This window comes from Anser brachyrhynchus, assembly GCF_964034855.1.
Source record: "Anser brachyrhynchus genome assembly, chromosome: 5".
Taxonomy (NCBI): Eukaryota; Metazoa; Chordata; class Aves; order Anseriformes; family Anatidae; genus Anser; species Anser brachyrhynchus.
In genome coordinates this window covers 50,308,086-50,379,699 of record NC_137699.1, presented here as the reverse complement: position 1 = coordinate 50,379,699, position 71,614 = coordinate 50,308,086, and the positions used below count along the sequence as shown (strand labels likewise).

Genomic DNA, 71,614 nt, shown 5'->3' with positions numbered 1-71,614 from the left:
CAACGGAAATGAATGATTTGGGGCTTTTCATAACACAACCAGAACAAGTGAGCCACAATGCTGGTTAGAGCAACCAATATGATGGATACGCTGGGAGGCTAGTTTTACAGGAGTGGAGAAACTCTGGTTTTCTTACAAAGATTGTAATTCTTTACCTCCACCATATGTCTTCTATTAACTTTCAAGTGAAAAAGGAACTGGATATTTCTGTATGGACCTAACTGCAAAATAAATAAATAGGATGGCAGTTTTACAGGGTGCAGGGGTCCCCACCAGCTGCCCTGCAAGGGCAGATTTACAATCTCTTTACAACACAGAAGCAACCTAAAAAGGCCAAATCTAGGAATCTAACCCCTGCTTCAAATAGCAATAATCATAATAATAATTAGAAATGATAGAAGTGAAGTTATAACACTTCTCTGGCACCTTTTCCATTTGCAAACCGCAAAGCACTTTGCAAATGTTAACTTGGTTCAGTCCCCAGGAGAGCTACATTACTTTTCCCCTTCTCTCTACTTTACAGGTGAAAAAACAGCAAGGAGGTGAAATGTCATTCTCAAAGTCACATATGGCTTTCCTTGGAACCAGCAACTTCTACTCTCCTGTTCATACCACAAGACCACAATGCCTAGTTAACGTGATAGTTCCCAGTGTGAAATGGTCTCTTGAGAATTAAATGTGTAACCTGTAAAATATACAGCCTGCTTACGTTTGCTTACTTTTTAAAGTACATCCTTTAATAATATGTTTTCAATGAGCAATTTAAATAATTCATAATTTATAACATTAAATTGTGGCAAGGTGTGTTTTTTTTGAAGTCAGACCTAATGAAATGACTTAACTTCAAACAAGAAGTTGAGCCAGTGATTCATTGAAGGGTTTATCTGTCAGATTTGTGGTTACACATATTAAAAATTGATCCACTTATATATATGTGTATATAAGTGCATATATATATTGCTGTAGTTGAAGTTATCAGGGTTATAAATTCTGAGTAGTTCCCAAGCTTGTAGTGAGTATTACCAATTTTAGGGAAATAATATTTAGAATAACCTTTCTTTTTGAACTGAAATGCATTTTCCCCTGAAACCTGCCTCTTTAACCTCTGATATCTTTCCCCTTCACAAAACACGAAGACTTCTGTTTTACTTGTGTGGTTTAGCGATCACTCAGAAGTAGTATCCTTTCTTCATAATGAACAGTTCAACTGTTGATTGCCTTTAAAATCACTTTAAGTGCAAGGCATGTAATACTTCTTTGTCAGTTTACATATCTTTTCCAGAAGCAGTGGAAATGCCAGACCAACACATTCAAAATGGACTGAGTTTAGGGTTGTTTCCATACTTAGGTGTCTGATTAGGTGTGTCTGAACAGAGACTGATTCAAAATACATTTTTCCAGCTTTATACATGCTCCAAAAGATAATGTATTTTTACATATGCAGTATGGGTGCCTATGTATTGAGTGCTCTGAGTGGGTGAAGCTGGTTTCTGCTGAGAATGTCCCCCAGCCCTGCTGAATGGAGTCAGAATCCCAGATTCTAAATCCTGAGTTTTGGTGAGACATGAGCTCAGGCATCCCACTTCTTCTGGCCATCACAGTGTCTGTCTCACACCACTGGGTCATCTCCCAGTCCACAGCTTCTCCCATTCAGAAGAATCAGCATCTACTCAAGCATCCTCTGTGGGAACTGAGATTTTTCTCGCACTGCAAATTCCTCCCAGTCTTCTATCTCCTAACTGCTCGTCACAAACCTGCAGATTCTTCTCACTTTTGAATCTATTTTTAAAGCCCCCTTTTTTTTTTTTTTTTTTTTCCCTATGATACACAATCAGCACTCACCTGACAGGAGAGTGTACTCAAGACTTATGAAAAAGCTGCTTTAAAACCACATGATAATAAATTCCCCCTAATCCCAAATATATATGAAATACAGAGCAGGGCCCACGACAAGTTTTATAGAAAGCATTAATGTCATCGGTTTAAAGAGAATTAAAAGGAAAAATAACATTCCATCCCTGAGGAAAAATCCAAGTGGTGCATAAGACTAAAACGAGCATTTCCACAGGGAATTGCTCATGAAAGAGATTTTTAGTTCAAAATAAGGAAATCACTAGGCACTGCAGAAGGATTACATTGATCAAAAATAGTCTTCTGAAATATCAGGATCCAAAGAACAGCTCAAGTAAAGCTACAAATGAAATGAAAGTGAGCAAGCTCACATGCAGGAGAAACTCCATATTTCATTTGCAGCAAGGATCGTTTGTGATCAGACTTCCGAATAAGACAGATGCTACATGCGATTGGGAACGATTGAAAACTGACTTATAGCTGTGATCCATAACAATGCTAGATTTATTGACCACCTGCTGTGGAAACACAGGGTTTTTTTCATTTTTTTTTCCCCAGCAAAACCTCAGTTTGCCATTTGTGAAGTATCTCCCGCATCCTTTTCACAATTTCCTAGAAGATGTGATTAACCAAGATGCCAGTGCTGCTCCATTCCTGCACGCTCACCAATCAGTGCAGTGTTAATAAGATGCCAGGTGAGACCGCTGAACCTCCTGTTGAGCTATTCAAAGGAAACTGAGCATGCTAAAAATATTTAGAGAGATTTATTTGATTTCTCCACATGATGTCCTCTATAATTTATCACTTCAGCTCCTACTTATTCTGTTTTCTGCTCTGTTTTATTTTAGAAGGGGACCTTTCTTTCCTAGCTTTTACGGTAAGCACATCAGGGATTTGTATCTATGATGTTTACCAGTGCACTTCAATCCCTGTGTTTAGGTATTTGTTCTATTTGGTAAACTAGCAGACTTCTCCAGTTATTTTGCTGAGCACTGGGAGGCTGAAATGATATACATCTCAAATGTGTATGTACTGAGCAACAAGGTTACAGCATTCTCGTCTTCACAAGTATGTATGGTGTCCATAAATACCCAGATATAAGAATGGGCATGGCGCTGGGGTAAGCAGGGGATTGATTCCTATTCTGAGCTGCAGAAGAAGCCTGCTCTGCTTCACTAAATCACAGTGAAACAACCCCCTCATCTAATGGTTTTTAATTTAATACAACAGGTCCCCTTGGAGCAGACGGGTTTTCTGTGAGAAGCTGAAAGCAAAATCAAACATGACATTTGGGGGTATTCATCAAAGGCAGTGGAATGAATGGATGTCTGAAAATAAACACCAGTTTTTCTCTAATATTTCAATACCCAGGATTGGAGACATGACAAATTTTAGAAATAAAAAGACCATTGTGTTTCCATTGTAAGCTGCTGACAAATTAAAGTCATATGTTAGGTTTACCTGAAAACTTGTGTTTCCTTGGCGCTGTAATGGAAAGTCTTATAAGCACAGAAACAGCCCCATGGAGCTGATGGACACCTTGCATACAAGAAAAGCAACCTTTTTTTTCCATGAAGGTATGTCACAATCAGTACAGGCTGCAAAGTGCAAAAGCAAAAGGCATGCATGAGCACACAGGTAGGGGATGAAGCTGCCTTTCTGGACGGGTCTCTCAGTGTGTTTACTAAACAAGGTAACACAGCAAAATTGTTTCTGGCATTTCTAAATGGACACCAAAATTGACTACAGCACAAGCACTAGGATAGATTGGTTGACAATACAGAAAAAATACGTATATAATAAAATAATTAAAAAAAAAAATTATTTGTCCCTACCAAGCCCCAAAAAACAGCTTAAAAGCCTGTGGAAAGAAGTAACAGGTGAGCACCCCTGGAAGAGGGAGGCAGCATGAAACCACTTCTTGTACTGTTGCCTGTCCTGTGTATTGCTTTCCACGCTTTTTCTGATCAGTCTTAGTTTCACAGGAATTAACCCCAGGCAGAGATGATATGGGAACTTTTCATGACTTTAGACAAACTTAGTGAGTCCATAGCGAGCAACAGGACATTGTCTTTCAAATGCGGTTTTTCTCTACATGGCTGGAGCAATACATACCCTGCAAATGAACTTCTTCCTTGCTAATAAAATCCACATTAATCTCAACTATCAGAGACAACTGTAAATTGAATGAAAGTAAAACAGGGTAAAGAGGGTTTGGGAACAACAGCTCCGTCACAGGCAACACAGACATCATGGCAGAGCTGGCTGAGTTCAGCAGTCAAGAGGCCCCAAAGAGCTGACTTTTGGGTCACCTTCAACAGGTTGACATGAAACTTCAGGCCTCCAGGAGCCACATGCAGGTCCTGGAGGCTGCTGCGGGGAATAATGATCTCTGCTCTGCTCCAACAGGGACACCGGTAGGAAAGCTGAACTTTTCGTCACCAGGAGGGCACAAAAGAAAGTCATTGGAGAGAGGAAAGAGGGACATGGTGAATGTACCAGAGGCTTTAAATTGTAAAACAAGGCATTATCGATCCTCACAGGTCAACAGAATGGATTAAGCTCACCTTGACTAGTGGAGGTGTACGAGTCACAACTGTCTGTGTGGTATGTGTGAGTCGTCCAAGCTCTGTCCTTCTGTAGCCAGCCTTCAAGAAGAATTGCATAATTTAAGCTTTCTATAAAGAACTGGTTCTAAACGTCCTCTCTGGGGTTAGAGGTCAGTGCTGCTCTTCTGAAGGTGCCTCTCCAGCTGGGTCCGATGAACCACCCACATAACACGCAGGGCTCCTTACAACCAGCGCCTCCTGCTGGTGCCGGTACGATGGCCTGGAGGGACCAAGGGTTGTTTCAGAATTGAGGGCTGAACGCCAAACAAGGAGAAGGAGGGCAGAAGACACTGCTATTTCAAACTTTTGGGGTGACTTTTTTTTTTCTTACTGTATTATAAAATGTGGTGAAATACCCCTAGCTTTCTTAGCCTGCATAAACGTATTCTTTAGGGTTTATTTTCATCAAACAATACTGTCTGCATTTATCCGTAGGTGCATGACCCCCTAAGCCCTATAGATGATACACACATTCAATGTTATATATATATCCTTAAATGAGCACCATTTGCTATCAGATTTGCAGCACTCAGATATTCTGTGTTCCAAATGAGTCCTGGGCGAATTCCATTCCTACAGCTCACCCATTTTTCTATTACAGCTAATCCAATTACCTCAGTCTCTTATCTTCCTAGCAGTGAGCACATATGTCATCTTCCTCATGCAAGTCATCCTGTAGAAAAGTTAATGAGCATATTGATGTGAGAGAAGTTATGGACCAAAGTGTTTATGGGCACAGGAGTTTATTACTTTTGTGATCAGCAATGCAACGTGTTGATGAACAAGGCAGATGAGTGTAATTTAAACAAGTGAAAAGGAAGCATGAATGAGCATCTGAAAAAGGCTAAACCTCACTCTCAGATCAGAAATAAAATAGCACAAATAGAAACGTTCTTGAAAGCAAAAAGTCAACACACTGGCAAAAGCTTTCAGGCAAATGATCAAGCCAAAGCTACAACTTGTCTAAACACTGGTTCTACCTAGAACTGGTTGTGAGGAGAGGAGACACTATCTTTTTTTTGCACTCAAGCTAGCTACAGAAGTGAGTTTGAACTGTGACAGATGGAGGATGTTAGCAGAGGTGAGAGTGCCTGCAAGCATCTGCACGCTGGTGGCAGACTACAGGCAGGTCACCCCTAACATGTGAAAATGCACCCAGGGAGTTTGCCAGCTTTCAGCAAGGGAAAATCATTCAGTTACAATTATTCTCTTTCTGCAGCTGTGTGGCGGCTTATTTTCTAGTCTGGCCGTGCGAGTTCAGTTTCCAGATTCAAACAGTGAAATGGGATCCAATAACTGCTTGTACAAGATACTTGGGAAGGAGCCCGATGACTGTTACACATGGAAAGATGAGAAGAGACCTGTATTAACTGAGAGCTAACCCTGCTCCAGCACCATAAAACAGGAGAGAAAAGGACCAATGTGCACCCTGATCAGTGCTGCCAAAGCACACCAGAAATGGCTCAGGGGGCAGGAGCAAATGCCCTGGGACTCTGGAGTCAAACCTCAGAGAGTGCCTTGGCATCCCCAACACCAGTAATGTAGGGCACAGGGGAAGTCAGCACTGGTTTAACTTATAGGATGAAGAAGGAAGAAAGAAGTGGAAAAGAACCAGCCTGTTTGCTCTGGGATCCAAAACAGCTTTTAGCAGCTCTAAATAGCTCTGTGTGGGTTTGTCGGTGTAGCTGATGGTGGATTATTCCAGCAAAAATGAGCATTATGAGAATATATTAAAGTGCAGGATAGGGATGGGGCAAACCAGCATCTGACAAAACAGCTTTGTTGTGAGGCAGTTCTCTTACTTAGGTAGAAACATTTGTTCCTTCAAGCAAGAAATCATCCAAACTAAAATTCCCCATGGAAGATGGGGAGGAAGGAGCCATAAGATGGAAGGAACCGTAGGATATACCATCTTCAGGATCCTATTTCCTTCCCACTGGGAGGACAAGTTGCAAAGACTTTCAAAGGGGCAGAGGGGCTGTGTTATGAAAGGCAGCACAGAGGGCCTGAGGCTTTGCCTGGCCAGGAAAGTCCAAAATCTGGTAAAGTCCTTTTCTGAAGGCAAAAAAGACAGCAAGCTTCTGCCTGTAGTATCCACTACACAATGACAGAACTGCGTTCCTGTACTTCTGGGACAAGTGTGTAGAGCTGTACCCTGGACAGTGCTCTACAGACATGGACATATGTGGGCATTTCAGTTAAAAAAAAAAAAAAAAAGCTAAGGAGCTGGCTAGATAAACAGCATAGTATTCCAAGAAAAAAATAAGCTGTCCTTTGCAAAAGAAGATACTTCAAATACAGAGAATTGCTTATCACTTTCCGTTAATGCTTGCATTTGATACCTTCTTGCTGGATGCCTGTTCTGCTCCTTAAGCCCGTAAGAGCACTGGGGCAGCACTGCCTGTTCCTCAGCATTTCCACAGGGTCTTATTAAGTGAAACCCCAATCTGAGCTCATCCCTTGGTGCTGCAGTAATACGTACAAGGAAATGATATTCACACTAGACAAATAGCTACTATAGTTTTGGATACAAGGAGAGCAAAACACATGCACTTGTTCATAAACAGAGAAATGATTCCTCTGATTATGGGCTTCCTCCCTGTTCATTACAAACACTTGTCAACTGCCTACAGGTATATCAAGATTACTCATCACCAACTTAACAGCAAGGTGATCCACAGTAGCTTCTATAATTTAGGTTTAAAGTTATTACAGCAGCATAAGTCAGAAGGATTAAATGAGAAGGAGTGTATGCTGAATCCAGGAAAATATTATATGCAAATTGTGATTATTCATGACTGAGTCACGAAAAGGATGTATTCAAAATCCATCATGATTTAAAGTTTTAACAATACAATGCTTTGCATTTATGTAATGACTTTCATCAGAGGATCCTGAAATGCTGAAGAGGCACTGAGTTGAATGCAAAATAATGTTGGTCTTAGAGGGGCTTTGGATGCATTTCTTCCCAAATCAGCAGCTAGTAGGGGGTGATGCACCTGGAATTGCATTGGGGAGTAAGCTAGAAAACATAGGAAGAGTCACCAGAGGCCTAACAGTCAGTAAAACAAATCTGGACCTTCAAGCATGGGGACAGATAAGAGTACAAGGGGAAGTCAGAGGCATAAGCTTTACATGTTAGCATGTTACCTCCCTGGGAGCGAGCATCCCCAGCCAGCACTTCAGAAGCTGTGTGCGACTGCGTGCTTAGAAGGAGCGGTGCCAGGGAAAGCTGTCGTGTCATCATTAGCACACATCAGCTACTGCTGCCTCAATTATCTCTCCACAACACCTTGCACATCAGTTATCTCGCTTCACTGCAATGGACAAATGGATGGGAAGGTTCCCCAAAACAGTGGCTCCTGAGGGTTTCCAAGACATAACAATAAAAAATAAATAAATAAATAAATAAAAAGGAAATTGCAAACAAAAAAATCACACAAACATGCAAAAAAATGGAAAAAAAAAAAGTAAGAACGTCAACATTCAAAACCTAGCTTATTTTGAAATTGAAAACTGTTGTGAAAAGATGGCACAAGACGATAGTTGATGGTCTGGGGAACAGAGATAGATATGATGCATCCTCTTTTCCCCAAGGAATTTCAGCCTCCATTGATCCTGACAGATGCATTTCTAATATCTTTTAAAACATCCAGTGACAGGGTACTTAAAATTAGATCCAAACTCTTTCTTATGTCAATTATCTCACAGTGACATCTGTGATATAAAAGAACTTACAGATTTATACCTATATTTAGATTATATATATATTTAGATATTTATTTTATTATTTTAATATAAGTAAATTTATATTTATTTATATATTTTTCTTAGAATTTTAATTTTCTCAACATATTCCTTTGTGTCTAGCCGAGAAAATTCATTGAAATGTTTACACCACTAGGCCAACCACTGTGGTGAACCTTTCTCCCAGGAAAAAAAAAAAAAAGCATTCTGATCCTAGAAAACAGCCAAAGTGGACAATAGAAACCCACTGGACACTGCTGGATAGGACTGCTTTAGGAACACAAACATGGCTGGTGCTGGGAAAAGTATAATGCTTTGCACTCTCTCAATTCCTAAAATATTTTATAATGTAGACTGTTGAAATTCCACAGCAGTATGGTGTTCAAAAGCCAAGCAAGGACTAGTATAGTAGCCAGTCCTGAAAGACCTATAAGTTTGACTCTCTTAGGTAAAAGGAAGGTGACAAGTTCTTTCAGGCAATATGTGCATGTGGCTTTTTGTTAGTCAGTCCAGGTCCCAAGGAGCCATGCTCCCAGATACTCTGGGCCAGCCTAATCTAAGACATTATAGCAATGTCTTACCAGACATGCAGATAACCTATCAACTATGGACAACAGACAGCTCTCAGTATATCCTCTGCCTGCCACAGTGCATAGGCACCAGTTTAGATGTCTTTTGGCTCTTGCCTCAGATGCAGACCACACAGGATCTAAGAAATGATGGCAGTGGCCAGCCAACTGGATTGGCATGCAGTCCTCATGGTGACTTCAGACACATGATGCAAAAGACTTACAGAGATTTAACACCCTGTAAAAGCCTAGAAACCACTGACAAACTGATGGATCTTCCTCCCTAGCTGCAGAAAGAACCACAGTAAATTTTCAGAGCGAACAGATATACTGGACAGTTTTGAATTAATACCTGATACAAAGGCTTGTATTACATACCAAATAGAGACTGCTAGGGAGAAGTGGGAGCTGCTACCAGTAATGTCACCGGGACGTGTCAGTGCTTGTCCCAGGGCAGAGTCTGATTCTCAGCAATCAGATGTTGGAGAGAAATTCTCCCTGTTAACCCCAGTGCTATGCAAATACAGCACATCTCAGTGGTGAGCTCTGATGCCAGTGGTGTCTTTGTGATAGTTCCCTATTAGCTATGACTAATAACCTGATCAATAGCCACTGTTGTGAGACAGATGGGCCCATTACAATCAGAGATGTTCAGCGTCTGGCTCTTAACTCTTAACCTCACCCAGTATAAAATAATCACCAAAATTCTGTATTAGACATTGGCACAACCCCATTTTCTTTCCCTGCCATTAACAAATGTCAGGCTGCAGTGTTGTATACCGCATCCATCTCACCACAATAGATGCCACATTTGTTGGATGTATTGTTAAAGAAACAGTATAACGGATCTCTTTACAAAAATCCACTGTGGATCTTATGGGTAAGTTAAAAAAAAATAATAACTTGGGATGTGTTTCTACCATATTTTGCTACAACAGTTAATATCTTTTTGTGATTTCCTCTTCAAACCAATGTCAGGCACAACTCACACTGATGAAGTTTGGCAGAATTTAGCCTTGTATTGCTAAATGACAAAGGGAACCCTAAGACTTGCCTGCCCAAAGAAGTAAAGGTTTGTGGTTTGCTGCGGCCTGGTGTGGAGGCCACAAGCCTGACCCCCAGGGCCAAAGGTGGCAACGTAGTGATGGGAAGGGGAGGATGCTCACAGGGCAGGGGGCCTTCTCAGGGTGCATAGTTCACGTGAACCTTCAAACCATGGTTCTACATGTACTGGAGCGAGTCAAACCTGAAAATCCTCTTATTTCAGCAGTCCACATAAGGACATGCTGCTGCTCTTCCCTGGGTACAGGCTACACCTCACTGTGGGATCCAAGCATCTCCAAACCTTCCTGATGGAGCTTTCAGCATGGGTGGGATGGGGAACAGTGGATGTAAACATGGCATACACATCTGAAACAAAACTCATCACTATGAAGTTACTTTCTTCTCTCATTTCAGATAGGTGCACACACAACTTGGTAACTCCTTCCTGTCTGCACATGGATATTCTTCTCACATCCCCTTGAACTATGGGGTAATTTTTCATGCCAGGGAATGATCCAGTGCAATTTGCACAGAATTTTCACAATGTCCTCTCCAACAAGACACAGATCTGGCATACAGTAGCAGAAGAAGAGCTGCAGGAGGAGGACCACCAAGAACAATTTTCCATCCATTCCTTCCTAAGTCTGGGCTCGCACAGCAGTGAATACAGCAGCACCTGGTTGCTCACCTCCTCACTGAATGCAGTCCATCTTACTCCTTCCATCTCCCCATATTAACTGCTTGCTGGCTAAGTCGTCTGCTTGGCCTCCTGTGGTAGATTTCCGTTTTTTCCACTCACCTCTCACAGAAATAGCAATTGCCTGGCAATAAGTGAATCCCTCATGCCTACGTCCCCATACACAAATACAGGCAGAGGGCTGCTAAATCCAAATGGAGGTACTGCTGCCATCGGGTTTCAAATGTATCCCACTGACCAAAACAACAAGGAAAAAGAAAATAATGGTAAGAAACTATGCACAAATGTAGTTTTCCGTTATGTTTCTGATTACTTTTACTAATAATTGTATATTTTAATACATAATTCAAGCTTTGCCTGCAGTTTATACTATCATCAAAAACCCTTATGGACTGGAATCAGGCAGCACGTTGTGCTCGTGCTTCCTGTGTAAGCATTGTGCTTGCACACAGCTGGAGAGGGGACTGCTGGGCACCAGGACTTTGCCCTGCTGGCTGCTGTTTCTCCTGATACTTTGTGTCTGGAGCAATCCTGCCTGGGAAGTTCTCCTTGGATTATTTGCAGTCACTTTCCAGATCTCATTCAGCAGCAGCATGGTCTGTGTTAAAACATAGAAGGTGTAGGTGTGAACCAGTTCTGCTCTGCTGTCTTTCATTGCACCTCCTCCAGGGATTTTGTGCCATGTTCCCCAGCCTCTCACCTGAGTCCCGAGGTCAAGGCATCACCACGGTTTGGAATCCAGATCTGAGTCCAGATGGTCTGTGCAGCCACAACCACAAGGACAGGCTGGATGACCCACACCTCACAGCTTTTCAAAATCAGGTTCCCAGTTCTTCAGACTGGGAATCATGTTGGCTATAGATAGAGATAAGAGGTGAGAGAGACAGGATAGAAAGAAGAGCAGCGTTCTGTGAAATTGAATATCTTTCAAGCATTTATTTTTTTTTTTTGATGAAATGTCCAATATACATATGTACAGACAACGATTTTAGTCACCAGAGAAATTCAGCTGTACTTATGCTGGGGATAGAAGCTCTTAGACTTGTAGTTTTGGGGAAGATTATGGGGTTCACTCAAGAGACTGACAAAATAAGACTTCAGCTTTCTTCTAATTAGATCAGATAAAGAAAATAATTAGATGAAAACATGTGCAGGCTTCTACTTGCAGGGGGAGTTAAAAAAAAATAATCTGAGACAATTGATAGGGCTTTTTTTCTTAGAAATTGTGATTCTCTCCTTCTCTTCTTGCCCTTCAGCTGGAGCTACTTACACTCTTGTACATATACACAGCCTCATGCTTGTCATCTATCCATTTCCGTAACAGTCTGGGCAATCGCAGTTCTGTTCTTATTTCATTCTTTGGCTATAACAACCTCAAGGATAGTAGAGAAACACATTCTTAATACTAGTATGGAGTAAACAAAGATGTACATTTTTAGGGCTTAATAAGGTTTGATGACTTTTTATCATCTGGCCAGACATTTTCCAGTGGAGCAGCTACAGACCACAATGTATTAGTCAATTGTACTGGATTTCTGCAGTAAAGTGGATAAGGAATTCCTCCTAGAAATGTGTAACCAACCCTGCCATCCGCAAGGGAGCCAAACGGAGTCCAAGAGTAAATCTGAACGCAATGTTTTCATGCTATCTTTTACACATTTGAATAATGAGTATTTAATCTTCTGTAAAAACAGATGAAACCTAAGCAGTAATGAATATTGAGTGTAAATCTGATACAGCACTTAAATGATTTCTGCAACCTGCAGTCCACTCAGGATGTAGAGACTTCATTATAATAGCCACAATGGACTTGGAATGTAATATCTGTAATGAGAAGTAATGTGATTGATATAGCTGAAAAACAGATGTGTTTGGAGCATACACGCTCTTCCTCACATCTGGGATTTTTCTGGACACTTTCAGTAGCTAATACTACACATTTTACCTTTACATTTGTAAACAAAGAACTGTGATGCTGCTGAGCAAATACATTTGCTGAGGAGAAAAAAAAAAAAATGTGACCAGCTATCGAAAGTGAGTAAGCAGGAGGCCTTTATCACTTTAATGTATCACTGGATGCAGCATTTCAGAGCTAGAAAACTGAAAAAGCAAGAACAGGCTTCCATGACATATAGTCATAACAGAGAGCATTTCTGGTCATCAATACAGATCTGTGGTATCCTATAATTTAAGGTGCTGGAGCGCAAGCTAAAGATTACATGATGCAGTTTTCCGTGTTGGTGTTATTCACCCCTCACTTAGACTAACATGGATCCACTGATTTTGTTGAAGGTATTCTTGTTCTGTACCAACCTATATTTATCCAGGAGAAAACTTGAGTCGAAGGTCTGATGCTTTTAATACTTTTACAGTATTTGATAAACTTTAATATAATGAAAATAAAAGAATCAGCTGACTTTATATTTATTCTAGACATGCTCAATATTGGGAATCTATTCCAACAAACTGGAATTATCAAATAACTGAATGATGAAGTCTTCTGAAAAACAAATCTGCTATTTGTAAGTGCAAATACAATTAAGGGTCCCAAAGTTTTTTTTCTATATTATTTAAAATAATTGGGATTGTCAGGAACAATCCCCTCCACTCCCTGAGAAATGGTGGTATTTGGAGACCTGTAAATTCTGTTTTCACTGTTGTGAACTTTATTAATTTGTGAACCCCTAAAAATTTCTCAATAAGGTGTGGGGTCCTGTGTAGAGTCTTCAAATACACGAACAATAAATTTACTTCCTACTGCTGAAAGCACTGCCTTAGATATATGAAGCGATTAAAATATCTTTAAAAGAAGCAACAAAAATGTTTTTATTATGATGCAACATTCAAAGTATATTGATGTTGTGCATTTACCAGCCTCTTGATGGTATTCTAGACTCAAAACTAAGAATTAGTCTGAGGGAGACAGTGCTTTCAGGCAGCAAGAGGCTTTGAGATCTTACTGATGAAACATTTTCTGTTTATGCTTTGGCTAGTGTTTCTCTGGGTCTAAAACTGTTCTCAAGTTCATTGACTTGCATCCAGAAATGTCATTAACAAAAAAAAAAAGGATTCTTCCTAGGCCTGGCTGACCACAAAGCCCTGCCTTGAGAAGTGGTCACCTTGACTTCCTCTGCTTCTGGATCCAGCTAAAAACCCATCTCAAGGTATCTGAAGATGTGAGAACAAATCCTACCTAAAGTCAGATTGGTGAGTATCTGTTGATTTTGATGAGGTTTTGACAAGGCAGCCTGGAAGAGGACTTTCTCTCATGCCCTCTGAATACTTGAAGACGTTGTAAAATCAATCTATACAAACAAAATAAATAGCCTCTTAGAATCCATTATAACCATTATGGCTTCTTAGACTAAAGGAGTATGATAATGTGTTTGTACAGCTAATCAGTGTAGCATTCCTTACTAATGTTTCCTGAGTAGTTACTGTATTGGAGTGTTAATCATGATTGTTCTGATTATCAGGAATTGTTCTTAAAAAAAATAAAAAATAATAATAAAAAAAGCAAGCAAGATATATACTTTCTTCTGATAATCAGACAGACCAAACACGAAAGGAAAAAAATTAATGCTTTTTTTAATGCTTTTTATACTACCAAGTGTTCGTATTTGCTTAAAATTTTTGAAAGACTGCTTTTCTGAAAACAAAATAATATTTCCAAATAGCTTGACTTTGTATTTTGAGCAGTGACATTTGCTCATATGGCACTTTTCATCTCCAGAGCACCGAGCCAGAACATGGACCTGTGTTGATCCCACCAGTGAAGGATCCGGACTTGCTTTTGATTTTTGTGCTGTGATAGATACACCTAGGAAGACAGGATCCCATTCCTGCCTCAGCCATTGGGTAGCTGGATTTGGACATGCTGTTTTGGCAGGCAGGGAACCTGGTGCAGGTCCAAGGCAACAGAGAAGTCATACTTAGCAGTAGGATCACAACTCAAGAAATCTTTATTATGGTTCAGGGGTTGTACCCCAGTTAATATCCATCTCAACCTTTAAGTAGTGTGGCTGCTGCAGACAGATCATCATATTCTTCCTCGCACCAGTCCCGGTACTACAAAACACTTACTGTGTTATTAAGGAAAACATATTTAAAGCCTGTCATTGATTCCGGGCCTGCAGTCTTACGGGCACTATGTCATTTATCTTCCTTGGAAGTGGGAAAAATTCCTGGACTCTATTTTTTCTCCATAGAAACTACAGAATAGAAGTCAATGAAATTAATGAAAAGCACTGGACAAGAAGAGGGCATATATTCAGCCCTTTCTTCAGCCATTCAGTCTAATGGGAAATAAGCCTGCATGTGGACTGCGTGACTGGGGCCAAAGCTGGAGATTGGATTTAATGCATCCACAGCCCAATCATTTCACTCAGGGAGCTGTCAATTACCAGAACAAAATAGAAAAGGTGCTGATTACCTGGGCCAGACTTTGCTCTTATTTGTGTCCAGCAATCTCCGTGGTTGCACCTGCTTCTCTGCAACTGCAGGCAGAGCTTGGCCCTGTGTCCTCAGTTCCCTGGGTTGTCTTTGAACGAAAGGGACAACACTTAGAGATGGGCATTTGGAGAATTGCTAATGGCAGGAAATTCCACAGTTCTCCTGACATTAAGGCATTGTAAACACTGAAAGAAAAGAAATCTGTGTTGTGTGGTTTGTTTTTTTTTGTGTTTTTTTTTTTTTTTTTTGGCGTGCAATGCCTAAAGCCTTATCTCTCATTCTGTCAGGAACCAAGGACTATGTATACAGATGGTGCAATTTATTATGTTCTGTACTGTGACCAAGTGCTGAAATACCTTCAGGAAATCACCAGAAAGCCTGAAAAGCTTTGCTGTCTCTTGTGACTCCAGTTCAGTAAAACTATAATTGAATGAGCACAATATATTAAGCACTATATGTTACACAGTAGACTTACAGAAAAGGACGCCATCTTTTTCAGCATCATTACAGAAGATATATTTGCTCTACAATTACTGCCTGTACCCAATGTCATGTTGTCTCTCTTTCTCTATACTCGACCCTTAAAAACCCACAAGGTAGGGATTTACAAATAAATGTCTAGCCACAATGGGACTAGTTCAAATCAGGTGTAACTCCATTAAATTCCACTATATTGTCCTCATTTGTAAGATGTTGCTGAACCCGTTAGCTCTGACATTTAAATCAGCATCTGTTGGGATTGAAATGAATGGAGATACAGTGGCGTGAAAAGAGAATTTTAGCCCTGTATTGGCTGAGCGGTTAATGCATTTTCATTCTTATTCCGCTGAGCAGGTTTTTATGAAACAGTTTATGAAACTTGGCTCAGTGGGTGCCAGAAATAGGGGGAAAAAACCTAAAACGCATGTCCTGAAACCCAGACATCTCTGGGTATGAAATATAAAACTTGAGCCCAACATCTTATTTGAACCCATTTGTTTACTTCATTCACTGAAGTGAATTCATTTACTCGTTCGAACACTGAAAATAGGACCCCTGTGCCGCTGACCCAACAACGGACACTTATGGTCATTCTGGTGCACACCAGGCCCAACTTGCAGCAATGGCCACCATTCACAGAGCAGAGGTTTTGCTCATAATCGCTTCACTGAAAGCAAAACCATTTCCTTCTTTGATTTTCCAGCCTGTTACCTCCCTGCACAGCCATGATATTGGGGGATTCTTTATCTACATCCCTACAAGTGCTATTATTTCAGCGTGTTGTGCTATTAATTTTATTTATTATTTAATTAATATTTATTGAAACACCAACACCATTTATTTAATATTTAATTATTATTTATTGAAACACCAACGCCACGAAGCATCTTCCTTATGACATCCCAGACCCCGGATTGGGACACAGAGCTGACACCTCGGGCCTGTCACAGGAGAAGCTTTTGCATCACTTTGGGGCAAAAATAAACAAACAAGTAAATAATTAAAATTAAAACACGATTATTTTTTTTTTAAATAAATAACAAAAAAGCACGCCGGGCTGGAGTTAGGGACTGAGAACCCCGCAGGACAGGCATGCGGGCTCCCCGAGCCGCCCCCGGCCCGGTGCAGCCTCCGGCGGGCGGAGGCCGGGAGGGAGGGAGGCTGGGAGGCCGGGAGGGAGGGAGGAGAGCCGCGGGGAGCCGGGCGCGCAAGGGACTGCCTCGATGGGCTTGAAAAATCACTGCAGCAGCGGCGGCGGCGGCGGGCAGGGGGGCGATGCAATCCCCGGGCTGCGCGCTGCCACGCCGCTCTGCCCGCCTCTCCCCGCCGGCTCCGGCAGCTCCCGGCCCCTCTGCCCTCCAAAACTTTCCCCTCGCCCCTCCCCGGGGTGCGAGCGAGCTCCGGACTGAGCGGTGAGCGCCGGCCCCGGGAACCCCCGGCGCGGTCGGGCGGGCGGCCGGCGAAGCATCCCGGCAGGGGGCGGGCGGGGAGGGGCGGAGGCACGGCTCCCCGCCGGGCGCTGGGTTTTCCCGACCACCCTTTCCCCTCCCCACCCGCCCACCTCCCTCGTTCCCTCCCTCCCTCCCCTCCAGAATTAAAGTTGGGACGGTGGCGCTCCGGGGATGGGTGCGAGCCAACGCCTCTGCCGCCGGCTCGCTCTGCTCCGTCCCCAGGTCGCCCGGAGCCCGCTCCCCCGCCCGTCCGCCCAGGAGGGATGCTGCTCCGGGAGCTGCTGGGGCTGCTCCGCTGCTGCTGGCCCTCCCTGCTGCTGCACTGTGCCCTCCACCCGCTCTGGGGCTCTGTCCAGGTAGGGCCGCGCTGCTGGCACGGCAGGGGGCCGGGGGACGGCAGCAGGCAGAGCCCCCGGGCGGCCCCGAGGCGGGGGCGGGCGGGGGGGGGCGCGGCGGGGGCCCCCGAGGCGGGGGAAGCCGCGGCTGGGCTCGACGCGGTCCCCCCGGTGCCCGCGATGCGGGACCGAGCGCGCCGGGCAGCCGCGCCCGGGCTCCGAGAGCCCGCGGGCGACTCCGCGGTGCGGCCGGAGCCTGGCGGAGCGGGACTTTTCTCGGGCCACCGGCTCGGACAGCGCCCTGCGCTGGAGATGGAAGAGGCGCCCGAAGGAGGCGCGCACGGAGCCCAGCTCTGGAGGGCTGGTGGTGGTCGTGGTTTGCCGTGGGGGTTTGGTGACGGTGGAGAATCAGGGATTCTCCGGGCGAAAGCAGCTTTTTGACAACTCGGACTCGTGTGACCTTGGTCGCGGTGTGGGGCGAGCAGGGAGATGGGCTGAGAGTGGCCATCCAGTTTGGAGAACCAGACCGGCAGCAAGGCTGAACTCAAATGCGTCACTTTGATATTTTAAACTTTATTTGTAATATATGTCTTCAGAGGAGTGATTGATGAGCCAGCCAAGTGCTGTTCAAGAACAGAAGGGTTGCAGTTTCTTGGAGAAAACACAGTGGAGACTCCATGTCTTTGACTCCCTGTTCTAAACTTAGTGGCTCCCAAGAGATTAAATAGAGATGTTATAATATCTCATCTCTTGCCGTGAATGACAAAGAGGATTGTGCTCCTTGCAGATTAAAATGAAGAGAAATACAGCAAAAACAACATCTTTTAAACCAATGTCCCCATCGTAAAAACCTGTTCCGCCACTACCACTGCTGTCCTGCTCAAGTATTCAGCTAGCTGGCCATAAATTAAAACTGTAACTGCATCTTTAAGGGAAGTGCAGTTGTGTAAAGAGAGATGCCTTCTGAAACCTCTCTCCTGTAATCACTCAGTCAATCAGGCAGATTAAAAAAAAAAAACTTGCATAAACATCTCTCTGCAAACTACTTAGGCGATCTAACCTAATCTTTCAGAAGTAATTATGTTTAGTTTATAACAATTGAAACAGGCTCTGAGAAATGCAAAAGCCAAGGGGTCCTGCCTTTCCATGCAAAAATTTGGAAGTTTTGTTGTCCCATTCTTCATCCATACCTGTGTTACTGCCTACTGTTCTGTGTAAGGACAATCAATAAATCTCCTCAGACTCAAGCTTTTTGCCAGCCTCTCCCAAAACTCGGACGTATCTAAGGATCCCAGTGGCATGTACCGATGGAAAGGACAGGTGTGGAGCACTCACCAGCATGGAGACCTTCCTGTGACCGAAACTCCCTTGTCTTTGAATCCTTCCCATGACTCTCTTCCCCATGTTGAATCATAATCCTTGCTCTTATCTTCAAAGTTTCACAAGTTGTACTCTTCTCGACTAACCTGTGAGTGTCCCATCTTGTCACTCCCTGTCCCTGCTCCATCTACAGCAGGCATCGTGTTTTGTCACTTCTCTTCTCCCAGCCCCTCTTTACCCGTTCGTCTGTGCTCTGACCTACGTGGGGCACAGCCTTCCCTACCACATCTTGGCACTCCCTCTTCAAGCCCTGCCTTGGGACACTTAAGAGAATCAGTCAGATACTAATCAGACAAGAAACATTTATCTTATTTTTTTTAAAAGAAAGGAAAACATCTTTTTTATTAGCCTAGTAGCCAGAATAATGACAGGAAGGAAGGGACAATTCTGTCTGAGGCTTTTGACATAATTTAAAAAAAAAAAAAAAGATCTGTAAGTGTTGTGATAAATAATGGTGTCACATTTTTTTCTGGTTTCATAAACATGGATTTGAATTAACTCTGATGTGAATTATGCAGAGCCATTCTGGGATTTATACGGCGGCATTGAGACCTCTTCCCTGTAGACTGCTTCCAAGAGACAAAGCTCTTGCCACATCAGCAGGCTTTTAGAGGTCTCTGTGCTTTTTCAGTCAATTGCACTTTTCTTTTCAGGCTTTCCTCCTTTTACCTGATTCACAAAGTCACAAGAGGGCCATGCTGTGGGGACGGTATTAATCCTCTTTCCCCATCCCACTCTGTAAATCATGCTTGTGAACTGCTGCAACCCCATGGGACTCTACTGAAATACCAAACACCTCTGAAATACCAAACACCACATGCAGATTTGTTTTTCCACTCCATGCAAAGCAGAAATAGGACTATTGTTTCTGCAGGAAATCTTGGATTAAAAAAATGTATCACAGATATGAACCTCAACTGAAAAACTACAAAGGGAAACCAACATTTACCACTTTTTGCTTGCTTTTCCCCGGACATTTGTGGATCAGACTTCCACTTCCATGAATATTTAAAGATGTTTGCCTTTTTGCAAAGCATGTTCATATCAAAGGCACAAGTCCATAAAGTCAACTCTATTTATTTTCAGAGCAGGGAAAAAAATGCATCCCCTTGATGTCCAGGCAACACATGTCCAAACTGACAGGCTGCTGAGTGTGTTTAGAAAGCCTCATGCCAAACAATCAACCATGTTCTAGAGAGGCCAAGGAGACACGTGTTCATGGCACTTACAACAGCTGGGCTGGAAGGTGCAGGTGTAACAGCTGGGGAGCAAGACCTGTTTGGTCCAGAGATGACCCCTCGCCAAGACAACATCTGTGCCACGAGCTGACTGGCAGCCTGGTGGGTGTCGTCTTGGTCATCATCTGCAAAGTACATCCAAAGCCATTCTGGGGACATACTGGTGTCTGGCAAAATGAATAGGCAGTAAAGTCTGAGGACGGACTCTAATTAGCAGACTGGTCCAGAGAGAGATCAGGCTTTTTCAACATGCCTTTTTTTCTCCTGCCATCTCCTGTAAAAGCAGCTTACCTTGAATTGCAGACAGTGGGAAAGAAACATGGAGTAATTTATTTCATCATCCTCCGCCAGAGCAAGATTGCTCCCTCAAGCGTATTTTCTAGTGATTTGTTCTGATTACCTTTAGAAGACACAAATAATAGCCTTCATTCCTTTCATAACAAGACTAATAGACATCAACAGTGGGATTTTTTTTTTCTTGAAAATTAGCCAAATGTCTTTTCCTTTTTCTTAATTCAGTCTTTCTACTGTTAGTTAATCTTCCTGAAACAGTCCTCGACTCTTTCTCTCCCCCTCAAGACCCTCAAACTCAATTTGTGTCTTTCCTTTTCTTGCCAGATTTCAGCTAGTTTACAATATCTTTGTTTTCGCGTACTAACCCTCTAAGACAAACCCCTGGAAAGGTAAAATCTGTGTTCCCACAAGTATCTTCTAGCAACCGGACATTCTACTGAGTGAAAAGGGAAGGGAAACAAACAATTTTGGTAAATGATCAGACTAAGGTATGAGGAGAACAAACAACTCTTTTTTTCAGGAAAAGTACACAGAAGCAGAGAGCAGCTGGGCATGTGTAGGGTTAATCTTGTCTGCAAAGTAATTGAGAAAAATATCCACTGGTTTCTGAGGACACTCTATTACCAGCCTAAGGTAGAAGAGCCTCCAGGGATTTAAAAGCAGTCAATAGTCTAAAAAAAGACCAAGCAAGCCTTTTGGTTCTGGTTGATATTAAGTTAGAGCAATAAGTCAGCATAGCTTTTCCATACCAGCACGGTGTTCAGACTCATATACACAAAGCTGCTTCTGGTCTGCTTACGAGGTCGGCTCCAAGCCTGCTGAATGTTATGCTTCCCCGTCTCTGTTCTCTCCCACTTTACTGGCTCCTGCAAGACTGCAGCAAGCCATAGCATTTAGCAACTGGAGAACCAGGTAGGGAGCAATAATTAGAGCTGGGTGTTAATACTTGCTTCTTTATCAGTTGCTGGGGCCAGTGAAGAGATATTGCCCTACTTGCTCTGTGAGCACTGCAGGTGCTGTCCTATGGGTCCAAGCCAGGAGAAGTCCTGGGTGTTCTTCCAGCGGGGCTCCTCTTGGACAAGCTGCTAACACCACAGCCCGACACGCAAACAGCCTTGGAAGAGATGAAACAGCATAGAGGATATTTTGCTGCCTGTGATCACTTACTTTAAAGATAAATATACCTACTTAGCAGACAGATTTATTACCAGCTATGAGGGATTACGAAGCTGAGTCAGTTTGATTCATTAGAGCATTCGGAGAGTTTGTGTAAGTTCCTGGAAGCTGTCTGGGATGGTCTTTAGCCATCCTCTTGCTGTTACCTGATGGCGAAGGGGAAAGTTGGAAGGCACTTGTACTGAATTTGTTTTTCCCTATGTTTGGTAATAGATTTTGACATGCTGTTTAAAGAACTGAGCCTTCTGCCTTGTGCTGTGCCAAGCCATCCTTCCAACTCAGTTGCGCGTAGCTCTTTCTATTCTTTTCTTCCCTCTCTATAATATTTAATCAACAAAGCCCTACCGCCATTTCCCTGAGGCCAGAGTAATGCATCTTTCTGCATTTAGAAACCTCCTACGCATGTGAACATGTCTTTTGTGCTGTGATGCTGTTTTAATTAGCCACATCTCTCTTGTTGGCCAGAAATACATGAAAAGACTGCGTGCAGCCCTCCTGCAGCCAGGAGGTGCCTGGCTGTGGGCCATGGCAGAGGCTTGCTGGCCACGCTGGGGGCTAGGGGATGAAGGGGAGAGGAGATGGGCTCTGCATGCCCGAAGCTGGCACGGGAAGGGAGGCAACCCTGGGTGGCCGTGGGGATAGACGAGGACGCAGAAGGGGCCTACCTAAAACAGGTCGGAGGGTCAGGCATGAGGCATCCTCTGTGTAATGACCAATGTGCCATGGAAAATATATAATTCAAGAATATGGTGTTAGCCTAAAACTATTAGGACAATAGCCCTCCCAACACCAAACTGTACAAGGCAACAGTTGAATGCTAGCGTCACTTGCCTTGGCTTCAGTGAGACACGGGTCCATCCCAGGTGGGCTCCTAATCCTACGTTCAAAGTTCTTGTTAGATAACATGCTGCTTCGTCTTATAGGCTCTGTCTCCTTAAAAGAGTATCCTGAGACTCTGTTAGAGTCTCAGTCCTTTCAAAAAAGCTGGCTTAGAGACCTCTGAAATTAACACCAGTCAGAGGCTCCTGCAATGTTCCCCAAATTTTCTTTTCATTAGGGACTTACTCCACTTCATTTTTTAGCATTAGATTAGAAATTTTACAGTCACTGAATTTTCCTTAAGTCTCCAGTCATGTAAATATTATTGCCAGTAAGAAAAATATGCTGTTAATAAGTGCTCCTTTTCATGATGAGATCAAGATACTGAATACATTGAATACTGGCTAAATTGTTGTCCAGGGCCAAGCAATGCCTACACTTGGGTTCAACAGTATTTACACTTGGGCTCTGCAATGCCCCCTCTTCAGCTTTATAACTAACCAATACTGCATGTTACGGAGGATACAGGTCACAGTTTATGGCATTTCCATTTTCACCATGCCATAGATGTGGCCTACAGATGGGTAAAATGTGGGTTCCCTCTTGCCATAGTGGGAAGTGAAGCAGTCTGTGAAATGCTTTCCGAACATCAGAGGGAGGCTGGCACAACAGAGATCTCATCTGGCTTTCACTTCTGCCGTAAGGAAAATGAACATAATCCTGACCCTAAATGTCTTGTAATTTTTTATTAGCTCTCTTTGGCTCGCAGCAACGACCCTGTGAATAATGCATGCTGCTAGATGGCTTTCCTAAGGAAAGAAGGCTTACGCAATCATATTGTCTGCCACTACCCGCCTTCTCCCTACCTCATAATAACTCAGAAACCAGCTGTCCAATTTCAACCGCATTTGACAGAGGGAAAGAGGTCTTGAAGATACTATGTTAAGTAAAAAATAAAATAAAATTGAGACCACATGGGGAAGAGAGACCTTGTAGTGGCCTCAGTGAAAAGCAAGTGGTGGCAGGAGCTCAGTTCTCACCAAGGGATGAGGTGCCACTCAGGAGCTCAAGTCCAAGAAGCACATTCATGGAAAATAAGTTTTCACTCTTTCTGACTTGTTTCTTCACAGATTACTCAGGGCGAGCCCCAGAAGTCATGCTCCAAGCCTGTAGCAGACGAAGTGACAGAGAGCTGCCAGGAAGTTTGCCAGTGCAGACCACCTCCACCATTGCCACCACCTCCCCCACCTCCACCACCCCCAAGGTTGCTGGTGGTGCCGGGTAAGTAGCCACTGGTGCGGTTGTGGTGCGCTGAAGGAGTGCAAAGCGACGGTAATGCCTGGACAGATGGAAGGAGAAAGGATGTGGGAAAGGGCACAGCTAGCTCGTTTATCATTTTCCACTTAGCAAATGGAGGAAAAAATGTTCTCAGTGGAGATGGAGATCTGTTTTCTGATCAATGAATAATACTTGGCTTTTGGAGGAAAGCCAGAGAAATTCCCTCCTTTCGTTGTATTATATATGATTCCCTGGCTTTAAGTGGTTCGCTAATGTCCTAGTCCTGAGAAATGCTCTCCTACACAGACAAAGTGTTGTGCTTCCCCTTGATTTTGTATGACCTACTGTTTCACCAGGTACACACCTTGGAGGTCCTCGTGATCCAAGGCAAATTAATTTACAAGCAGGCAAAATTTTCAGCATTCTGTCTAGTCCAACCCAGGAAGGAAGGGTGGAATTGGCAAAGAGGCTGTGTGGGGTCTCCATCTTTGGAGGTCTTCAAAAGGCAGACAGGCAAGGGCTTCTGTGAGCAGAAGACTGAAATTAGCTCATCTCCAATTTCCTTCCAAATCAGTACTTCTGTGATCTCTGACACATGAATCCTTTCCAGAGAGTGGAGAGTCGCCTCGTGCACAGATAGTTGTGTCAGCGGTCCCCAGAGAGGAGTTCATTGGCAGTGCAATGGACCTTGGTGGCGCTACGTGTACTAACTGGTTGCAGGGACATGGGCTGAACCCTGTGCAGGCACCTTTAGATCCCAGGCGTTTGATATTACAGCAAATTTCCTCAGCACTACTGTATTTTTGCAAATTTGTCTCTCCCTAAAAGGCTGCCTATTAATTCTTCTCCCTGCTTAGATAAACTCCCCTGGAACAGTGTTGTAAAGTATGTCTATTATCCTTCTCAGTGCTTCCCCCATGGGAGAAGAATTCATTAGGTAGCATCATGTGGATATTTGTCTTTATCAGCTCCATCCCTAGATGTGTAGAAGACATGAGGAAGACTCCTGCACAGTTTTTAGCCTGCTAGAGGACAGGCAGAATTTTGCAGTGTTTTCTGCCAGCAGTATGCTTCATATCTGTGCCAGGCTGCAGAAATTTAAGGCAGAGGCAGAAAAAAAAACAGTAATTTGAAACACTTGGAAAAGGAAGTACAAAGAGAGCTTGAAAAGCAGAGATGAAGGTTTTTAATAGCAGGAAAAATCTCTTTCAATATTCAAGAAAATGTTATGGACGGTAATAGTGGAAATTGCCTTGATCTTTGTCTCACAGTCAGAAAATAAAGTGTTTGCCACTCCGTTTTCTTGTACTTGGGCTACCCATTGCCCTGGGGAACCACTCTTACCCATTTGCGAAGCGGCAGAGTAGTGCCAGCACTGGTCCTCGGCATGGTGCTCAGCTGCTCTGGGAGGACTCTGCTCTCCTTTCCCTGGGCTGCCGCCAGGCAGCTGGTCTGCGTGCATGGATTTGTCTACTGCGAAGTGGGAGGAAATCATACCAGAAAAAAATAAGTCTGTCACACGTTGCAAAAAGAGGAAACAGAAATCAAACGGGCCTGTGACTGGGATAGCCTGATGCTTACTCAGGCTGGATTGCCAGGTGCTAGCCCAGTTCTAAAAATGAGCTATATAAGTCCAGATGACTAATATTTAAACAAGCTATTTCATTTCAAATGCAATAAAAAAATAGATTACACATTCCTTTCACCAGTAAGCTTTAGAGTAGCAATCAAGTGCCTCATCTTGAAAGATGCTTTCATTATTATCATCTGTCTAGGCACTGTGATTTAGCCCACGTGTACAGCAATCCCCATCCCTGTGAGAATGAGCAAGCCTTGTGGTTAAATATTGATGTTTTGGACACTGCTTTTAAGCAGCGTTTGGAGGAGAGGGCAGTAAAGGGACAAGACAAGCTATAATTAAATGGTTGATGCTAGGCTTGCACTTTGCACTTTTTCAGTGATTAAAGTGTTGGAAAGACCTCAGCAAAAAGAAGGAGCAGCCCAGGAGGCACAAGGTTTTTACTTCTACATCTTTGAGAAGACGCTGTCATTGCTTTCAGAGCTTTGTCAGCCCCAAAAGGCTGCAGCCTGCTAGGCACAGTCCTTAACAGCTATTTGTGCAATTGTGCTGAAAGTTGTTGGAGGTTTAGATGATCTCCACATGTTGTGGTTTGGACCTAATGGTGAAAGCCAGTAAGTACGTAACTCCTGTCCATCCAGCTGCTACAGACATTGACAGCTCAATTGTCTGTTAAATGAAGCCATGTTAAATGAAGCACTCTTTGACATGTGCTTTTTGGTCTCCAGTTGCTGCTATGGAAAAGCGGAGGACCCTCTTTGTGTACTCTTATCAGTCCCGCCTCAATGTTTTGCAAGCCCTACTTGGATGTATAGAGTGGCATTGGATACCTGCATGTGAGCAGCTGAATCAGTCTCTTACAGGCTTTTATTGTGATTGAGAATCATAGAATCATAACATGGCTTTGGTGGGAAGGGACTTTAAAGGTTACTCAGTTCCAACCCCCTGCCGTAGGCAGGGACAGCACCCACTAGATCAGGTTGCTCAGGACCTCATCCAGCCTGGTCTTGAACACCTCCAGGGATGGGGCATCCACAACCTGTCTGGGCAACCTGTTCCAGTGCCTCACCACCCTCTGAGTGAAGACTTTCCTCCTAATCTCTAATCTAAACCTCCCCTCTTTTAGAATAATTCAGGACTTTCAGGAACAATCAGATTGCATTTAGTATCTCTTCAGACATTTCAATATAGACTGGTCCATCCAGTGACAAATCCTCAGCTCTGCTTCCTACAGATAATATTTAACAGATTTGTATAAATCTATGAATTCCAGAATTCACATATAATTGCTCATAAATTCTGTGTTCACTCTGATGGATAATAAGCTAATTCCCTCCACAGAAAATAAACCGAATCACATACAACTTGGCAGTCAGGCAAAACAAATGAGAGGTGGCAAAAACACCAACTTGTGTGTATGAAATGTATGGGTTGTGCTTCAGTGCACTCTGTGGAGACGTATCATCCATTCAGCAATATAAGTATGGGAAATTAAATTAGATCATTTGGCCAATATATTTCCCAACATGGATAACTAAATTATGGACTGGTGGATTCAGGGAATGTCTCCACCACCCAGACTGCAGGTCCCAGGAAAGAAAACATGGGCTGTTTTTGTCCTCCCTCTGCCGCGATCAGAGGCCTGCTTTTTCCATGTTTCTAACTCCTTCACACAAGCCACTGGCATTTCCAATATCTCTTCCACACCCTATTCTTGCCTTCACTGCACCTGCTCTGCAACTATCCTGGGACTTTACTCCACACCCTGCAGCAGCATATCCATGTTAAGTAGAGGACTCTTGGTCTGCTACAGTGAATCCTTCTGCTTTATGGTATCTAAATGAAGGCTGGGTCAGCCACACTGGTTACTGTGAGTGCTGCTTCTTTCAATGCTGCTTGGTCGGAGTTCAGTGTCTCTGTCCATAAATTGGGACACGGAGATCTTCACCGTGAGTGTTTCAGTTTTGAATTTCCTGAGCTTCGTGCCAAGTGCTGTTTTTTTGTGTCCCAGATACTCCTGTCTTTTTTGGTATAGACACGTGCCTTCCTGATGGTCTTCAAGCTGAGGAGGCCCAGCCGTGTTAGAAGTAGCTAGGATGCCAGGGACTGTGTGACAAACTGGTGGGGGCTGTCAGGAGACATGGCGGTTGAGACAATGACAGTTTCTCCAGGCTGTCTGTCATGTTTATATTTCCTCAGTATCTCTCCGTATGCAAGCAGAAGCCTGCTTTTTAACCCACGCCTAGAAAACTGCTGGTTAACAAAGTGAAGGGAAAGCTCGTGAGGCTGTGAGGGGCTTAAGGCCAACTAAGTTTAGATGCTGACAGCAAAGAATGTATGAACTTTCAGTGAAATTCACCGTGTTCCCTAGATGTGGCTTTCATGACCTGGAGGAGCTAGGGATTTTCAGAACCTGGCCATTAATTAACTGTTCCTTTCTTCCCACCCCCCCCCCCCACCCCCCCTCCGCCTGCTTTCCTCCCTGTCTCTGGATTTCAGCCAAGACTAAGGCAAGGTGGAGTACTTGTTTAGGCAGCATTTCTAACCCAGCTACACAGACCCATGAGATTAAGCTAGTTCAAATGATGTTGACCCTTCAAAATCTAAAACATTGCAGTTGTCAACCTTTAAATTCTTTGTAAGCCCACAGTATTCTCCAGGGCCATGGCAAAGAAGAAAGGAATTCATCTGGAAGTAGAAGCTAGGCTTTCAAAATAGGGAAGGATTGAAGGCAGACATCCAAGCAGAGACAAAGACAGCAGTCAGTATCAGTTTTAACCTGCCTAAGGTTTGAGGAAAAAACAGTTCAGAGGTGACTTATTCAAAATGAATCAAGGAAGGGAAAGGATGTTCAGCATGAACACCTCCCTCACTGGTTGGCAACGTTTGCTGTCTCTTCTCTATCCATCTCCTGCATTGGGTAAAGAGTCCGTGGTACCGCCATCCCTTCACTGATGATGGAATTGTCAAATCAAATATTGCTTCAGTTGAAATTTAGAGGAGGAAATGTGAATAAAACCTTTTATCTGAGATCATTACAAGCAGAACTAGCACATATGAGTCTGGATATGTGAACCAGCCTTTGACTCATTGGACGCTTACACGTACATACACAGTTAGGTCTTTATAGCTCCTGAACTCTGTGAAAGTGTGCCATAAGCTCTCAGTTAAGATAAAGCACAATCAAGTCACAGTGCAAAGCCAAAGTGAATGACATCATTGCAGAGGACTCTAATCTCAAGGCTGTAATTGTACAATTTGTTTTTTCAAGGTGAAATCTTTATCTTTGGAGATAATGCATCTAATTAACTAATGATTTGGTCTGAAAATGCCAAAACAAAAATGACCAACTGTAGTCAGGGAGCAACTTTTTGGCAACTGTATGAGCACAAATGCATAGCTTAATTTCAGGAAGTGTGCAGGGTCCCTTCAGTGCAAATAGGAAAGCTAAGGACATTTGGATCTTTAAGGACAGATGCTCTCAGTGTGTGTAATATGTTGAAGCCTGAAGTACTGGAACAGACTGGAACTTCTTAAACTTTGAGGAGGTTTTAAAGCAACCAAATTTTGCAGATTTGGATTGCTGACCACTAGCAACATGGCCTTTCACAGCAGGAACTTGTTTTAGAAATGAAAACCATATGGTTCTGGTACATAAAAGAATAAGAAATGTTTTTTCCTTAGGCTTTTCTGTGACCTAAATGCTAGTAGTAGAATGGGTGAGGTAACCCACTGTGGATCGAGAGAATGAGTTTGAGCCTCACACAAACATGCTCTCCAAAAGGCTGTATAAGAAGGAGAGCTAAGCGTGGTCCTGGTGCTCAGCACATCACGTCTCGTATTACATGGGCACAGACATTGAGGTGCTTGCCTACGCAAGGCCAAAAGGATCTTTGGCCTTGGACAATCTATGATTGTCCTCCAGGAGGTGAGGGGAGGTTGTGATTGCAAAACTTCATTGAAATCCTCCTGGAGGCCACCACATGCCTTAAAACATGAAGCACCAAAGAATTTGCTGCAGGTCATCAGGTACAGCTCTTGCAGTATGGGCTGTGTGTCCAGCTTCTTTTGTGTAGGCCTTTTGTCTTTTGAGTGCTTTGCACCTTTCCAAACATGTGCTGTGACTGTAATTCTGACCCTAAGAACTTGTCTGGCATAACCAGCCCTTGCTCACCCCACTTCTGCCAGAAGGACTGGGTTTGAGTAGTTTTGAGATATGTAGGCACACTTTAAGAGTTTATGATCAGCTTCTCCAAAATACTGATGACCAAATAAATTGTTAGCAAACACATGGGGGTGTTTTTCTATCATAACGGGGAAGAAATTTTCCTCCACGCTTCATATGTAATACTTACTAGCAAAACTGAGCAGTAATGGAAGAGAACTACAGTAACACACAAAGTGGAGGGGTACACAGACTCCTACATCAGGAAATTTATAGCAATGACATCTGCTGTGAGAGAACATTGTTTTAGCATATTGGTCTAGACAGTGATTTTTAAATGCAAGCAGAATGCTGAAACAGGGAAGCCCTTTCAGTTTGGATAACACAGCTGTTATACTGTGAATTACACTCCTGTGTGAGACTGTTGTTTATACTTTACAAAGCAAAACCATAATCCAATTCTTGTCTTCTCCCAGATCACTTTCAGTTTATTGAAGGTTTGTGATTCTAAGAACTTACGGTAGGATTTCGAGGCTTTCAAATCTAAATTGAAATCCAGCCATGCAGCCTGGAGACACAGATGAGAGCACATGCTGAGTTGAGCCCAGGTCCCCGTCATGCTGCCTTCACGTCACAGATGCTACCTTCCCTGTTAGCACAGTGAACCAAATCATTAAACATCCAAGGTGGGGTTTAGGCAGAATTCACCCACCTAAATCAGAAATGCAATGCTTAGATTTCCTGCCTCACACTGCAGGTGCTGGTGAATTAAACACCAAAGACATAAAGACCTCAAAATCCCGATTTTTTTTTTTTCATCTAGCACAGTTATTTCTAGTGCAGGAATAAAAGTTAGAGGTCTTCACCTCCCAGTCAAAATGGGAAAAATGTTCAGGGTGAGAAGATTTCTTAAGCAGCAATCAAATACGAAGCTTGAATTAGTTTTGCATCTGGGATGTTGTATTAAATATGAAGAGCTGGATTAGTGATTAGAAAGCAGGTAAGACTGGAAAAGGTTCATGCGAATACTTTACTCATAGGATTCTGCTATCAATTATGTACATAACATCTCATATTGTGCTGTTGTAAACTGTCTGTCTTTGTAAAATAGTGGTTAGATCAGACTGTCAATTCCAGCTCTGTTGCTAAATTCCCAATTCATAGTTTTTCACCACAATAAATTCTGAAATGTTTTGTCAAGGCTAATTTTTATTTAGGCAAGTGATGAATATTCCCTCTGCTCTGAGACCTTGCAGATTTGTTTTCAATTTTTCATGCAGTAATAAATCCATGTTATGGAAAAATCCACTCTCTTGAAAATGTACTCCTTCATACATTTTCCAGTATTTAAAATTAAAAGCCTCAGGCTGGCTTTTGCAGTGCAGAAATCATTGGGAGTTCTGTTATCTATAGATTAAAAGTATTGTTTAATTTTGAAACAGGAAGCATTAGATATTAAACTCATTCTGCAGTAGAACCGTCCTTTCTGCTTTGAGATGTGTACTCCAACAGCCTGATTTTTTTTTTTTTTTTAAGAAAAAGGACTTGGCAAAACTGAAGACATTAATTCCCTGTGTGGATGGCAGTCCATTTGTACATGACTACCATTTCATTGATTGAGAAGATAACAAATCTTCAGTGAAGTTACTGATGAGTCAGAGGCTGCTGAGTTACAAATAATTGTAAGTTCCCGTGCCCCTGGCAGACTGGAGTTGTGTCTCATCTTGACAAGCCAGAAGCAAACTTAATTGGCACAAGCTGTCCTAGCAGCAAAGGTTAAGCAGCTGACCTTGATAAAGCACCCACAGAAACATATGTTCTCATAAGGTTTGGGGCATTGTCTTAGTTAAAAATGTGGTAAAAGGGTGTTGTGCTGCCTGTATAATTGCAACTTATGGGGAATTTTTAAGTCAGCATAGCTGATCAAGGAAGCAGCAGTCTGAACATTTGGGATGTTATCCTGAAGTGAGTACATAATATCCATTAATTTAATAAAAACGTAGCTTAATAAGTGATACCACTGCCAAAAATTATCATTAATAATTATGTGAGTTAGTTTAACACTTGCCCTAGTAAATCATATCCCATTATAATCACATATATATACTAGCAAATAATGAATACCTAATTGTTATTAAAATGAATCATTTTACAATTTTGAAGAGTCTTTTAAATGGAGCTGATATTTCATCACTTCATTAGTTGAAAATATTTTACACAAAGGTCTGTCCCTTGGCAAGTTATGCTGTTAAACTGGACTTTTATAAGGGAGCCAGTGGAGCAAATTCTATTGAATCATCACTGGACATTTTCCTTTCCCTCTGGAAGGATGGTATACTCTTATTTCATAGCCACTGTTGAAGGAAATGACTGTCGGTTGAGCAAAGGGAGGGTTTGTTTTAACCCTCATTTTGACTTAGCAAGTTGCAGGTGCTGTTTCATCTTTATGGGGCTTTATTCTTTAGCACTGGCTGCCAAGTACTGTAGGCTTCAGGAGAGAATGATGGTCAACAGCATCTCTGCAAGTGTTTGCCTACCATGCAGGCCTAGAGTTCTGTGTGAAGACAGTGAAAAGTGCAGAGAAAAGACCAGTAACCAAGTGGCTTGCTTTTGTGACTGTGAGGTAGGTTGTGCCTTGCCTTTTGTCTTTCAGAGAGTTACAAGTGTACTCCAAGTGGTGATTGAGGACTTTCTGTTGGGCCTTTGGCATGGTGAAATGACTTGATCTGTTAACATGATATAATTGCCTTTTTAACTATTCTATATTTTATGGACACTGCACAATAATCTATCAGTTGATAAATGGAATTTTATTCTATTAGGATTAAACATACCTCTGGTTTGGAAAGCATTTTACATTTTAGTTCCATTTCACTCCAGCCAGGTCATCAATTTTAGCTATATTTCTCTTAGTGAAACCCAAATACAATTTGGAAAAGGAACCTGAGTGCACTAAGTGTGGGAATTATTTACTGGTCCCAGGGACATTTTCTAAATGATAGTTGAAGCCCTTCCAGCAAAAACTGAGCTATTGAAGTGATATAGGGAATAAACTTTGTAATATCTAACAGGAACATTATGTTTATGTAGATGCTGTACACTAACAGAAGTACCTGCTACATAGTCAACCAGCTGTTCCCTAAAACTCAGACATGTGACTTGCAATGTCTTTCTTTGTAAACTGAACTCTTTAAAGCCATCTGTAGTTATCAATCTAAAGTGTATGTCTAGTACAGCCACTCTCCGTATAGCATCTGAATGCCCAACATGCAATCCATTAATTTTTCAGAGATAGACACAAACCAGTGACTTAGAAACTGCTGCTACTAACAGATGAAGAAAATATTCCGAGTATTTCCAAGTCTTCTACTATCTGTGCTATGAAAGTCAGCCTGCAGTTGGCTGAAGCTCGTTTTCTGTTTGCTTCCCTGAAGGCACTAATTTGGAGAAAGTTTCAGCTCCAAGCTGTGAGGTTTGTCCAATCTTCACTATTGTCTGGAGTTTCCTGAGCTCTTTAAAAAGCTACTATCTAAGAGATAATATCTTAATCATAGCAGTAGTACTGAATTTTACTTGCATTTCATAGCCTTATTGTCTCTGATGGCACCATTCTTGTGAATACCGTTCAGCCTGAAGAAGTCGTGCAGATCTGGCTTTAATTTGATCTGTATATAGAACATTATAAAGAGAAAATCTGTCATCTTTCTGTGGGATTGAATCTGCCAGCCCTGAGGTATCTCATTAATCATTCTCTGGCAAAAGACTGGTCATCGTTGTAGGAGCTTAGACTTCCGAAATCATGTTTCATCTGTTTGGATTTCAGCCTACATCATCCCTCCTTTGAAGGCCTGTTCAATGCAAGAATTGAAAGACGGATAAACTTTCAGAAGACTTCATGGCGATGTGCTGTGACTCTTGCTAAAGAAGTGCCTTCCCTCCCTGTAGGAGCATCAACAAGAGAGTCCAGGGTGCTGCTTCTCCCTCCCCACTAACCTGCTGGTGGGATCCCATGAGGTCCAATTAACCCATCAGCCACTCAACACTACCATGTCTGAAACAAACTCACCTTTGTAAACTTTGGATTTGAGACTAGTGGATGTTGAGCACTGAAGATTGTTATTGTTAGGCTCAAAAGTGAACAATAGTTGCTACAGAAGTGATCAGCGAGGTTCTGTCCTACCACGCACTGAAGAGAATAAGGTGCTTGCCCTGCTGGGAGGAATAGGCAGAGCCTATGGCCATGCCATCACCACCTGGTAAAGAGAAAGGAGGCAGCCTGAGGTACCAGGGCATCGCTGTGTTCATTTCTTATTTGTCCTCTGTCAGTGATGCTACAGTTTCATCCAACACCTGACAAAAAAACGTGTATCAGCAGATACTGGAATTAAAAGTCTGTAAGGGCTATCACTACATGTATTTAAACTGTCCATAGGGGTGGCACTACCTGCTACCTGATCTTACTTTGTCACGTTTTTCTAACCAACAGTTTCCCAAAGAGATGCTGTTTCCCCCTCTCCATCTGATTCTCCCTCAGCAAGAGGACAGAATTGTTTTTACCTTGATTAAATCACACACTATCGATTTCTGTCCCAGACAGAAAAGATCACTGGTACCTGATAAGGCTCTGCCATACCCCTGATAAGGCTCCACCATACCTGCCTTCACAGTGCTGCTGGGGCATGCCTTTCATCCAAGGCTGCCTGAGGCTCAGTAAAAGCAACGGCTAGCTTTTGAAGGTTTTTTAAGCACCTAAAAATGCATAGTTTCTCAGTGGGCTCTCCAAACCACTTAACACCAAGTAAGTGTGCTAAGCCGTGGCCCACTCCACCTTATTTTGGGGAGGATGATGCTTCCTCAGTGCTTTTTGCTCAGTGGTTGCTTGCTGCTCAGCTGAGGTGGGTGCTGGCCAGGAGGTCACGAGGGAGGACAAGGATGATTTTTACTCTTACCTTTGCTCCTCGACACCTGTTTCTCCGTGGCATGCCAGGGGGCCTGCCACTGCAAACACAAAAACAGTTGCCTCTGATTTTTCAACCTCGTTACGAGATGCATGTGTAGATACATGTAGAGATGCATGGATGTGCACATGTGTATGTGGTTGTTGAGTATTGATGTGGAAATCTGCTAATCAGGTATTAGAGCACCAAAAAGGCAAAGGCAGACTCAGCACGATGGTTCAGTGTTTTCAGGTCTCTTTCCTCCAGGATGCTCTTTTCACTGCTGTAACGTGAGGGGCTCCCACAGTTTGCTGGGGCAAGCAGCTGATCCCCAGCACTTACGTTCCCTTCTGAAGTACAACCCATGCTCCCTGCATGCGTCGCTTGCCGCTGGAGAGCCGGGCTGTGTGTTTGTGCAATGAAGTGGATGGCACTGCGCTGGCGCATGTCTGTGCCTCTCAGTGGTGCCACTGTTCAAAAGAACTGAGGATCACTGTCCTCAGGTCAGGGCTGTGCTGTTGTTGTCCTGCCCCAGTCCGCTGCCTTGCTGCTGTGCTTGCTCGAATACGTGGTTTATGAGAAAGCCAGGGAAATACTACAAAAATACAGTTAAAGTACTTGTAAGGCAAAAATTATTTACTCTATTACAGAATTGGGAAATTAATAGCAACAGTGCTAACACGCAGCCTTATGTTGCACTTTTTATCCCTATATCTTGTAACAGTTTGGAAAGCTGGGACAACTGTTCCTGTCCTGGAGGAAAATTGGAGGACCTATGTCCTTAGATGAATTTCTGTCCTCTACCCACACTGACACTCTGCCTAAGTAAAGAGAGGTTGACCCTTGTATCATAAAACTCAGAAGGTTAAACTTAAGCTTGCATATCTGTATTCAAGTTAAAGCATCCTGGCTCTCAGTGCTCAGAACCTCCAGAAATCAGGTCACCTTCTAAAATGAATTCCAGAATACTAGTTTAACAGCAAATTTTCAGACATTTGTGACCTGTTTCTTGGAGGCACCAGATACCTACTAATCTGATCAGCTCCTCCTGCATTTTGAAAAGCAGGCCACCAGACACAGCAACATTTGCCTGAGCGATGGCTCTCATGCACTAGGGCTATGTGGGGGTGTCAGCCCCCTCCGTGCTGCGTAGTCTGGTGCTGGTCCAGGTCACAGACAGCAGGGAAATGCAACAGTGCCCGCCAGGCTTTCCAGAAGGACTACACTGTTGCAAGGAGGAGACTGACTTGCAAGCCACAGGCTTCAATTCTGATTTGCTTGGGACAGAAATCAATAGTGTGTGATTTAATCAAGGTAAAAACAATTCTATCCTTTTGCTGAGGGAGAGTCAGATGGAGAGGGGGAAGCAGCATCTCTTCGGAGACTGTTAGTTAGAAAAACATATGACAAAGTAAGATCAGAGGGCAGTGGCTGACGTGAGCGCCCGTTGTAAAGATAAATGCCAGAGCAGTGTTAACACAGAAACTAGCTATGATGTAATCTCCTTAAAAGCCTTTTTTCCACAAGGCCTTTAAGTGCTACTGCTTCTCCAGATCATGCTTTAGAGAACAGACTCTCCCTCTGCGCTCACTAACCTCACTGTCCTCCAAAGGACCCTGGCAGCTGAAACCATGTTTTGCTCCTATTTGCAGAGTCGTACCTCAGTTCTGGTGGGTCTCATCAGCTCCACCAACAACCTAATAGGATTAAAGCTGGCAGATCTGGTCCTCAGCTTGTTGATTGCTTGGAGCACAGACTTTTCTCCCTAATTTTTTGATGCTCCTCTGTTTGCTCTGCTGTCTGCATCATCATTCTTCCACAAGCATGTAGGACTTGGAACTGAAATACTGTTCTTGCTCTGCAGCGATGCTGAAGCCAATATAAGTTATCCTACAAACTTAGCACCAGCCCGTCCTAGGAACCTGATGGGATGCCACCTTGGCTCTGTCCATGGGTCTTGGCCCCACAAAGGTGCTGGGCATGGCATGCATGGGGCAGAGATCTGGCACCTGTATGGGAAGTCAGCCAGGGAGCTTGCTGCTTACACCCCAGTCATGTAGTTATGACTGGAGCCAGTGTTTCCGTCTGACCCCCAAGGAGGAGGCAAAGTGAGCCAGAATGTAAGACTGCTCAGGAGTCAAAAGCCATTCTGTTTCCTTGCTTTTTCACAAAGCTGTGATGACTCCAGGCAAGCCACTTTGTTTCAATGTGCTTCACTTATGCCTGGACAACCCGTACTGTCATCTCGTATTATTTTTATTTTGGCATTAATGACAAGTTTCATTTTCTAAAGGAGTCTAAAATCTGCCAGGGGAAAGCAGCTCATGAGACCTTCTAAGGTAGCACAGCAGCATTGCTGTCACTCGTGACCTCCAGAAAACTGCAAAACAGCCCCTTTCTTCTACTTCTTCTTGCTCCATCCTCCAAAACCATGCACAAAATTTAGCATGTTCCTTGTTTCAGAAGGAAACTATTTTTCAAAAGGGGGAGAGAGGTAGAGAAAGGGGGGAACTGAAAGTGTAGAAAAACAGCGTCTACAGTGTAAAAGCTGCGGGGGAGGGAATTTCTCCAGCATCATCCCACACATGTTTTTATTACAGCAGAAGCTCCCACTGCACAGTGATAGCAGTATCCCCCTTAAAACTGTAGTAGGAACATATGCACAGAGCAGCTGCCTGATATAAAGTTGTCTGCAACATAATGTGATAAACAGAAGGATCATCTGCTACAGGAATAGCTGATATCCACCAGTGTTATTTAACCTAGCTACTCGAGGGAGGCAGTAAATCAGGACAGGCTTTCTGCTGAGCACACCACTATTGCTTGGTAGTAGTTGTTTACCTGAGTAGCTCATGGCTCTCTGGAAATGACCCTACGTTTACAAGCAACAGGAAAGGCACAGGACTAAGAAAAAGAAAGAGAAAGAGGAAGAGAAGAGAAGAGACCAAAAAAAAGGAAAAGGAAAGAATGACAAAAAAAAAAAAAAAAAAGGAAAAGGAAAGAACAAAAAAAAAGGAAAAGGAAAGAACAAAAAAAAAAAAGGAAATGAAAAGAACGGAAATTGATATTTGGGGTTTTTGTTTGTTCATTTTTCTCTGTATATGTGTACCAAAAATTGCTGCAAATTTAGGCAGTTCTTATTATATTTAAGCCAGTCTATTCACATCTTGTACAGCTGCAGCCGTACTCTGGAGGTGAGGATGGTGGGATAGGACATTGCAGGTCTAAAAGAGTTCTTTGGACTTTCCTCGCTGGGCAGCATCTTCCTCTGGTGCCTGCTCTTTGTGGCAGGATCTCAGGGAACAGGTCCAACAGAGTGGCTTTCTAGGTCAGTGCTCTTTGGGGACTGTCATAATCCAAATCCTTTCCATGATGTTTGGATTTACTGGAGATGAACTTGTCCCAAACTGACTTCATCTGTTATTGAAGTTGTCATCCGTTCCTGCTTTACATTCCAGCTGCGTTTGCCCAGTCCCTCAAATTAATAATGGATGCTAATGTCTCTGGCTTTCTGTGCTGCCCATCCTGCACCACATTTCCATACTCTCTGAACAAGCAACAGCATGGCCTTCAGCTCGAGGAGAAGAGCCTTGGGAAGTCATGGTGTTCTGGGAATCATATATTTTATTGCATTTTCTGGATTTAATTCACTCAGTAAGTACAGCTTTAGCATTTGGAGCTCTTCTTTGGAGCTTGCTTTGTTTCTGCTTCTCAGGGGGAAGCAAGGGGGAATCAGCAGCAGGGCCGGGGCCACATCCTGAGCATTGTGCTCAACCACCTCCATGCTGGACATTTAAAAAGCCATGCAAGCGTACTGCTGCGTATTGGGAAACCATCTTGTTCCTCCAAGGTGGTCTGCTCCTCTATGCCGTTTCTTTTCTCCCAGGGGACTGTAGGTGCCATTGGGGCAGCAGGATAGGGGCAGTCTGTGGCCAAAGCTTTCCAGCCACCGGCTAGATGGGTTTGGTTATGACCACAGCTCACCATGGGGCAAAGGAGCGGCCCTGCGGCCTATGTGGCCAAACCCAGGTTATGTCTCTGCAGTCTGGAGGCCGAGCAGAGGAGGTGACGGCTGTCTGCAGGCTGTCCCCGAGGCCGTACCCAGCCAGGCAGGGAGGGGGCCCAGCCTCTATGGCCTGTGCTGATACCGGCCCTGCCTTTGGCCTGTGGTTAGATGTGCTCCCGCAGCTCCCCTCCGGCTGCTCAAGCGTGGCCTGATGCTGTTGTTCATAGGCAACGACTGTGAAGGGAGGTTGATGAGGTGGTTTTGGGACCTGCCAGGGAGACAGCGAAGTGCATCCATTCATATCTTATAGAGCTCCTGTATCTTCAAAATGAATCGTTTTAGACACATGTGGAGGTGCCCCAAATGTGAATGTTTGTGTTTATGTTCAGCTCATGCCAGGAATCTCAAGTGCTGAGCAGAGGGAGCAGAAACAGCAGTGGAAGACCCACTGTATGGCACGAATGCACCCACTGCTTTTTGCCCTGGGGAGGGGGATCCAAGGCCCCCATCTCGTGGTCAGCCTCACCTCCCCCATCCTCCCAGGAAATCTTCCCCCTCAAATCCACTAATTTTGTTGGATGAGGCCCAAAGAGGACACATACTACTCCTGTTCCTGAAATGCTTTTTAAAACCAACAGCTGAAGATCTATATTTGTGTCAAAGTCTAACAGTACCCTACATTTCATTAGATGGCTCTTTGTGAGAGATTTGTTTTTCCATGCTGGCCGCCTCTCCCTCTTAGCAGCCCAGGCTGCACAGTGTGTTCGTAACACAGGGGCCATCCAAACACATCTGTAACTGTTCCTACGTGATGAAATGCAGCAAACAAGCAGGGGACACTTGAGCTGACGCTGACTCATGGATCTCTCCACATTGCCTGGGGTTAGGTAACAAAATCTGCACCCGAAGAGCCCAGAGCCGTCAGGGGACCGAGCTCCCCACCTTCAGCAAAGTCTGGAGCAGTGCTTTCAGGCAGCATCACATGCTGGGAGATGAGGACATGGTGGGAGAAGGTCCTCAGCTGGCACCAGTCCCATGGCTCAGTAGACTTCCACCAGTTTACATCACCTGAACTTTTTCTCCCCTTTTCTTAGCTGTCCAAGGGTTCATTTTCATGTACGATTAAGTCAATTGTACATTAATACACTCACTTTGGGATTCATTTACATTCCTGGAGGGAGCAAGGGGGGCTACAAGAAAGTAGGTAGGAGACCCCAGACGCAGCACTGAAATCAGCTTTATCAAAAAAGAAGTGCACATGTGATGGAGGCTCTCCTGGTTTTTCATCTGTTACACAACACAGTGTTTTTGGAGTCGGTGCCCAAGTCCTGGTGTCTGTGTGTGTGTAACTGTTGCTCTGTAGGGCTCTGTAGGGATTCCTGCCAGAACCAAGGTGTTTCACATTAATTAGGAGATAGATGCAGTGCATCCCTCCATTCCATCAGGGTTTGGATAAGACACCTCAATGTGAAGAGACCCATACTGCTGTAAATTCAGCATCTCTCTCCGCGTTTAACTAGACATGGAGCATCCTGAGAGTCTTTTCATGTACTTAAACATTTGAAATGACATCTAAACCTCTCCGTGTTTTCTGGGCTTGTTCCTACATCAGTGTGATAAGGGCTGTAGGAACTAGTGGCTTCTCCCTGTTCTACAAATGGAGATGCCAATGTGCAGACAAGTTTTGTGAATGTATCAAAATAACAAGGCAAACAAAAGTAAAAAGGAGGCTAGAACCCCAAAGCCCTCCTAAGCCAGCAGATTGGCAGATCTATAAAATAAGTGACGTACGTATGGGTCAGCAGTAATGCATTGCCTGTATCACCAGTTCCTTTCAGGTTCCAGCCAAGACTGACAAAACACTTGAGACCCTTGGAATATAAGCCTGCCTTCAAAACACAAGCCAACCTTGCTTCCAAGCAAGCAAAATGAAACTGTGTGGCTGATTCAGGCAGCCCTACAATAGCAAGAGGAGTGCTGCAGGCATAGAGATGGATGGGTTTAGCCTGTTGTGAATATACAATATTAAAAATGGGCAGATGTCTCATAAAGATGATTACACCAGCACTCTTGACCTTTCTGCAAGAACAGAAATAAAAGCGGGAGGAAAAACAATAACCAGTTTTGATTTATCTTGAAAGCGCTCTTCCTTTTTTAGGCATGAAGTTAGTGTTGCTGTAGGGAGGTGAGGGGGTCACTGTCACCCCTCCACATCATGTCAGCACGTACTCACCAGCTGCTTGGGACCGAGCCTGTGGCAGACTGACACGCTCAGACCCTGGCCAGAGGATGCTTCCCCTGGGACTCTACGTGGGAGCACGGGTCACTGCCTCCCCTATCTATCTGCTGGCTCACGCCTGTGTTTTGTTTTGTTTTCTTTGTTTTGTTTTGCTGGGCTGGCTGGTGAGTGATGGCCAGGACAGAAGGGCTAAGTAGTGCCCTGGTGCTGCCTCTCTCCCTCTGCTTCACTGGTGCTGTGGAGAGCTGATGTTCAACCCAGCATGGTCCTCGTGGTGGAAAGTAGCCCCTACTCCCTCCTGGCAGGTTTGGGGCTGTTAATTTCTGGTGTAGTGTCATTCCTATGCAAAGAGCAATTAGTCTACAAGCAGTATCACAATGGAAATAGTAATCCTCATCAAAATAAATAATGGGAGTGCTAAATCTCGAAAATCTAAGCTTTATAAAGTACAGCTGTGATCACTGAAGAAAACCTGAGGATGTATTCAAGGATTCCAAGTCCAATTCTATATTCTGTTGCAGGCAGTACAAGTATGTGTTGTTTTTATAACATACACACAACCACTTAATGGTGATCCAAAAGACATGACTAAAAACAGCCTCATCACTCACTGGTTGTTTTGTTTTGTTTTGTTTTGAGCAACTCAGGACAATTCTGAGAGTGATCCACTCAGATTTGCTAAAGAGAAAGTAGATATTTCTTTATAATCTCATGGAAACTTTCTTTCCAGTGACGTGACTATTATTTTTGTGCCTGGACATTCAGGGAAACCCTCTGTTGCTGAGCTAATCTTTCCTGGCATGCACACTTCTGGCTAGACCCATTTGTATACAAATGCTTGCTAACATTAGAATTGGAGCTGTGTCTTTATGCTGAGACTCCAAAACAAATTTAGTCAAAGAAAGCGTGTGAGTTTTATGTCACCACAAGCACCCTTGAATGTACTCTAAACTTACTTTACTCTAAATGTACTTTTTCATGAGTTAGTTTTCAGGAAGTTGGATCCAGCCACCCACAGGTCTGAAATGGGTCTCGATCCATTGTATTGATATGCTGTTTATTTAGGCTTGGTGCTGTTGGGAATACAGGAAGGCACTGCTCTCAAACAGTAAACCTAACCAAAATTTGTACTTCATGAATTTTAAGGCCAAGGGAAAAAAAGGCATTGTGCTCATGTGTACTTCCCAGAAGCAGAGCATTTTCTTGACTTAATTCTTCTTTTGAGTCAGTGTCTGCAGCTGAATTTAGACTTCTTTTAGGAAAAGTAAACAGTCTACCTTAAACTATTTTTTTCAGTGAAATACTCCACCAGACTTGATAGAGTATTGAAATGGATAATTACCCTTAATGATAATAATTATCCTATTTCTAAACTGAGTATACTCAGTCTCCACTTGTAGTTGAGTACATTCCCGAGTCATTTACAAACTTTACCAGTATCTAGCCCCATATTCTGGGGGGAAGGAGGGAGTCACTGCTGAAAAACAAATTCTCTCAGTAGTGACTTTCCATGTATAGTTAGACTTTGAGACATAACAGGCCCCTGGCTTTTAACTCAGTTCATTTGTGCCAAACTTACTGTGTAGCATTACAGTTTCATAGCCTCTACATCATGTATAATTGCATCAAAAGTCATACCAGAGTCTTAAGTTTATCACATCAGCACTAATACAGGTATTTACCAAACCAGTAATCTCCTCAGAAAATATCTGGTCACTTTGACAAGATGTGTTTTCTTAAACCTATGCTGTTTAGTGTCAGTTACTTCTTTTAATACTTTATTAATTGAGTGAGAACTTCAATATTTTGGCAGAATTTTTCTCAGGATGGCAGACTGCAATTGCTTAGCTCACCCTGCTTATCTTCTTTAAAATGTCATCACTTTCCTACTACTTTCCACCCAATGGTTTGTCCAACATACAGACCAGTGCTTCAGGGCTTAGGAGAAAAAGCACATTTTCCTTGAGTTGCTTTGCACTGTGAAAGTCACTTTCTCTGTCCAGCTGGCTGATCTTGAGACCAATGAAGAGGAAATGGGAATGAGTCGAATAAGGAGCTGGTCGTGCTCTGAGCAGTTGAAGCCTCTTGTGTGAGGCCAGTGCTGGGGGCTGAGGGTACAGATGTTGTGGCCACGCTGGCCAGCCCTCAGCTCTTGGTAGCCCCATGGTGATTTTTCTATATTGCAGGCAATGACTTTGGAGCTGGGACGCTGGCACAGGATGAAGAGCCACCCCAGCACGTGGGCATCACAGGGGGCGGGTCAGGACTTCAAGCTCCAGCCCAGAGAAGTGGAGACATCGATGTCTCCCTAGCATTGACAGCCAAATGGGGGCCTTTCTGAGGACGTGGCACTTTCTTGGGCACCTTGCTGATGCTTTGGGAAAGTTTGCTCCAAGCTGACTTTCCCAGCTGCAGCTCATAGGCATGCAGCACTCCTGTGCCTTGCGCCTGGCATATGGGGCATCCAGATGGGCCAGGCTTTGGCTTCCCATCAGTACGAGAGGATTAAAGCAGCTCTGTTCTTCCTCAGAGCGTAATTGTGATGAGAAATGCATTAAAGATGTAGAGATGTCACAGTAATGAGGGCTATATGAATGCATACTGAGGAAGGCAGAAACTAGCACACAACCAGAAATTTATTGGGAAAAGAGTGGACATTTCTAAGGAAAACAAGATTACCTAGCATTGCAAGAATAAGCATTAGAAATAGAAAATATTTTTTTAAAGCTGTGTAAACCCACCAGCTACTAATAAACAGGCTTTGACTGCTTCCACTATTTTCTTGTGCTTCTTTCTGAGTGCCTGGTGTGGACCTGGATAGGCTGGAGCGATGGGCTGAGGCCAACTGGATGAAGTTCAACAAGGCTAAGTGCCGGGTCCTGTACTTGGGGCACAACAACCCCAAGCAGAGCTACAGGCTGGGAGATGAGTGGCTGGAAAGCTGCCTGGCAGAGAAGGACCTGGGAGTACTGGTTGATAGTTGGCTGAATATGAGCCAGCAGTGTACTCAGGTGGCCAAGAAGGCCAACAGCATCCTGGCTTGTATAAGAAGCAGTGTGGCCAGCAGGTCTAGGGAGGTGATTGTCCCCCTGTACTGGGCTCTGGTGAGGCCGACTATCAACCGATACTTCCAGGTCTTACGAGGAGCGGCTGAGGGAGCTGGGGTTGTTCAGCCTGGAGAAGAGGAGGCTCGGGGCGACCTTATCGCTCTCTATAGGTACATTAAAGGAGGCTGTAGCGAGGTAGGGGTTGGTCTATTCTCCCACGTGCCTGGTGACAGGACGAGGGGGAATGGGCTAAAGTTGCGCCAGGGGAGGTTTAGGGTGGATATTAGGAAAAACTTCTTTACCAAAAGGGTTGTTAGGCATTGGAATGGGCTGTCCAGGGAAGTGGTTGAGTCACCATCCCTGGAGGTCTTTAAAAGACGTTTAGATGTTGCGCTTAGTGATATGGTTTAGTGGAGGACTTCTTAGTGTTAGGTCAGAGGCTGGACTAGGTGATCTTGGAGGTCTCTTCCAATCTAGACGATTCTGTGATTCTGTGATTCTGTGACCAGTGAGGAAGGGAACTGAGTTGCGTGAATTAGGGGTCACCTCCACATCAGCAACTCTTATTTCCTGTCTTCAATAACTACACGTAGGCTGTCAGGAGTCATATACACTATACTGTTCTGAACGTATCTATTTATTCTCCACGTAAAAACACCGTGATAAACCATGAAGGAGCACATGGTACACAGGCATATGATAGGTGTTGCTTTAGACCCTTTCTCTGCCATTTGTCAATTTCATTCGTTGTGCTGAAGAGCAGCCCAGTCTCACCACCTTGGTTTGCTCTATGACTAGTTTGGTTGATCCTGCCTTGGAGGAAGACTAGATAAGAACGAGCCTACCAGCCCCATTTTGTATGATTGTATCTAATTGTATGTGGCATCTGCTGATGCATGTGTTTCGTTTGATTTCAGTGGAACTATTTTTGTTTCTCAGGGCAACATCAAGAGGGTAGAGTTGGCCCTAAGACTGCATGCTCCTTCATGCAAACATTTTCTCATCTTTGAAATCCTCTCTGTTATGTTAGAAAATAACAATATTGAAATAACTCAGAAAATATCAGCTTATATCACAACACAATAAATAGTTCCATCTATAGTGAAAACTGACTCTTCAGCTAACATCATGGTAAGAAAGCAGAAATTCTGTTGCTGAAGTGAACTCATTGTCAGAAGAGGAGCCAGTAACCATTAGTTCTACAAATCACTTGAAATCTCAGCTTTGTTTCTTCTCTCCTATTGAGGAAAACAAAACAAAACAAAACAATGCACACACAAAAGAAGAGCAAACAAAGAGAAACAAACAAAGAAAAACACCCTCACAGTCAATGTATGTATAGTAATTTGAAGTCAATATTTGCTAGGCAAGTATGATCATAGTGATAGCATGTGCTGAAGGCTGATTCACCTGAGAAATGTGAGCACTTCGTGACACCAAATGATGAACTGCCTATAAATTATCAAGCTGATGGCTTGATTATTTTGATTGCTTCTTTACTGCACCAGGAGCTCTTTACCTAGTCATTTTCTAAGATGCTGCTGCAGATTTCTGAGGATTAATGTTATCAATTCTTCTATAATCATATCACTGGAAAGAAGAAGTACACAGTAATTGTGTACTTCAGTATTTACCTAGCAGAGTATGTGAATATTTATTCCTGAACAACAGACATAGGATGCATAGGGGATGTCAGCTCACAATAAATGTGATGACATATTTTAATTTGTACAGCTGTTTGTGATGTGTACAAAAGGAAGTACAGAATATAGGATATATCAGATCATATAGTTAGACTTTAAAAGTGCCTTTTGTTATATTTGATTCTGTCCTCTGCTTTATGAACATGCAGATTTAGTCATTCCCATTAACTGATTTATTATTAAACTTCCTTTAGCAAGACACAAATTCTCATGAAGGTTTTGTGGTTGTGTAACACTGGGGGAAGGGGCTTTTATAGCAATAACCAGTACTGCTCTTGGCGTTGGCTGTTGCTCACCATCCGTCAAGAAAGGTGTCCCTTAAAGTATGGGAAAAAAAAGAATATAGCTCTGGAAGAAAAGATTTGAGCTAAATGCCACCAGTATTACTTCTGATGCAAAACACTGCTTGTTTTGAGTAGTATTAAATGCACAGTTTTAGCCCTAAGTTGAATAAGAAAAATGCAATGACAATTGCTTATGCTTTCATGAGTTAACATTTCGTAAGGTTAACATTTCTTAAACATCGGACAATTTTATTGGAAGGAAGCTTGATAGCCACAGTCCTCTAAAAGCAATTAATAAATGTAATAAAATTCCTGTTCTTTTAAAACAAATTCCCCCTCCTTGCTCCAAGGTTACAACAATAGCGGCTGCAATACTGATTGGTAGGCGCTGCTGCTGCTCCCCAGTAAACCTCCCCTAATGAGGTTTGAAAGCCTACCCTTATCAGCATGACGTCTCTCTAAGACTAAGGCTGATGCAGCAGGAGACGGTGATTGTGGAGAGGGGAGAGGTTTCCTGCGGGTAGCAGAGCTGAGCCTTTCTCCTCTGTGCTGGGTGCCAGGCTGCAGACAACGCTGACACAGAGAGCTTGGTCATCTGGAGACCATGACAAGAAATATCTAGTACCAAACAGGGAGGTTGACTGCTTGAGGTGAAAAGAAAAATAAATGTCCTGAACATGAAATAAACTCTTTGCATGTATCAGTGGCTCTGGCATAGTTCTATTATATGGATGACTAAAGTGTACCTGATTATACACTACGTATGTGGGAGAATTCATGCATTTTTCCACACTCTCTTTACAGCTCCCAAGTCTACCTTCTGCCCCACTGAAGAGACCTGGTGGCCAGGCCTGGTTATTATCATTGCAGTATGCTGTGCCACACTGGTGTTCCTCTTTGTAGTTGTCATCATTTGCTACAAAGCCATAAAAAGGTAAGACTACAGATGCTTTTAATATGCTTTGTGTAACGCAAACCCACAAAGACTGACCCAAGTCTTTGCTAACACCTTGTTTTCTTCAAAGGCATCCTAAAGGCAAAATGCAGACAGAGGTATCCTATGCTCAAAGTGTTGGTTTTCTTTGGTGGTGGTGGTTGCTGTTTGTTTTTTTGAAAATGTCTGCTTGTACCTTTTCCTGCCTGTGTAAAGGACAAAGTTCAATGCACAGCCATGGGCATGAGGAGGAGAAAAAAAATAATGGGACAGAGCCTCAGTGTTCAGTTTAATGTGAATTTTGCCAAAGTTAAGATGCTGTAGGGTGCTGAGTAATGTCGATAGGTTTTTGATTTAAAATGTACACGTGGGATGTGAGATTTTTGGCCCAGACCCATCACTAATTTCAGCACTTCAAATTGATGCAAGCTATTCTAACCCAAACTCTAGGGTCGTTTGTGTAATTTTTCATTTGGAGACTCTACCTCTGACTTATTCTTGCTTCAAAATGATCATCTACAGAATCAAATTCAAAACCTGCTTCCTTTAATTTAAAAGCCCATGTGAAGTCTAGGTACAACACTGTGTGTAGCAACAATTTCAGCTCCCCTACTTCTGCCTCTGTGATAGATGTGCTTGCATAGATCCTAGGCAGTTAGAAAGTATTGACTTCAGTTACACAGAAAAATGTCACAGAGGATCGTTTCTTTAACTAAAGATTTCAACTTTCTGGTAGAAAAAGTCAAAACTTGAAAATCTATACGAAGACTCCAACTCTAAGTCCAATACGTTGATTTAAAGAAAGTGCCTTGTGGGAATTGTATTCTCACAACTGGATAGAGTTTCTTTTCTCCTCTGTTGGTCTGAATACTGCTTTGAGGACACTCCACAGCTGTGTTTTCATGGTGTCACTGTTTCATACAATGGGGGTCTCAGGTAGGGGTTATAGCACAGGTGGGTGACCAGGCTCACAGATAAGAGTGCAATATTCAACCCATAACTCTCATTAGATACTGCAGTGACATCTGAGTCACAGGGTTTTTGGAGGGAAAAAGAAAAAAAAAAAAAACAGAAAATAGTTTTCATGAAAAAGTTATTTGCATTCAAAGCAAATGCAAGACTTTTGATGAGCCCCATCAGGGATATCACAATGGTGAAGCATTGCTCATACTTTCTGGTTGTCTGAAAAAATTACTCAGAATTTGAAGGATAGCATGTCCAAGAGCATCAAAAGGGAAGAATTCAAACAAGAAAGTCTGCATATACCATCTTACTAAATTTACATAAGTATTCTTGCTATTCTAGCTTAGTTTAAATTAATGCTTATTACTTTTGAGCAGTTGGTAAGCTTTCACTCTGTCTACTGCACTTTTAGAAAATCATCTACAGAGGACTGAAACTGGAGTCCTACTGGATTGGTAACAGTGCAAAATTTCTTAGTTATAGTTCCTAATCTACCTTGGACTGTTCACAGTGGATTGGTTCAGTTCCATGTGGGAAGTTGTATTTGTTTCAACAACAGCTATTGTATTTGTCTGCCTAGTGCCAAATTGTGAATGATTTCTGCCAAGGCTGTAAAATATGCCTACGGGAGCAGTAACTCTCCAGGGCAACTTGTGCCTAGCAAGAAATTGCTCTTCGGATCTGCTCTCTGCTGCTGGTAGATGGGAGGTACGGAACAGAAATTTAATCAGACAAATTTAGAGCTGCCTTGAAAAGGCTGTGGGAGTTCACATAACCAAGTCTCTTGTGTTTCATGTCAGTGAAGAATAATACATGTACTTGATGAAGACACCAGTTATTTGTCAGCGGTGTGAATATCAACATACAAGTCTGCAGCTTTAACTGGCATTAGGCTCAGAGAAAAATGAAAATTCCTCTTAGATCTTATTGTTGACATTCACACTGCTGACAAATGCTAAGCTGAAAACCGCTCAGATGTGGGATGGACAGCTATAAAAGAAAATCTTATTAATTATATTTTTACAGACTAAGTAGAGCATTGCTTTTCATCAATGAGTCCTTTCTTAAACAACTCTATCAAATGGATACCCTGAAGTGCCTGGCAGCCTCCCACAGTAGTTCAGGTTCCTTGAACCATTGTAAAGTGTATCTATTGATAAGCCCTAGGAAATAAGATAAGACACTTCACAATAGAAGCATATCTGTCTTCAACACAAAGTATTATCACATATTGTTGAGCTGAATTGGTTTTAGCTAGTGTGAGAAATCCTCCACTCTGTCTTTTGCTGGCTAGGGAAGGAGGGAGGGGGTTAATCTGGGTGATGCTGAAGCTGAGGGTCCCTCCAGCATGTTCCTGTCCCTGGGCTCTGTAGCTGTGCTCTGCCCCATCCTTTGTCACACCTCCATCCCACCAGCTCTTCTTTACAGTCCTCGCAGGCTCCCATCCCTGTGCATCTCCTGGAAATGGGGCTTCTGTCATTGCAGCATCTCTGACAGGTCTGGCTCCCACCTCCAGGGCAGCGTGTTGTCTGCTTACCATCTAGATTGGATTAGAACCTTTATACAGCACAACCCTTGCTGTCCAAGGAAAGGCACACTCAGTTTGTCTCTTCGTAGAAACCAAAAAGCAGCCTGAAGACCCCACCTTTGCCCACCCTGACTCTTTCTTACCTCTGGGTGAGGATAGTGTTGTGTCTCATCACTGAACAGCATCCCTTCCTTCTAGTGCCATGTCAGGCACGTCTGCGGGTTCCAGAGGTGGCACAGCTTCAGTTCCTGGTTGCTGAGAGGGCAGTGAGGGAGACCAGGAGAGTGGCAAGGTTTGATGAGAAGGGACTGTTTACAATGCCCATCACAAAATGACCCTCAAGCCCCTCTCCTGCTCAATTTCCCCTCTCCGAGACAGATATCAAGACATTTGCCCACATCACAAGGGTGTCACCTAGGTTCACCACCCGCTGTCTGGTGAGCAGTGGAAATGTGGAAGTGGCAAGAATTATCATCCAATCACATGCTCTGTAAAACCTTTCAAGTCACACACCAGAATTTTTATACAGGACTTTTTTACCTCTTCCTAGAGGAACCAGGGAAGGAGATCCACATCTTCACATTTGCAAACCTTCACTCTCATGAGAGCCTGCGGTGCAACAGAGACTGGAAGTGCCAGTACACATGGAAACTGGCTTGCCAGCAGCAGATAGTTCAATATCTTTTTTGGAGCATCAGGAAAAACATTTAAAAATCCTTGCCAGCCAGCCCATCAGCTAAAAAAGAGTTAAACCAAACTGAAAATACAAAGAACACACTGAACATGATCTCCTTGTAAGGTACACCTATCCATGGGTAAAACTTGTACTATCATCCAATCTGAATTAAACTTTAGTAAACATATGTGGTATATATCTCCCAGTGACAAATCTGTAAGTATTATGGATTATGTATTGCAAAGAACCTAACTGGAATAACTTGATAAGGCGATTCCAGATTTCTCTGCTTGTTAGTCTTCCAAATAAAGTGGGGTCTACAGCCTGGCCTTCAATGATTTCAATATCCTATTTAGCCTAAAGCATGAGTCTCAGCTTAATTAGCAGTATAAGCCCTACAGAGATGCTGAAGAGTGAAATAATGGCAATTACCTGGTTTTGGAGGGTGTAGCAAGAGTTAAATGTCTTAGCTGGAGAGTGCAGGCAGAGTTTTATTTGCACAGAGCTTGGATCTGTTGTATTAATCCCTCACTTTCATAAGAATCAAATTTGAAGTAGAAAGAAAAAGAAGAAAAATCCTATTGTGCTTAAGTTAAAATCTCATTTACTGGTTTCAAAGAGCCAGACCCAATCCAACTCTCTGGTGTCTGCTTTTCTGTAGCATCAAGAGAGGGAGCGCCTGTCCTCGAGGTATCATAACTCAGCTCTGTTTTTATTTGATCTGTTTAAAAAATGTTTATCCTGAGGTTGTTTGTTTTCCCTTGTGAAAGCTAAAACTTCAGCTGATCACCAGTTTTGGTGCTAAGCATTTTTGTCATAAAATACAACTTAGTGAATTGGTGCTTCTTTGTATGAAATATCTACCAAAACCAAGCCAGCATGCTGTTATTTCCATCCCCACACCTCCCCTGGAAATATTCAAATTCTCCAGTATGAAATGCTCTTAAGAAATGCTGAAATCCATTCCTGTGCTTTCCGGTCCATGAGAGAAATAATACCAAAATATCTCAGTGAGCTTTAATACTCAGAGCACTGCCAGACTTTTGGGAAGATACCTATGGGACAGCTCTTCAAAGGCTCTAAATTTCCTGTGTGTGATGCTGGGGTCTGCCAGTAGGGTGCTGCATGGCTAGCACACTGGTTAAAGCTGCATGGATCGAGCACTTGGAGAGATTGCACATGATGTTGTGTTGTGCTGCAGTATGGTTATACATGTGGTGACAGCACCCCCAGTTTTGCAGTAGAGGAACAGATATTTTCTTTGGTTTTGGTGGCAGAGGGATATTTCCTCTTTTAAAAAATGTGAATTTTCTCTTAAGAAACTTTTCCAAGGCACGTTAGAAAAAAAAAAAAAATCGAAGGATTGGCTGAATGTTTGGCACTTTGTGCAGGCAGTAATCAGAGTCTGTGACACCTTTTGTTTGCAGATTTCTAGGAGAGATGTAACCACTGGCCAGGGCTCAGACCCATTATAGGCAGCGGGACTTCTCATTTCAGGGGTAAGGAAAATACTCTCGCAGCCAGCGATTTCTGTAGCGCATACCATGACCGAATGAGCAGGTGAATTACTGGTTCCAAGTCTGGGCTACCTCAGGTATTTCTCCAGCATTTCTCCATCTAAAAATCTACCGCCCTTTCTCTTCCCCTGGAATATAGTCACCAGGAAGTAAAAGAAGGGGGTCCAGGGATAATTCATACTTTAGCATAGGCTGGAGGAAGCAAGGTCATTTCAGTATTACATGGTTTGTGGGCTGGACTTGGGTGAGAGCTCTATGAATGCAAGCAGCTCTAACAAATCTTCATCTCGCAAAAATCAGAGCAGCTTCCGAAACAATCTGTGGAGCTCTGTGCCTCTTAATCAGCTCTGGAGGTGGCTGCCTCCTGAGCTTTTTTCAACATCTACTTACCATGTAAGCACCTGAACCATGGTAAGACAGTAAGACTGGAGGGAAGTGGGAAGGAAACGCAGTAAAGAAGATTAACAAGAGTAGTTTGGTAAATAAACAGCTGAAACGGGGGAGAGCGGGACTCGCATTTTGTAATCCTATTTTTGCAGCTCACTGGTGTGTCAGTGTCTTGCTATGAGGGGAGTGAGATATTTACATAAAAGGGAAAAATAAATCCCTGGCTCTGTATAATATTAAGATACTGGAGCCATCTCTCAAGTCTCAAAAGCGAGGGCAAAGCTGAGCATCCAGGTCTCTATGCCAGCTGATGTACAGGCTGTGCAACCTGACAGGAGGTGTTTAGGATGCTTTCCAATATGTGAAAAGTCTGCAGTTAGTATCTCCAGAACATCCATACAGTCTGAGATTACCTGTGAGCAGCTCATAGTGCCTAGGGATGCGACTCATTGGCTCTGCTGGGTTTTAGGTAGGACAGACAGCTCTGCTCCCAGCTGTACCACAGGGTTTGCTGACAAAGAGCCCTCTTGCTAAGTCGGCAGAGAAAGCAGGTTGATGATAGCAAAGTTTCACATAATATATCTTTTGTTCACTATTCTAACTTTGTCAAGCCACAACAGTTTTGTATGTGTCTCATAGCCTGAGAGGTGCCATAAATGCCTACATATGCACTTCCTTAAATAGGTGGTGAGTTCACCTTCAAATAACAATTAAATGGAAGAAAGCATTGTACTGAAATAAAATGACAGGCCATATTTACGCTGTCTTAAAATTCATTGCTCAGGTATTTTCTAGAGTACTCAGCATTGCCCTATGATTTATGGACCCCATGTACTGCAAGATCTAATTTCAGTAGTTGGAGCAGGCTTCAGGAGGTTGGCTTTGTTTAACAAAACGAAGCAGGTGCTTACAAGGGGAAAAGGCTTTCTTTCTTTAAGAGGACAAAAAGTGGGAGTGAGAGCTGTGATGAGCCACTGTGTGTGACAAACGTGTCCCATGGTGCAGAGGTGTATGTCCTACCTGGCAGGCCATGGCCCCCAACTTCTCCCTCAGCACATTTTGTACCACCCCAAGAGCAAGGACAGTGTAGTCCTCCATGTGGCCATCTCTTATGAGAAGCACTGAGGCTAAGCACAGTCTAGTCCAAAATCATTATTTATTGCAACAAAACAATGGTTTTTAGTACGGGGAGAGAAGACAGAAGAGGGGCCTAGTCTACTTAGTTGCTGTAAAGTGGATATCTGCAGCATGACAGACAACAGACAGGTCAAGATGAATCAAGATTGTTAATCTCTTCTGTTCTCCCCGAAACATTAGATGGGTTTGCACTGAAATGGTGCCTTGATTTTCAGCAGATGGCTGGAAAGATGGTAATTACTCATAAGATTAAGTAGTATGGTTGGTGGAAGAGCTGGGTTAAAAAGTTTGGATTGAGTGGAGGACGCTCAAAGGGAAGAAGAGGGTCTGTGGGAGCAGATCTGTGTGGCTTTGATGCACTTTCCTGATGTCAAACCAGTCTGGCACTGCAAAAGGGGTCAACCCCTAGAAAGTGCCTTTCAAAGGGGCATATGATCTTCATTGGAAAGGCCTGAGAATGTCACTAAGGGCAGTAGAAAGAAAAACAAACTCCAAAATTCTGGAAGAGCAAAAAGACAGTCACATTGTAGCCTGAGTACCTTTCCTGCTGGCTGAATGTCGACGCTTACCAGCAACAGGTTTGGTATCTACCACTGAGCACCTCTAACCACAGTCAAACTCCCTGTGTGTTGCCTACCCCCCTTCCAGTGGTGAATTTATTCCCATCCTGGGATGAGGCTGCAGGTCATCTACAAACAACAAATTAAATATTATGAGCAACCAGTCCTGCTGCAGGAGATCCCATTTTTTAACCATCAAGCAATGAGTTCATAGAACCGCAGAGTGGTTGTGGTTGGAAGGGATCACTTGAGATCATCTAGTCCAACCTATTGCTCTGGTAGGGTCAGCTAGAGCAGGTTGCCCAGGACTGCGTCCAGCCAGATTTTGAATATCTCCACAGAGATATCAATAGCTAACACTACTTATTAAGTGTAGTCCTATTTGATGAAATTTGGGTAAAAAGAAAAGCAGTTATTCTTCCAAAGAGCCCCAAGCCTGCATGTTGGTTGCTCAGCGATTTCCAGGCTAGCATATTTAAGACAAGCTGTTGAACAGCTTTAAAACTTGACCCATGCCCAGTGTTGTTGCCAGAGCTCAGCTGTATTGATCCTGCTGACTCAATGGCACCACTGGGGATTTTGAAAAGGGGCACTTAAGTTAGTACAGTCCAATGATTTTTGGGTACATCAAGGCAAAAAAAGGTTGGCCTCGTTTTTGAAGCAGAATACCAGAAGTATTTCTACTGCTTGTTAGCAGGTTCATTTGACAGATCAAGGGCTGATGAGTGGAGTGGATAAAGTAGCCTTTCATCTGGAGAGAAGGTTGGGCCAAGCTGCACGGGCAGCGCTGTGCAGGAAAGTTTGCTTTGCTGTTGCCTGTGCAGTGTGTGTTTTCACAGAGCAGCAGGCTCTGCTCTGGCGCTGTCAGTCTGGGGTTTTTATAAGCAGTGCATGTTTGCATAATTATTACAGAGGGAGATTTCTCTGTCCATCTTTCTTTCACAAGTTATACCCAAGTGCATATTAGTAGGGAGAAGGTTTGCTGTCATAAATGATTAAAACATACCCCTATTTCCTCAAAACAGGGATCGCTAGAAGCCTGCAGGAGGCTGCAGCCACCAATGTAAAACAAATTCCCCAAGCATTGCACAGAATACTCTCCAATGTATATTTTTTTCATTTATTCACTCCTAATTTGTAATGTACTGAAAAAGATGCCAACAGCAATCTGTAGACCATTATGGTCAATCCTGTGGTCATTTAACTTGTCACTGTTAACAGAAATTAGCCTGCCATTTTTCTGTTTTCTGCTGTGGATGAGGCTAGCACATCAAGCTGGCAGAAATCCTGCACTAGATGCAAGTATTTTACAGTAACTGCCTCAGCCCAACTGATTTCACCTGTGTGATGCTCATGCTAGTCTAGTAGTACTGGCTGAAATATTCCTGAAATTTATCCCAGCAATATTCAAAGATACAGGTAGATACTGGAGCTTTGAAACCAACAGGAGATTTGTCAGTTTGGATGATTTTACAATGACTTCTCTGTTACGTGGTGTTCTTGTTGAAGCCATAACCTCTGAAGTAATATGAATAAATATGAGATAGGGGTTTAAAATGGTGATTTCACCTCCTCGTATGTTCTCTTCACCTACCAGTCTAAAAACTGACTTTAAATTTAGGACTCTTACATATTCAAAACCTCTCAAGGCAAAGAAATAAAGTTCAATTTCTTAGAAATTCATTTACCTTTTAAATTTCCCCCTTTTCATGTTCACATGAGGGCACTTGCGGCTGACCCTGCTGCTGAAAACTGACAGCTGAGTCTGAGAGGTACCTGGGACAGTGTGCTGAGACATCTAGGGAAAGTTTTTGGCAGGGTTATTGGGGGCACCTGAGCTTAGGTCTGCATTTGTTACAGCCTGCGAAAACCCGGCAGCCTGGGTTGCCCAGTACAATCTGCTGTATGGTGCAGAGGAAATTGTACCCATGGCACTGCGGCAGGGTGGGAATCAGTTGCTCTAGCTCTGTATCACCCAGAAATTCTCTCTACACAAGAAGAATCCCCTAGGAACCTGCTGGGTGCCTTTATCGCTTTATCCTTTTCCTTCCCACAGAGGATTTGCAGTGCATCTGGAGTCAAAGCAGCGGAGCCTGTTTTCTCCGGTGTCTGAACAGCCGCAGCTCCCCGTGGCTTCAGCAGACACGGCGGGTTTGCAGGAGCTCTAAAACCCCAAAAAGTCAGAATGAGAAAGCCAGGGAAGCATGGGCCTGATTCATCACTGTCACCCTGCTTTTCTTTCTGAATAAGCCTACAGAATTTCAAGTCCCGTCTAGCTCCCTCTAACTAATTTACCAGGGCGGGGGTGCTAAGCCAGCCCAGCAGAGGGGAGGCCGCGGCTGCAGCAGTTTCTGCCCTTCCTGGTACCCACCCTCTTGCTGCAACACAAAAAGAGCCAAAAGAGCTAGGATTGTGCCCACCCACACACATGGGCACCATCGAGCCCTCCCCGGGAGGACCCCGGCGGTTCCTTCATGGGCCCTGTGCCGTCCAAAGCAGGCCACACCACGTGGCCCCCCGCCTTGCTGTGGGGCTGCTGCCACAGAGCTGCACCACCGGGGTGCAGTGGGTGCAGACAGGGCCCCCCTGTGCCCAGCTGCAGTCCTTGGGCACACATCAATTGCTCGCAGCCGCCCTTCAGCCCCTTGCTGCTCGTGCGGCTTGGTTTCTGCTCCCTCTGCCCTTCCCTTTCCGTACCCCAGTACTTACTGCTAAATATTTATAACACTCCCGAGTTGCTAAGCAGCACGCAGCTCCCCGCTCAGGAGAGCCTCGCCGCAAGGGCGAGACGTGCACTAGGTCAGCGTGGGCAGAGCTGGGGGTGGGAGAAGATGGCGTCTGCCCGGGTGGCCCTGCTCTGCCACGCGCCTGCTTCGTTGCTGCAGTGCTCCTGTGGTCAGCAGGCATGTGGTCACGCCTCCAGTACCACCAGGCTGGAGGACAGTGCTGCCAGTTTGTCCAGCTTGGAGCGTTGTTGGCTAAACATCTATGTCAGATGGTGTTTTTGGAGTGGCCTGTTGTCGGAGCATCACAGCATTCATTGCCCAAGCTGATGACAGGTGATGGAGTGAAGCACAGAGAGAAGTGAAGGGTCTGATCCCAGCTGTGTGTAAGTTAAGAGTGGGAAGATATGGTCATTCCTCTTTGTAGCCTTTGCCTTAAACCATCCTTGCAAAGAGGCTCCAGACAGAGAAATAGTGGAGTGCCTTCTTTGGTGTCTGCGTTTTGAGGCAGTGATGAGAAACGTTGCAAAAGACATTAATTCCCCCAAGCAGCAGTAACTGCACGCTAACCTGGCTCTTCCCTTCGGTTGCTCTGAACCCTGAGAGCCCTGTGCTCTTCTGAGTACGGAGACTGGCTGAACTCAAATCCTTCCTCAGAAATTGTCTCCACTTAAAATTAGCTAATCTTACTTAGCTCCCAAACTACACAAACCCAAATCTTTGTGCAGACATTAAGGTGCATAGGACTTGCTGCTTGCAGTGCCTCTGCGTGGGCTTGCCCAGTTGCACACCTGTGGAACAGGAAGGCTGGGACCAGTGTGCAGTCAGCTTGGTGGGTTTGTATTTTTCCTGCAAAAAAGCCAAGTCTGGCTCTGCAGACTTTTCTTCTTGATGGGAGAAATTCAGGAGCAGCTGCTTGGAAATCAGTGGTGTTACTCTAGTTAGTGGCAGGGACAGATTGCTTCAAATGCAAAGTGATCCCGAGTTGCAGAGGTCAGTTTATTTTACAAATTTTGTTTTTCTTCTCAGCTCTTTGCATTTAGTTGCCTTGCAGATACTCTTCTATTAAAGACATTTCTACAACAGAATTTTGGTTCAGCTGCACAGAATGCAAGTATTTAAATAATTCTGTGAAACTCTGCTCAAATGACTCTGTGAAATAGCAGTAGCCTTTTTCTTCTGTATGGATCAAGTCCATCACACAAGTTGTTGCCCATGTTTGCAAGGGAACAAATGGCAAGGTAGTTATCTACATTCAGCAAAAAATCCGGGCACAAAGTAGCACAGCAGATCAACTTTGTTTTGGGGGTGGAAAAGTCCAGTGCCTAGAATGGCAGTATCTGTAGTTTCTTGGATGGTGAGAGACATAACGTCCTTCAGAAATGGGGGGAGAGCAGTGGAGAGCAGCCCTTTCTCATCTCTCTCTGCCACCTTATTATTCCATCCCCACATTTTTCCAGTACTGATGGTCCCCCTGGCATAGAACATGGCACACCAACAGCCAGAGGTGGTGAGGGATTCCTGCACTGTCTCCTCCACTTCCCAGATAGACGTCTTTTTGTAAGGACAAATTCCACATGGGATCCCAGCTAAGTAATAGTTTATAAATAGCTTTTTTCTGGCCTCACTGTAGCTGAGCAGAGCAATTAGGTAGTTCTCATGTGTTGTTCAGTGTGTATGTTTAGATGTCTATAAAACAAGCGAAGTATTAATCAGGATTGATACAGCTGGGCACTTGAAAAGCATGTTTCTCCAGATTTCCTTAATGTTTGTTAAGCACTTTGAGGACAGAAAGAGCTAAACAGTGATAAACATTGTTCTTACTGTACCAGAAAGACTGGAGAATGTTACAGGACTAAGAGAAAGAAGATCTTGAGTTTTGGCTTCCACTCATGGTTCTGTATTACCAGCAAGTTGTGGATGAGCAGAACAGGGCTTGCTGCTTCCTTCCAGGGAATGTGCATGGCTGAGTTCTGTGCGAGTCATGGAGAGCTCTCACAGACATGCAGAAATAAAGGACCAAACCTGTATATGTTCAGCTTCTGTGCACAAGAGCCCACAGAGTGTGCACAGTCCATTTTGGGGGCAGCCTTCAGTTTTTGTCCAACACTGCACAAACCCCGTGACTTTGATTTTAGTGAGACACCAATATAATGCCAGCAATGCATCCAGTTTGCAGGATGTTCACAGAAGGGCTCTAGGAAATACTGCTCTGCATGAAATGGGAAACAAACAAACAACAAAAAAAAAGCAAAATGGAAAAGAGTCTGCTGCTTTTCTTATCCAGCTGAACCTACTCCTAGCCATCACCCAGCCCTGGGTGATGATGTGGAGCAACCCAACCCATGTCCAGCTCTGGCCATAGGTCTTGCTGTGGTCACTGAGAGTCAGCCCCTGAGTAACTGAAGTCACACATGAAGCAGTCAGTATTTCTGCTTTGCTTCTTCAGCGTGGCAGCCTGAACGTCATAGTAACATCGCACTGGAACAAGAACTTCGAGTCTCCCCGTGTACCCCCAGTATTGTGAGCAATGTGGCATTTGATCTCTTCCATAAACATATCGGTCTCTTCTTGAAGCCGTGTTGTTTTCCCTCACTCCCTGCTCCTTCCTCCAGCAATCCCAATTCAAACCATTATTCTTCTGAGGGCAAGAAACTTGTTTGCATCTCCAGCCTAAATTTACCCGTGTCTATTTCCCATTTCTTCTTTTAAATAACTTTTTTCCAGTATTCCTTGAAACCAATCCCATCTCCTCGTTCTTTTCATTGGACTAAATAGTTCAAACTTTGTTGTTGTCTTCCATGAGAAATTTGAGCTGGCTGCTCTCTTAAAGCTATATACTAGCTTAGGCAGACCCTGCCTAACACAACAGAGTTACCTACAGTCCCAGTTATCAGGGCTCTATATGTATATTGACAGTATCAGGCAGTTTCTGCATTGCTTGATTGTGGTTTTGGCCATCTTCCAGATGTATTTTGGCTTTGTTAGAAGCAGGGTGCCTTCATTCCATGCATTAAACCTCTCTTTTTTCTTTTTTCCATTTAGTGGCTTTTTGCCAGGCTGAAAGGCCAGCAACATGAGCTCATTGTTTCACATTAGGCCCATTCATTTTATTTCCTTTTGTCATCAAAACATATCGATGATATATTCTGCACTGAAAACACCCAATGGATAACATCAGCTGTCATACCCTCCAGTCAATAAAACCTTTTAAAGATCATTATAGGGAGCGCAAAGAATGAGGGGTCACTGAAAGTACTTTTATCAATTACCTCAGTTAATAGTCCAATAATAAAGCTGCTTCTCTTCCTTAAGATAGGTTTTGTGTAGGTGATAAGTAAGGAGCATAATTTTGAAGCTAGTTTAAACGAAGGCTGAGTAGGAAATGGGATTACATCACTTTAGTCTCCTAGGGACAGATCTTTCTTTGTTACCTCATAAAAAATCTTGCTCAAGTCCACCAGAGCCTGTGGAATTGCTTTGACTGTGCACTACCAAAAATAAACGAGGACTAAACTCCACTTCTTAAATTTCATGTGTAGCTCAGCAATCTACTGCAATTACTTCCAATCTGAACAGGCCAAATTCTCCCTTCAGATAGACTCAGAGTGACTTCAGCAGGCTGGGGTAGGTACACCTCTGCTGCAAAAGATCTGCCCACTGCATTTTGCAGTCCAACAGCCTCTAACTGCTGATGAACAGCTGCAGAGTGGCTCCATATGGAAATGGTTTTCCCTGAGAGGAGCACTCAGCAAAGGCTAGACATTCAATCTGAGCACAGCGAGAGGGATTTGACTATCACAGGGGAGTGTGAAACACCCCAAAATGGAAATCGCCCACATGCCTGCAGAGCTCACTTAAATATACTACAGAAATTGGTCAGCTAAAAATGGCTATGAGGGAGAGCTGAGATAGCTGTAAATTGCAGGCTTGAAAATGCTCCTGTGAATATCCAGAAAACAAAAAACTTTGCTTAGGAGATGGTATCTTGGGGCTAGATCAAAGCCTATTGATGCAACATGACTGGCAGTGCTGTGAAAGAGACTTTTCTGGTTTGCATACTGGTTCTAGCACATGCACTTGTACAGATCTTCTCCCCTTCTGCACGTAGGAGACTAATTGAGTAACATGTCCAGATGGAGATGCTTTTTAATATAACTGTAAAACATTTGCTCTGTACGTGGGAAGTAGCTGAACTAGTAACCTCTTCCTACGAGTAATGAGTAGTATGCTGCTTGTTTTCTGGACAGACTGATAGTCCACATATGGCTGTTAACTAATTTAATAGAGAAAAACTAAGGTTTCAAAGAATGTTCTTCATTAGGGCTTCTTCTTTGATTTCTATCTTTATATTGTCAAATAAAAAATATCCAGATTGAACTTTTCTGATCCCTTTGAGACAGACAAATGGAAGTCAGAATGTGACTCCCTTTCCACGAATCTGAAAGCAATCTCCAGAGAAGTGGCCTTCCCTTTTTGGGAAACACAAGTGCTGTATGGCCGGGCCACAGCGCCAGGCTGCCCAGCCCGGGTTAGTCACAAGGCAAGGCACATGGTGGGTGGCTGCACACAAGCTTTCTAGATTCGACAGCTATGTCCCAGAAAGCAACTTTCTTCAGTGCATTGAGTCTCTCTAGCAGGGGTCCTGTTCACAAAACAGTCTTAGAAAGCAAGTTTGCTTCTCCCACCAGTTGCTATTATGGGAACTGATTCATCTCTGGTAGCTGATGCCCAGCATGAATCAAGCTGCTGTTTGATGAACGCCCACAGTGCTGAGATGTAAACACCCTCCATTCACTTACTTTGCATTCTTATAAGCATTCAGGTTACTGAGAGAGACGGTCTACTAACTGTGTACAAAATTTATTCTTCCATTCCTACCTGCATCTGCTAAATAAGGATTTTTTGAAGCGTGACAGTAGTCCACATATTATCTTGTCTGGGCTTCCAGCATTGAAGTCTTGCCAAGAGCTCTAAGCATAGCTGCCACAGGTATTGCTAACATCCAAGCCTGGGAGGAATGAAGCTGAGTGAAAATATAGTTACCAGGTATCTACCCCATTTCAACTCAAGACGATGCTGCTACTGTTGGATCACTAGTGGTACCTAGACAGCTTGGATGTATCTGTTGTACACTGAAGACCCATGAGGATAGACCGATCCTATAAAAGCAAATGGATGTGTTGTATGAGAGCCAGTTTTACTGAAAATCATTAATTTTTATGTGTTGATAGCTAATGAAATATTTATCCTTATAGAGAGCAGCTTTGAAGTCATTGCACGTACAAGTGATGTCTCGACTCCCGGGTATGCCTCTTCCCTTCTGTCGCTTTGCCCTGGGGAGCGACAGGTGCACACACAACCAGTCACCAACAACACAGGAGGGGCTCATGAGTCCTGGTGTCACTTGTGGTAGAACAGGTCTCCAGCTGTTTATTTTGTCCTATAGAACCTCTTAAGTGCAATTTACAATTTTGTACCACTATTCAGGAGAGACTTGGACTTGTACTGTGGTCTTCTGAGCACTGGGCATCTCCTCAAACCCACAGCAGGGATGATAAAGTGGCTTTTCCTCTGACTGCTTTTTAAAAGGAAAATTATACTCTATTCCCATTTTGTAAGAAGCAGAGTAGACATTTCCCTCAGCAAATCCCAAGCGGAGGCAGGCATTCTGGCAGTGCTAAGTAGAGCATCAGAGCCCCAGCAGGAGATGAATTTAAGATTCCTACAGTGTTCTGCCAGCCCAAGGTCAACCCCTCTTATCTGGGCTGGGTTTCCCTGGGGTCTGTCTTTCCTGAATGCTGGCAATGGGGCAGCAGCACTCAACAGAGACATTGCAATGGAGGCAGGCAGTAGAAAACTATTAGGTTTGCAGGGTTCAGTCTTCTTATGAAGGCACTTTTTTATTCTAAAATCTCATATCTTCAAAGCACAAAATACCTTGAGAAGTAAGAGCATGTGGACTTGGATGTGTCTTTTAAACTCCATTGCAGTTTACTCTTCTGGACAAAGCTCCTATTCCAATTTCTAGGTGATCTCATTCTCCTCAATGCTTCAATATGGCTATGAGCAAAATGGCATAATAAAGTCCTGATTAAATAAACAGTTTGCTCAACATTTGATTGATTTTCTCTAAAAAGTCATATTTTTTTAAATGTGTGCAAATGAGACAAATGAGAACAAACCCTCCCGTAGTACTCTACCAGCAGAACTGCATTACAGACACAGACCTACATCTGTGCTGAATTTACACCAGCAGCAAAAGCTGGCAAGGAGGGTTTGGTCAAGCATACCAGCTGAGTTTTGTGACTAGTAAGGATCATGTGCCCCAAACTGTGTTTCCTTGTCCTGGTTTCAGCTGGAATAAAGTTAATTTTCTTCATAGTGGCTGGTATGATGCTGTGTTTTGGATTTAGGATGGGAATAATGCTGGTAGCACAGAATCACAGAATGGCTGAGGTTGGAAGGAACCTCTGGAGATCATCTAGTCCAACTCTCCTGCCAAGCAGGGTCTCCTAGAGCACATTGCACAGGATCGAATCCAGTCAGGTTTTGAGTATCTCCAGAGCGGGAGGCTCCACAGCCTCCCTGGGCAACCTGTTCCAGTGCTCTGTCACCCTCACAGTAAAGAAGTTTTTTGTCATATTCAGCCGGAACTTCCTGTGTTTCCATTTGTTCCCGATGCCTTTTGTCCTGTTGCTGGGCACCACTGGAAAGAGTCTGGTCCCATGCTCTTGACACCCTCCCTTCAGATATTTATACACATTGATAAGATTCCCTCTTAGCCTTCTCCAAGCCAAACAGGCCCAGCTCTCTCAGCCTCTCCTCATATGACAGATACTCAAGTCCCCTGATCATCTCAGTAGCCCTCCTCTGGTCTCGCTCCAGTAGCTCCATGTCCCTCTTGTACTGGGGAGCCCAGAACTGCCCCAATACTCCAGGTGAGGCCTCACCAGGGCTGAGTAGAGGGGCAGGATCACCTCCCTTGGCCTGCTGGCAACACTCTTCCTAATGCGGCCCCACGATACTGTTTGCCTTCTTGGCTACAAGGGCATGTGGCTGGCTCGTGGTTAACTTCTTGTCCACCAGGACTCCTGGGGGGGACACCACTAGCTGCAGGCCTCCAACTAGATTCTGCACTGCTGATCACAACCCTCTGAGCTCTGCCGTCCAGCCAGTTCTCAATCCACCTCCCCGTCCACTCATCCATCCCACACTTCCTGAGCTTGCCTGTGAGGATGTTGTGGAAGACAGTGTCAAAAGCCTTGCTGAAGTCAAGGTAGACAATATCCACTGATCTTCCCTCATATACCCAGCCTGTCATCCCATCATAGAAGGCTATCAGATTGAAGCATGATTTCCCCTTGGTGAATCCATGCCGACTACTCCTGATCACCTTCCTTTCCCCCATGTGCTAACACCAATGTTTCAGTACTTGCAGAGCAGTGCTTACAGAGAGCCAAGGACTTTTCTGCTTCTCATGCTGCCCAGCCTGCTGGCTGGGGGTGCTGCAAGGGGACTCATCCAGGACAGCTGACCCAGACTGACCACAGGGATATCCCATGCCATATGGTGTCATGCTGAACAATAAAACTGGGGGGTATGGGGTAGCCAGAAGGGGTCAGCCACTGCTTGGGGACAGGCTGGGCATCAATCAGCAGTTGGTAAGCAATTGCATTGTTCATATTTTGTTTTGTATTTTCATTATTATTATTATATTATTTTTATTATTCTTATTTTCCCTTCCTTTTCTGTTCTACTAAACTGTCTTTATCTCACCCCACAATTTTACCTTCTTCCGATTTTTCTCCCCCATCCCACTGAGGGGGAGTGAGTGAATGTCTCTGTGATGCTTAGCTGCCTGCCAGGTTAAAACACAGACTTACTCTAAGAGCTTTCCTGAAGACAAAAACCTACAAATTCTGTTTGACTGTGCATTGTTACATTGACCTTTACACAGGACTCTGCAGAGAGCTGGTACGAGCCAATATGAATTTCCTGAACAAACAAGATTTATTATTAAATGTGATCAGAACCTCATCAGAAATGGAAGCTTAACTTGGGAAATGCACTATTAAATGGCTGTTTGATGCTTTTTTGATTTTAGGACTCATGCAAATTAACGCATACATGGTGGAGAGCTCATTATGGACTCAGATGCATCATTTCAGGCGTGTACTAAGCAGTGCAGAGTTGCATTTACTTTTCATTCACAGATGTTTTGCATGAAGAGTGCACCAATTTGCTTGCTAAACATCAAAGCATGATGTGTAGCAAATCATACCGTAAAGCAGTGCAAACCACTTAGCAAACAGCCTGTTTCGCCTGCCACCAAGTGAGTATGTCAGATATGAATAGTTCCCTGCTCATTCCCTCACTAATTTGACCCATCCCTCCCTGCCAGTGAAGAGCAACCCTGAAGTGAAAATGCATAAATACAGGGCTACAGCATTTCATCTGAAAGGGGCTTGGAATACTACATATAGGAAGATCATGCATAACCTACTTATCAGGCTCAGAATAGGGTAATAGGGTTCTCCTTGGTGTATAAGAGGAAAAGGGTATACTGTGATCTCAACGGCCAACAAAATTTGAGGGGAAAAAGAGGTAGTGACACACAGAGCTGGCAACACTGGAAGAGCTAGTGCCCTAATGCCAAAGTGTGGCTTAAAAATTGTGAAACACCAGAAAGATTCTATGATTCTATATAAATAAACACCTCAAATTGCCATTTCATTGAGACCCAAGACAGTTGCTCTGTTTCACTCACACTTACCCTGAGCAGTTGATAAGGCAGATGAGGATGTTGGGGCTGCAGAGAGACAGCAGAACCCCAATAAAGTCTCCATTCTGGTATTTTCAGGCTCTGAAAAAAATAAGTTCTGGTGCATTCTAGTATAGGTCATACAATATCACAGGCAGCTTCTCCAGAGAGGTCTCACCGTCGGAGGGGAGACTCCAAACAAACAAGGCTCCAGGCAGGGGAGGTAAAAGAGCTCCTGGAGACCAGAAGCAGAAGTCAGAAAAGGGGCAGAAGGGAAACAGAGCAGAGTTTCAGGAGGACTGAAACTTTCTTTTCTCTTGGCCATACTTGAAATCACTTCTAGAAAAAAAAGAAGAATGTAGATAAACATGAGAGGAAGATAATTCTTGAAGAAAGAAAGAGGCCAGACAGGGAATGAAAAGGGGGGGAGGGCAGAAACACATAGGACAGCAAAATAAAGAAAGAAGGGGTAAACAGGAGAAAATGAGGGGAATGTTGCCTCTGCATTTCTCCTGAGGGATGTGGTGGAGTGGATGGGTGCTTTACAATGGTATGAAAGACAGAGCCTCAGGATCTTGTGTCAGACACAGGCAGGCACAGCATGTTAACAGCTGAAAAGGGGTTCAGTCAAGTTCTTAGGCTCACCTTCCCTTCCATTTTCATTCTCTAACAGCTGAAACCACAGCTAATATTAACAAGCCTTAACCCTTACCAGGGAGTAAGATACCATAGTCAGAGTTATTTTCTTCAACATTACAAGAGAAACAAATTTATCTTCCTGTAGTCATTCTCCATAAACCTTTCACTAATGCCTTTATCTGCTGAAATAAATGTGCTTAGCTATTTTTATTAATTGATGTTTGCGTTGTTAAATAATGCCAAGAACAATAGCAGAAAATGTTGCATTATACATGTTTATGTAGTGTTCTTTTTGCCCTTACAAGCATCTTGAACTCAAGGCACTAATGTATGAGGTATCTACGTGGAAAGCACAGAGCTTTTGCCTCTTACTGTGTGTAAAACTTTGTCTTTAAATAAAGGCCATGCCACTTTTGAGGAGAGAAATTGTGGAGGAAATAATCCATGATGTAACATGGTCTATTATAGGACTTATGCTCAGGACTTCCCTTTCAGAGTCACTTTAAAATACCAGAGAAGATGCTTTTGCTCAGTAATTTGCAGATTTTTGTTGGTTTTCTGCACTTGCTGAGCATTTGCTGCTTTGCCTCATTATTAGCATTGTTGGATTTAGACGGTGTTACCAAATGGTGCCAATGACCACTAAATACAAAGGGAGATGCTTCAGTGGTTGGTGTTGGGGGACTGGCAGATCACAGCAGGAACTGTGTTTTCAGTCAGTAGCTTCAACACCTAGATGGACTTCTCTATTTGAACTAGTAAACTAGGCCTCCTTCACAGGCCATACGGAGAAACGGGAATGCCTCTGACATATTTTGGGTATCCACTTAAGGTGATCTGAATCATGTTTTAAACGTACCTCTGTCTGTCCACTGACTGTGAAGAGAGTCTAGCCTGGTCACCACAGACGTACATATTGACACCTGCTCAGACAAGTCCTCTGCTAGTGACTGAACACAGTGGTTTTATAATGACTGCTGAGTGAGCTGGGTCCTCAGTGGACATGACTGGCCATCATTGCAGTTTGAATGATGTGGCACTTTGAGGCGAAAGGCCCAGGACTGGCCCAAGGTAGATCCTCAGCCAGTGCCTGAGTTCCAGGGATGAAGGTGGTGGTGGAGAGCTGGGAACATACACGGCCCCATGCAGGAGGGCTCTCCTTCCAGCAGCTTTCATTTCATGCAGCACACACACCAGTATCTATACGTAAGCTGACATGAGGAGAACAACAGCCCAGAATGTGGCTTAGGACCAGACCCTGCACCTTACAGCTGAATCATCAGGCTTGACAAAATTTAACTGCTGATTTGACCTGTGCTCAGAAAGGGAAAACAGAGGAAATATTCGCTGTTATAATACACCTTAAATGTCCTTGATTTTCTGTATTGACAAAGAAGATGTTTATCTGTGTCCTTTCTTCTCCCCCTACCCTGCCTATTCATCACCGAACCTGGGATCACCTAAGGAAACCCATGAGAAAAGAAGAGAATGGAACCAGTCGGGCTGAATATGCAATGACCTCCTCCCAAAACAACAAAACAGTTGACAACAGTGCGGTCGTATAATCCCTGAAACCCCACTGAGGCGCAGGAGGTGGTAAACTTTTAAAGCACACGCATGGAGTATGCAAGGTGGGTGAAATAAGGCACCAGAAGGGGCTCTGTGGCCACAGACTTCATTTCAGAAATAGCGCACGCATCAGTGACTCAGAAGAGAAAAGCAGGCAGCTCTTCAGGCTTGCTGCTTCTCCAAGGGAGGATAAACTCGCCTGTCCAGGCTGCCCAGAGAAAAAGCATCACAAAGGCATAGGCATTGCATGCTGCATCTCATGAAAGCAACATCACGATGCCTCCTACTTCCTCTTCACCCACTTTTTAGTTTGAATTGGGTGCCCACAAAAAGCTCCTTAAATAGGGTCTTTCAAGGAAAAGGTGATCTGCCGGAGTGGCAGCAGCTTATTATAAATGTGTCTGAGGGTCAAGAGTAGAAGCTGTCACCTACATGCTTCTCCAGCCCATGCAGTGTTTTCACCTAGAACCTAGCAGCTTTGTATAATTATACTTCACTCATTCTTATCATTTTTATTATTTCATTATTAAAAAGGGGAAAAAAAATCTGTTAAGCCATCAAGGAACCAAAAGTTGGATGAACTTGTGACTGAACTTGTGACCAGGAAATTCATCTGTGGTCTGGTGACTATGCAATTTCCATGGCTGAAGACTTTTCAGGCAAAAGAAATCAAAATATATTATTTTAGCAATTAGCATTGCTAGTGAAAGAGAGATATTATTAAGAGGTGCTTTGAACATTATTACTTTATAGTTAGCCTCCTTTTCCACATCACATACTTTTTATCTTCTAAAAGTCCTTCGTTTGTGAAAGTTTTCCCATGTTTCCCACATTTCCTCATGTTTGCATCACACTGATTTGCCAGGGAAACCCCTACATGAAAGATTTTGTTTACATCTTGGAGTGAGCATTTGGGCGGGATTTTCTAGAGAGGAAGAGCAGCCCTTTGAAGTCCTTTTCCTTCGCTGATGAGTGTTGTTTCCTGAAAGTGCCAAGTCTGGTGAAATGACCCACCAAGGACGTTGTAGAGCGGGCCTGGAGGACCATTTTTGAGGGCCTTGTAAGCTGGTTGTGCCCATGTTAACTGTTAACTCAGTCTCTGCCTCTCCTGGGCAGAGACTGCCAGTCGTGCCAAATTCAGCGTAATAGCTTAGTGTTGTACTTTCCATGACATGGATTGCAGACTACTTAAAGCAAAGCTGAATCCACCCAAATCCATTTCATTTAGGATCTCAGGTTAGACTCAGTAAGCAACCCTTAGGATAAAGGCGATAGGACTGGCCGAGCCGCTGGTCTTTACCCACCCCCTGAAAACTTTCCTTTGTGTCACACCTCCACATGTATGTCTCCATTTACCTCTGTGCTGAAAGTAGCGACGCAGTGAAAGACAAACGTCCACCCTGGCTTCTTGTCTGGACATCAAGCACCAATACCACTGGGTCTCTGTGTCTCTGAGTAACTCCCAGGGGCCAACCTGGTCCTGGTCCAGGATGTGGCTGTTCCCCAGCCGTCGCGTCCATCGGAAACGCAACACACCGATGCTTTCAGTTTTATGTAAGGATGTGCCTGAACTGCAGAAAGCAGATCTTGATTTTGAACGCGGTCCTGTCTGCATTTGGTCTATCTCTGGGATGTAGAGCTTGGCCTGATGGTAGAGGAAGACGATGTTCTGCAGACCTTCCCTGAAAAAGCTCCGGGATGCTTGAATCAGCATTTTCAGCTCAGGCCCATCTCTAGTTTTCTATTACCTATTGAACAATAGGATATATGTAAATATAAGTATCTTTTCAATGATAAAATGAAATGCTGCTATATACCGCTGTTGAGAATTTTATGGAGTTATTAATTTAGCTTTTTAGCCTGTCATCATTATGTAGAAGTTTAGCTACAGAAAATTATTTTTAAAGGCTAGACTTTCTTGAGAAGTGAGTTATAAAAGTGAAAGGGAATAAGTAACCTTTTGCCCAAGACTACGATCATTTCCTGCCATATTTATATTGTGTGCTTGCACAAGATACAGTGATATGCTCTTAGATCCAAAGTGGGATTAAAATGACAGAATTTACATTTTGAGTCTAATATCCCAAATGTTGATTGCCTAAAGCACTTAGCCCCTAAATACTATAATAAAAATATTGGAAGTATATTTCTAGAATATTTTTAAAGCTATAATATTTATTTTGGTGTAGTTACCTATGTTTGCCTTTCGTTTTTTACTCCAGTTGTTTCTGCCTAATTGTGTCATAGTTTGAGACTGGTTGCATGTTTAGCTGAGAGTATAAGTGTGAATGCAGATGAGTTTAGCATGATATGGGCTCAGGATTAGCACTTTCTCCTAAAGGTTGTTGATTTTACTTATTTCCTAATAAAGCTTTAAAGGTATGTTCTGAAAGGCCAAAATCACAAAAGGGATTTGTAGCTCATTATGTTCATCAAAATGTGTCTGTTTTTGCAAGAAAAAGTCTAAAGAGATGGTCACTGGATGCTGTCTTATTTTCAGTGATGTCAATGGTAAAATGTTCTCACTGAGAGAAAACTGTGGTGTATGACATAACCCACAAGCAAACCTCCCCTAGAGCCCTGGAGGTCTCCTCAGTGGAACACAAATGTTCAGGCTTCGTGCAGAGCAGGGAGGCAGCACATTTCAAGGAGCCACACGTGGGGACCGGCATCTATTTCCAACTCTGCCACTGATCTGCTGTTTACTAGCAAGTAATTTTGCCTCTCTGTGCCTCAGTTTACCCATCTGTGTAGTCAAGATAAAAATACTTAACAGCTCTGTGGCAGTATTTTGAGAGATGTATATGTATCTTACTTGCATAGGCGGGGTTACACTGTCATCATATCCAACACGCTGATATTAAATAAATGTATTCGGGCACATCATCACCGTAATACTCACACTTCCCAAGGTATTTCATAAGCAAACAATCCCCAGTGTGTTTCATTAATCCACTGGCCACAGAAGAGCAGCAGCAGCAGACAGGCTGGGAGCTGCTGCTCTCTGCTTCTCCAGAGTCCTTGTTCTCAGCACTTACATAGCTGCATGGCTGGGAGAGACGAGAAATTCTTTATGGGGCAGTTTTGCTGCCATTCCTGTAGAATCCTGGGCATCCAAATACAGTTGAATACAGTGCACCAAAAATTTAAGGTGATCTTCAGAAAGTCACTTGGAGAAGTATGCTGGAAGCAGATTAAGTCTTCAGAAAAGTGAGGCCAGAAAGGCAGTGTCTCTGGGGAATGATTTTTGAAGTTTTCTGATGTGGCTTAAGGGTTTGTTTAACACTCCACAGACTACTCGGGGTGCTTTTCTAAAACAGCCTTCTCTGCTTCCTTATTGTACTATAATTAAATACAAAGGGAAAGGAAAGGTCTTGATGGATAAGGGCCTCACTGAGCAGTGACCCTGGATCTGGGGAACTGGCAACTCAAAATACAGCTCTACAAGCATTGCAAGTTTATTTTTAGCCACCAAAATATCAGGCACAGAAAGGTCCTGTAAAGCTCCATTCACAAAATAGCCATATCCTTGGCAGATGCAAAGGTGGCCTGTTTCTAGACAGAAGTAAATTGCTGTGCTCTGACCCCTCTGATCACCACCAGGCAGCCTCGCAAAACAGAAAACCACTTTGTTCAGTCTGAGGGAGAGTATTAACTCAAAATTTCTTCTTTTCTACGAGCATCACCACTAGCAGACACAAGCAGAGACTGCACTGTAAGGGCCTGAGCTGCAAAGCGGTGTTTCTTCGGTCCTCCACAACGCGAGGAAGGCCGAGTTGAGGTGTCCGTGTGTTGCAGGAAGCCTTGGCCCTGCGGCCCTTCCTGGCGCAGGCCCACCACAGAGGTGTGACCAGGAAAGCATCTCCACCTCGCGTAGGTGCTGCAAAAACAGACATGGAAGGAAAGAGGAGAGTTCTACCAAGTCTAAGATATAAATATGTTGATATATATCTAGGCAGAGACCTAATTGTCCAGTCTTGTATGCCGTATGGTCATGCACAGCATGTGAAGCGAGCGTGGCCCTGCTGCTCCAACCAGGTAATGACCATAGATGCTGCCAAGCAATGGAGAATCAGGCCTGTGGTAGATATGTATTTACAATACTCCCTGCATCTGTACAAACAAAAATATATTATTTTAAACTACAAAATAGTGTGTTAAATCAATGCATGAATGTAAATATTCTAAGATCTGCCTTCTTGACTGTGTACCACATGTACAGATGAAAACGAATATTGTTTATAGGAAATCTGTATCAGTGGTTAAATGACTAAAGAGAAAATTATCAGAATTAATGTTGTCATGTTTCTCAAACAAGCCATTAATGTATATTTAGTATTTAAGGATATTGCTCAATAAGTATGTTCCGTACCAAAAACTGTGTTGCATATACAGATTGTGCAGTACCCTATTTTAAAAAGGCACCATAATTAATTTTTATTTTAAATAAAAATGTACTTGTAAAAAGTTTCCTGTGTCCTGTGGGTTATGTAGCTGAGGACTGAGACATGGTAAAGAGAAGCACTGCCAGGAGGAATGACTGCAGTGCCTGCTGAGGCACTTCTCGTGCTGCCTGAATTAAGCCTGCTTAAAAGAGCTTTCTGCTCTGGTTTCAGTGTAGCTTCTGGCTGCTGCTCACGCCGGTGTCTGGCTGGGTTCTGGGTCCATCTCATCCAACCCTTAAGTTTCAGTCCCAGAGCCATGCTATGAGATTTTGGCCGCTGCCCATTCCTTACCTTCGCCCCTTCTCTGCCGTGCCCAGGCACTGGCTGCGCAGGCCAGCACTGTGTGTCCCTGCCTACCCCATGCTTACCCCAGAGCCCTTGGCTGAGCAGTG

General features: G+C 43.6%; 1 protein-coding gene and 1 long non-coding RNA gene across 8 annotated transcripts; both read left to right on the top strand.

The window, feature by feature from the left end:
• The first annotated feature begins 16,894 nt into the window (after positions 1–16,894).
• On the top strand, positions 16,895–71,245 carry PRIMA1 (proline rich membrane anchor 1). 4 transcript variants are annotated; one of them, XR_013952387.1, is made up of 5 exons: positions 16,895–17,256; positions 23,273–23,423; positions 46,185–46,314; positions 63,913–64,140; positions 66,674–71,245. XR_013952387.1 is itself a non-coding variant. In XM_080596320.1 (5 exons), exons 1-5 carry the CDS (start codon positions 17,164–17,166, stop codon positions 49,476–49,478), a joined length of 525 nt encoding a protein of 174 aa, XP_080452446.1. In that variant the 5' UTR covers positions 16,911–17,163; the 3' UTR covers positions 49,479–50,406. The 4 variants fall into 4 exon arrangements, 3 of the variants coding, with proteins under 3 accessions (XP_080452445.1, XP_080452446.1, XP_080452447.1); XM_080596320.1 differs by lacking the exons at positions 63,913–64,140; positions 66,674–71,245 and adding exons at positions 46,406–46,433; positions 49,356–50,406 and having other exon boundaries at positions 16,911–17,256; XM_080596319.1 differs by lacking the exons at positions 63,913–64,140; positions 66,674–71,245 and adding an exon at positions 46,406–46,793 and having other exon boundaries at positions 16,906–17,256.
• Positions 27,514–35,871, top strand: LOC308196771. 4 transcript variants are annotated; one of them, XR_013952388.1, is made up of 4 exons: positions 27,514–31,129; positions 31,630–31,787; positions 32,454–32,897; positions 32,988–35,871. It is a non-coding gene; the product is annotated as an uncharacterized lncRNA (long non-coding RNA). The 4 variants fall into 4 exon arrangements; XR_013952389.1 differs by having other exon boundaries at positions 27,524–31,129; positions 32,454–32,636; positions 32,751–35,871; XR_013952390.1 differs by having other exon boundaries at positions 27,530–31,129; positions 32,454–32,636.
• Positions 71,246–71,614: the final 369 nt, after the last annotated feature.

Excerpts from the sequence above, each read along its gene's own strand:
- PRIMA1 (XM_080596319.1), top strand. The coding sequence starts at position 17,164 with ATGCTGCTCCGGGAGCTGCTGGGGCTGCTCCGCTGCTGCTGGCCCTCC. Across the intron at positions 17,257-23,272 it reads CGCTCTGGGGCTCTGTCCAG|ATTACTCAGGGCGAGCCCCA; the intron begins GTAGGGCCGCGC and ends GTTTCTTCACAG. Across the intron at positions 46,315-46,405 it reads TGCTACAAAGCCATAAAAAG|GCATCCTAAAGGCAAAATGC; the intron begins GTAAGACTACAG and ends TTTTCTTCAAAG.